The following is a 72,089-nucleotide window of genomic DNA, read 5'->3' as shown; positions in this document are numbered from 1 at the left end:
ATTCATTAGTTAATCAATTCCAGTTTTCAACTAGATTACGAATAATTTGAAAAAATTCTTTAAATTTAGCAACGGATTTCAAATCTCAGATATATGAAAAACACTTAAGTATTTTTCTTTTTCATATTTATTGACGGATTATTTAAGTATCTACTAATTTGACTTGAGCAGTATGTATTAGAGAGAGTTAGAAATATAACAATAATAATAAAAAAATTATCATTTATCATCATAAAATATTCGCATCATTGAAAAAAATAACTACAATGTATTATATAGATTCTATTGACAAAAGGGTCTCCTGCTCCTCTACACATTACGGATTTCTTCCGATTGAAAATAGTTTGCAGCAGTGCCTATAAATAAATATTTATAAACATAATAAATTGCTAAATTAAATCAAATAACCAAAATTTACATTAAAGAAAAGAAAATCATTTATGATATGCAGTTGACTATACAGTCAGTAACCATTCGCTCTTATTCGTGATTTGTTCCCTGCAACGATGTCGATATTAGAATGGACAGTGGAATTTCATTCCAAAGTTTTGATGATGAATAACTGTAACTACCCTTCAAAACAGCAGAATACAATACTTATATATTTTTCTTAGATCTAATATAATTTCATCACATCAATGCACCAGAGATTAGTAACCTAGCAACAATATAATATAATTTCATCACATCAATACACCAGAGATTAGTAACCTAGCAACAATATTATATATTTCGGCGATTCATTAAAAAAATTGTGGTTAAAAAGTTACAAAGTTTCAAATATGAAAATCACAATTTAGATAAACAAGAATTTAAAAAAAAAATAACGTATTCTGTAGGTATCTACTTAAATTATTTTAATAACAACTTAAAAACGATAGTCACAGAAAAAAGTCTATTGATTCTTGCAAAATATGTTGGTACCTACTATTTCGTTCAGATGTGGTGTTCAACAAATTTCATTAGCAGGTCTACCACTCTGGCTAAACTAGTGTGTTTTGTATGAACCTAAGAAATTATCATGTAACATAAGAAAAAAATAAAACAATCTTTTTAGACGTGAGGTCTACTGTTCACAAAAATATCTACTAAGTAAGGTATCTACTGGGTAGGTATATCAAAAATTTCTTATTTAAAAAAAATAAATTCATTAATTTGGTCATAAAAACTATTTTATCAATAAATTAATGGTTATAAACTAGAAATTTATGATTTTGACGCTTTTTTTAAGACAGTCTCACCGCACAAACCGATTGAAGAAATTATTTAAAAAAAGTGACAAATACTCATTTAATAAATCGATTAAAATAGGAAACTTACAGAAAGGCTCGTACCTATCTAACAAAAATTATTCTGTGCAAAAATTATAGCCAGGTTGGTTAGATATATATAAATTGGTAGGTATACATACGTAGGTATATGTATTTTTTACTCACTTATCAATCAACAATGACAATATTGAGAAAAAATTGAGAAAAATAAAAATAAATTCAAACACAAAATAAAAAAATGGATTAAAGAACAAAAAGACAATATTACCAAAATACTATAACATAAAAGAATAAAACATATACACGCAACACAAAAAAAATATATAAAACACGCAACACGCACAAACACATATATCATTATAAATGCCGATTTACATTCTCCTTTGATATTTTTCTTTTAGTGTTATAATTATATTTTAATTTTTAATCTTTATTTTTTATTTTAAATTTATCTTTATTTTAATGTTGTTTTTCTTTTATTTTCTTTTAATTGTATAAATTCTTAAATTATAAAATGGGGGCCTCAGCACGGGTAAACAACCCAGTGAGGCCAACATTATTAAATTGAAATATGAAATATTGTAAAAAAAATGTATCAACAATAAAAAATAAAAAAAAATATATATATACTAGTTGATAAATTGTACTGCAATTGCATTATGTAAATTGCAACAGTTTTAGGTAGGTATATCGCCTCGTGATTATCACGCATTATTAATTCAGAAGTTTTCGGCTTTCAGGTGCAACGAGAAACAACAACTATAATAACTAACCACACAATTTTTATGATACATTCTACCTTCGGAGTTATCTGCGCCTTCTGAAAAGAAACACCTGGTATTTGTGTTGTCTTGGGAGCATGAATACTACCTATGCACGGCTTTATAGCGTCAATGTACCTCATGTTCCTGGATACAACTGATTAAAATTCTTCCACACTCACCAAAGAAGTCATGTGCAGCATGGAACCCTGATGCGGCCGCTGCTAATTGATGCAATCTGAGCGCAGGGGGCGCTAAGGGCGGCCGCGGGGGTCTCGGGGCTAGCAGACTGTCAATGGTGAAGGCTGCCCCCGGCACACGCGCCCCCCAGACCGAGCTACCGCCCCCTGTGCCCGACGAGCCACTGGACCGCCCTTCGTCCCTTTCCCAGCCAACCGCCTCCATCTTCAGAGGCAGCTTGTCGTCTAGAAAGCCAGAGGAACGCATCTGGTGGATCTTGGCTATTGTGTAGCCTTCCTCGGCCGATCTTGAGAAATAACTCTGGTCCAGGCAACTGGACATTTAACGTTCTTGTTTTAAAATCGGCTTAAAAATCGCAATAATAAAAAAACGGTTAAAAAATAGTTTCTCATTCACAGAAAAAAATAATGTAAATAATACAACATTATTGTTAGAACGTATTAAAAAAAACATTAATTTAAATTGAAATACAATGTTTTTACAGACATTTTTAATTCAGATTCTGTCTAGTTAGTTGTTGTAATATAGTCACTTTTCCTGGCACAGTCACTTAAAACTAACACAATAAAAAATATTTAAGGTAATACAACATTTTTAATGCTGATTGAATAAGCGGCAAGCATAAAATATTCGATATCCGTTTCCCGCGTCAAGTGTTACCGGGTTCACATTCGATGATTTCCCGCGGATTGTTGTGAGTTACTGAGCTTCGCACGGGGTACGTTTCCCGTCGGGGCTTCCCCCCATCCCCCACCCCCTCCCCTGGGGGCGGCCAACCCTGCCCTTCCCCCGGGGGCGGGGCCAGCGCTAACGGATAACGGCGAAACGGCGAGGCGTTGGCCGTGTCAAACGAAGTCCTCGTAACGGCTCGTTTACATTCTTTGGCGCGCGGAAAACTAGAAAGCTTTATCTTGAACTGAAATCTACGCATTTTTGACACAGGGGAAAGAAGGTGAATAAACTGAAAATTAAATATGAAATAAATAAATTTGATTCTATTTCCGTTCTTATTTCTTAGATACATTTTAAGGGATCTATTTATCATCTCTTCAGTTAATTTCAAGATCTAAGAATTTTAAAACACTTATTTTATGAACCAAAATCCCGATAACTTGTTCAGTCGATTCTTTAAAATAGACTTTCAGGTAAGGTTATACAATGTCTTACTAAGTAAGGTATTTAATTATTCATTTAAATTTAATATTTACGGGTAAGGCTCTCGACTAGCAAGCTGGAGGTCGCGGGTTAAACCGTGCGCAAGTACAATTTATTTAACTAATTAAAAATAATATTAATAGGAAGGAAGATACTCTCAGTATCGCCCTGGTGCAAGACCATCATTCAGAATTAAATCGTTGCTTAAAATGGCTTTAGCCATGTTTGGTGACCAGATCTGAATAGAGAGATAGAGCAAGTGTTATGAGGAAGTGTCATTTTGTGACAGATCTGTCAGACAGGGATAAGCACTACGTGGCTCTAGTTGTAAAAAATGTGATTTGTCAAAACTTTCTCCTTGTTATTGTGACTTAAAAATATTCTTAGGGATATATTATGGGACATACACTTATTTTATACTATAATGGTCTGTTTTATAAAAAATGGTGGTTTTAGATAACATTGATAAATAACACATCGGCTTCCGTGATAGAGGGGTAAGGCTTTCGACTTGAAATCCGGATTTCGCGGGTTCTAATCCCGTCGTACGCAATTAACTAAATTTTACTTGATTAATTTCACGATTTTTTACATTTATAACAATAAATAGTTTATTTGTGGCATGTTCCAGAGTGGAAGATACTCTTAGTATCGCCCTGGTGTAAAATTATACAATTGATTATATATGGATACAATTCAGAATTGAAACGTTGCTTGAAATGGCTTTGGCCATATTTGGTGACCAGATCCGAATAGCCAGGTACTTTTCCACCTTTGTCTCTCCCATCTCCTTCCCCTCCCCACTACCTTTAGTCTCACAACATACCGCAATTGGGGATGCCATAGTCTCACTGGCTCCAGACGGTTGGGAGAAGTTGGGACTTATAAAAAGGTAACTCTGGAAAATATTCTACATTAGGTATCTACTAACAAGTTGCTTAAATAGATTTAATAAAACTACTGACCCTCCCTACCACCCCACTAGCCTATCTAAAACAAAGTCTATCTAAAATAAAACAACTCAAACAACTAAAGAAGATTTAAAATGGATGTTAGCAAAAAACCTTGAAAACTTCTTTTGTCAATCGTATTATTGGGCTTTGCGAAGTTTTTATTTGTCCATCCATTACATTTTGATTGCCGGATCCCTATTTGATTTAGGTTTTTTTTCCCTTTTGTCCTCGGGTTAAGAAACCATTTTCTGCCATAGTTTTTTCCTCCAAATTGCCTTTGTATTTGGTTGTACAGCTAAAAGAGTACAAACGGAAAGAACAAATTGAATGTCTCCAAGACTAGTTTTTTATTCGAAACATAAATATGAGCATCTACCTTTTTTACGCGCTATCCTTCGTAATGTCTGAATGGTTAGAGGGTTACTTTACTATACAGGGTACAGATTTCATTATCAAAGTAAAACTACAAGAAATCTTTTAAAAACAATTTAATGGTTAATAGTTGGAAGGTGTTTTGAAATGTCCACTCAACGAGGAATTCCAATCATTTTTTTATGAATTTTAAAATTCTTACTTAAATACCAGTATTTTAAAAACATTTTTTACAAATATCGATTTAATGGTAAAATAATTTTCAAAATTTGCAAAACGATCGAAATCTGACGGGGTACACGTCATACGAACCTCGGTTTTGTCGGTAAGGTCAATCCGCTGATAGGCTTCCCTATTCATTGGGTCAATCCTACACAGGTCGATAGTAAAGTGAATTGTTTAAAAACGAACACACTTTATTCAATTTCTAAAAAAAAATGTACTGCTTGCTAGCATCATTTTCATTATCACGTATTTGGTGTATTTATAACATTAATATGTTGATTTCCCGCCGTAGAACCAACATATTCTAGTAAGGCTGTGTTGTAATTTTTTTTATTAGATGCAATACTTTATATATTTCAAAATATTATTTAATAATGTGGGCCATCCTGGGTGCTTTAACCGTACTGGGGCCTCCATTTTCCTAATGAATATTTTTAATTAAAGAATAAAACGAAATAATAAATTGAAATCATTAAAGGCGGTAGGGAAATTTTATTTAAAACTTCGTTAATATGGTGTCTTCTATGAGGTACGGTTGTACATAATGATGTGTGCATTGTAATGGTGTTGTGTATTACGTTTACATGTTATAACACTTTTTTAATAGGTATTATCTTTTTTGTTCTTTAATCCATCTTTTAAATCTAAATCTAGACTGTTTATTGATTCCCTCGCTTTTTAAATCAAGCGAAAGATTGTTGAATGAATTTATTGGCTGGTAGTTGTGGTGTCTTAGTCCAAAGCTTGTGTTTACCGCCGGAATTTTTTAATATTTTTTGTACGCTTGGTAAAAAATGTAGCTTACTAGTGTTTTGTCTATAATTGGCCTTTATCTAGTACGTAAAACATGTTGAATATTTGTTTCCATATTTTTAAAGTATTATCTTTAAAAAGGTTTTCTGTTTGATTTTCATCTAAAAAATACATACTGATAACGAAAAAATGAATTATTAGACAAATATCTTATAAACTTTACTGTCACTCACTATTTTGTAGTTTCATATAAAAATATTTCATAAAAAATTCCTTGAATTTTCGTTTATTTCGTTTAATTGTTTTCGAAAATTTGGTTTCATTAAGATGGACATTTTAATTCTTTTGTGGTTAACTTTAAAGTTTTAAATATAAAGAATGGTGTTTTCTCTTTCTAACACCGTTTGGATCATATTTCTCACCCTGTTAGTAAGGGATATGCAACGGTTTCTATGAGACCACGTGAGTTGTTCCTAAAAGCGAACATTATCAGCCCGAAGAATTAAAAATAAGACAACAAGTAGCTATTCTAAAGATTAAAAAAATCGATTTTACCAAGTTTTCTACTCCAAGAAACTAACCTACCTACCTATAAAATATGAAAATGTATTTGTTTTTTATCCTACCTTCAAATAAGTTACAACATTACATAAACAGCAAGGTAACATGGATGTATCATTAAAATTGCTGATACAAACGTGGGTGTACTGTAGTTATGTATAGTCCTGTATTTCCTTTCCACCCCGAGACGGCACACAGAACATGATGTGTGCCTCGCTGTAAAGGCTATTAAAAGTTAATCCATACAGGGGTTGGTTGTTTGCTTGGAAGAGTAAGCTCGGAAACTAACCTACATTGGGACAGGACGTATCAGGCTTTATACTTTGTACTTACATTATAATCGTAGCTTCTCAAAGGAATATGGGTGGCCTAGTGGTCTCATATAAGATCACGAGATGTAGAATTAAGTGACATTACAAATATTTTATATTTAATTTAATGCCCAGAGAGCTTTTACATAATACAATGCACCTAATACTACAGAGACATAAATTCCAAGTTTAAATATGATAAAATAAAGTATTATAAGTAAAATTATAGTAATTTATTTTTTTTCTTCTAGAGAACTTATATAATCTTATAATTTTTCCTTTCTTTCCATGTTCTACAATAACTATAACTGCCAATAACTTTCAATGTGTAAATGGCAATTGTTCCGTTAATTCCAAATAAATAAATATATTTTTAAAAAAAATTTTAAAACTTTTAAAAATATATTTATATCTGCAAGATATCAGAAAAATATTATTACAAAAAAAATGGAACACTCAACAATTTCTAATTACATACTCATATACCGGATACTTTACTTTAAACACTTTCCTTTAAATCTAAAAAATATCGAAAACAGTCATGAATTTAACTACTTTAAGGACGGGTTGTTTCACAGAATTTTAAAAAGTTCATCTAATTTCAAAGTTAATACATATTCAAGTTCTGTAAAAATCCCATTCAAGTACAGTATACTGTTGAACAACAGGCCCATGATGAAATAATAACAGAATTTGAATTTTAACTTTGAAATTTGATGAATTTTTCAAATTCTGTGAAACATTCTATCCTTGACCCTTTATTGTTTTTTACTTCTTATTTTTCTGTTTTCTACACATCTTTCGTTTTATTTAATTACTTACTTTTATTACTGTTACTAATTTTAAACAATTGCGTCTTATGTTTCACTGCTGCATTGTAAAAATTAAAAATTAATTTAATTGATTGTAAATACTCTCGCCAAACACAAAAACTTTATGCTATTTAATATAAAAGGTGTCCGGATGTTATTTTACTTTTGTTGAAATTTCAATGTTTATTTTTCTATACAAAAATATTTTTTCAAAACTGAACTTTTCAGAACTGAAAAACTCAATAACTTCTGTTAATATATTGATTATTTAAGTAAAAAAGTTACCTATCTTTTTTACTTAAATAATCACGTTGAATCACACCCAGAAGTTAGCGCACTTTATGTATAGTTATATTCCTATAAGTTTTGGAATCTGTTGTATAATTTTCCACACATGTGATTAACTGCCTACCTATAATAAGTAGGTCGTTAGGAACCTATTTAAACACCTACTTCCCAATGTGAGTTGTGTTCGATTTGCCTTGATAATATATCATGAAATAATAATAATTAAACAATCGGATTATCGTGATAATATATTCGAAATTTACTAAAAGTTCATCATGAAAAATGCTCATTCATTTGTTAACGGTCTGCAATCCCGTTTTAACCGGATTACCAATAATTTTAAGATATTTTTAATAATTTAGCAAGTCATTTTTCTCCATGTACCCTACATTTAAAATGCACCCAAGCTAAGCCACATTGTTCAGTGTCCTTTACGAGAATAATGATCTCTTGAAATATCTGGAAGTATCTAATAACGTAAACATAATAAGACATTTGAACTAAATAACTAAGTAGGTGCCCACCTACACAGTTATGGACCTATGTGTAGTGGGTGCTTTATTTGATATCGCCACCTAATTTTGGATACGACTGTATTTTATTCGGGGTGCTAAATAACGAAAAAAAATCCTTTTAATAGATATTTATTAAAAAGCCATTTAGAGAAAAATTCTCATTAAAAAAATGCAAAATATAAATTTGTAATTTATAGTTCTCTAGTATAATAGTAGTCAATAAAAGTAGCCTTCGAATCATATATTTTCATGTCAAAATCGATAATTAATTGTATTAATATATTTTTAACTATCGATTTTGATAATTAAAAATATATTAATACAATTAATTATCGATTTTGACATGTACTCAATAATATTATTATTCAATTTATAAAAACAGTTCTGCTATGTAATTATTATTACGTGTGACAGTTGTTTCTCCCTCTGAAGATATTTTCAAACATTATCTTCAGAGGACGAAACAGCTGTCCCACGTAATGCAGAACTTGTTTATAAATAAACTGTTATTATAAATTGAATAATAATATTATTGAAAATGTAAAAGAAATAAAAAAATATACTGGAGTTCTACAAATTAAGCTTGAAAACAATAAAAAAATTATTAACATAAATCGTAAAGTACCTAATTATTTCAGGTGAAAATACTTACTCACATATTAAGTATATCAAAATTATTATTATTAGGTTTACCTACTGCGGATTTTCATTTCCTAGTGTTCGTTGAGCTTTTCTAGCATTTCCTTTATTAGATTAAAGAAAGGTTTGTATTATTTATAACAATACTCCTGTGTGTTCATAAAAAACATTAGATCTCAGTGTCAAAAACATATAGAATAAGCAACTACAAATACAGCATTCGGACAAAAAAGGTTCCTGTACAAAGGTACTAAACTCTACAGCAAAACAAGACTCATTTAAAACCCACAACAATATAATAACATTTAAATCTCAAATGAAAAGCTAAATACAAACAGGGAGATCAGAACATGAAAATATACTAACACCAAATACAAACTGAACTAAAAACATCATGTAATATATTTATATTTATTTCAGGAAAAGCACTATTCAATACATATATAATTACTTTACATTATCCATACTACTAACTAACCATATATTTATTTATTATTACCTACCAATTGATCTTATAACTTTACACTAAATGATAAATTCACAAGATCATCCGCACGTAATCTATATCTAGATTCTAGATGAGATTAAGATACCTAGGAAACTAGGAACCCATTGTCTACTTTATTGTATAAGCAGAATTGGACAATAATCATTTTCAATTTAACGCAGATCTCTATTATGTAAGCGATTACCTACAAAAAACGTATTCTCCAAAATAGTTGATAATAGATGATAATAGTGACAAGCGTGTTCTTGAATTGAATTGTTGTAGGTATAGTAAGATGCTGCGCAATCCGCAACCATTTTATGTAACAAGAACATACATTATACGTCATAAATAAAACGTAATTGTGTTACTTATACATACATAGGTAGGTACGTACAGCATTAAGTTAAAATACCCATTGATATAAACCTTACAATATTTCTAGTATGTTTAGATCGGGTGTAATTTTTTGAAACAAGATTGGTTAAATAATTGCCCTTTATGATTGTGAGCAAATTGAAAAAATTAACCAGTAAAAACTTTTATTTTTGTTTTTGTTTTGACTGAGGACTGAACTTTCCTCCCCAAGAACTAGAGTCAACAACTCTACCAACCGAGCCAAATTTCAATTAGATAAGAGCGACATTTATTGCGTATTTTAACTGCTGTAATGTCACAGAATTTCAGAGAAATGTGTAAATTTTCGCTTGTGTGTGCTTAAACAGGAGTTGATAGAATGCATTGTCATCGATAACGAGTTTATCTACCGAGTGTCAGCTCGGTCAAATGCCTGAAAGTGGGTTAATTTCAACTTCGAAGATTTGCATGCATTCATTAATACAAAAGTAAAATTCAAATAGATTATTTAAAAATACGGCCAGATTTATCCACGTTTGGTTCATTAAAAATATGGCAATGTATAATATTATATTATGTTTAATCCAGGCCGAGATTGATGAAGAATCTACGGTTTAGAGTTCAACTGCCATCACGACCATCTTGATACCTCATTATGTCTTAGCAATATTGAAATAAATGTCCCCAATTCCCGTTGTTTAAGACACCATATCATTTTTAACCCTTTCACCTGAATATATTTAAAAATAATGACGCCTATTTTAGCCCTCTGACCCAAATATGTCGACTGTATAATAAGATTGAGTGTGCTGAAGTAGATATTTTCGTCGATAATCTATAGAGATTAAAATGTTCTGCGGCTAGATAATTAAATTATGTATCACTGTAACTTGTCTTGTCTCTCTTAATATTATTTGTCATTTTACTGAGCATTTTATATTATTATTTGTTTGGTTTTTTAATTGTACGTAAACTGTATTTAATTGAATTTTTACCTGTATGTATATAATTTGCAGATTTTTGTCTGTCACTTAACTGAGTTTTTGTAACTGGATAGTTCTCAAATAAGTGAGAACATTTGTAAAAACCCAATATAAATAAATAAAACTGTAAGTCGACAGGGAAATAGGCGCAATATTTTGATGTGTGTCATCAGATTTTTTAAAAGCAGAAGGCTCATCTAGGCAACTCTATTTCTATACTACCTACCCTACGTACCACACCGACCAGATTGGTGTACCTATGTACACACACAGTACACATGCTTTAATTTTATATGGCAGATTGCCCCGAGCTGTGTGGGATAGCGGGGGCTTATCCCAAATTCTTTCAAATGAGCAGCTCCTAAAAGATAGGGGCTTGGAAATATCTCTTTTGAGGATCAGCGGAGTAGGTACCCAACGAGGATAAGGATTAGATACCAATTTCAACAGATGATCGCTTATTTCAGACGGAAGTGAATGCTTTTTCAGAACATATTGTTGTCAACAACGAGCTTTACTGACAAAACTATTTAAAATGTCTGATCAACTACAAGGTGACGAATTGTATCTGAACTCTTTGTTTTTACTGTTATGTATTTTGTTTTATAATCTGATTGAACTATGGCTTTACCGATTAAGGGAATGTTATGTTATGAGGGTGCATTAAGTAGAAGATGAATATGGTGAGGAAGAACGTTGGAAAGAACCTAGCTATTCATGCAACGTTTATTTTATAAATGGTCATCTCCCAATCGCGTGGAAAAGATAATTAACATAAAATATGATTTGATAAATATATTTGTATTCCCTTTTTATGTACATTTGATGTAGAACTTATACCTACATCAGTCCGATTATCTCTAAAGGATATTTTTAAAACACGCATCTTTAATTTTAAAGCTTCTTCTATGACTACCAAGATTCTACGGATATGAACCTAGTATTAATTGTAGTCGAGGGAATACAAATAAATTGTACCTAATTAGTAAAATTTTATGCTAAATAATAAAACATAAAATAAATCATTCGCTTTAATGCTTGTTTACAGTGTCTAGGTTTTCATGTAATTTACAAAGATACAAAAATAACAATAAAACATTTCAGATTTATAAATTAGACATAAGTGTCTATACCTACTTACCGGTGTGAAAGTAACCAAATATGGAATATCATTTTGTTTTTGGTATTTTGGAGTATACTCATAATTCTTACGAAGATAATCACAGTAATTAAAAATTTATATTGGTGTTCAGTCACGTATTTATCATTAGCATAGGGATATTGTGGGTGTTCAGCCGTTTTTTTCATTTACCGTTAACCAGTGGCGGTTCTTCCCTTAGGTCAATTGGTGTTTGACCCCCCAAAATTATTATTAATTTACATTTGATAGGTAGATATTAGGTCATTCACAGAGAGAGGGTGAGTATATATTGTTAAAACACGGAACAGGAAGGCGTTTAGGCATAATAATAATGACAGTTGTTCGGGTAAAACTTTACCTTTCCCGAATAATTGCCTAAATGGCTAAAGGTAAATGAATATAGGTAAATATTCGGAATCGCTGGACACGGAAAATAGGTAATATTTTTAAATAATACCTTCTGATTTACCTTAATTACTATAAAAGGAATCGAACAGCATTTGGGAAAATTTTAATTTTAGCTTTTTAATTTTTAATTACGTAAAATGAAAATTCGCTTTCGCTGTATGGGATGACAGCCTGAATAATTTCTGTTGATAACATTTTCTTTTGTCGGTATTCCTGAAATGAGCGGCTAGAGACAATTGAAAAACGTAAATTTAAAAAATATAATGTAATACAATATTCCGGCAAAATAGTGCCTACTTAGCACAAATGATTTATTTGACTATTATTTTATTTAACCTCACCTATAATAACCTAACCTAACCTATAATAATCCAGCCTAACCTATAATAATCCAACCTAACCTATAATAATCTAACCTGACCTAAGCTTAACTCACCTATAATAATCCAACCTAACCTAACCTATATCCTAACCTAACCTATAATAATCCAATCTAGCCTAACCTAACCTAACCTTACCGAACCAATCCTAACCTAACCTATCCTAACCTAACCTAACAAATACAAATCCAACCTAACCTATAATAACCCAACCTAACCTAACCCATAATAACCCAAACTAACGTTACCTAACCTAACATAACCTGACTTATCCTAACCCATAATAATCCAACTTAATCTAACCTTACCTATAAACTAACTTGAACTATACTAATCCAACCTAATCTAACCTAATCTAGCATAACCCAACCTAACCTATCCTAACCTATAATAACCTTTTTTTAAATATTTCCTTACTTGTAAAAGAAACCAAAATACTAAAATAATATTTGCATAGAGTAAATTATGGTAAAAATTCTAGACACTCATATCAGGAATACCAAAAAAAGAAAATGTCGTCAATAGAAATTATTCCGGCTGTCATCCAATACAACGAAAGCAAATTTTAATTTTACGTGATTAAAAATTAAAATGCTAAAATTCAAAAATTCCCGAATGCATTCAGATTCCTTCTATATTAATTAAGGTAAATCCGAAGGTTTTACTTAAAAATATTTCGTATTATCCTTGTCCAGCGTTTCTGAATAATACCTTAATATATATTATATAAATATTTATACCTGGCAAAATGATTGTTTTATTATACATATAAGTACATGTCAGATTAGAGAGATTTGTTGGCTAATTTTACAATCAACGAAGAGTTTCTATCTTCCGATTGTCTTTCATGTTATTTTATTGAGTTGGCAGTGCCTATACTTTCGCGTATATCATATCGGTGTTCTGTCAAAATAATGCGAAATTATTATTTACGTAAATAATATTAAATATCAATATTTTTCAAAATCGTACATGCAAAGAGTTGTTGTTTATTGTCATTAAGTTGAATCAAATGTTTGTTTTAGAAACGATGACATTGCAAAGTTTAAATAAACTTCCAGAAGAAATCTTTTTATTTTGCATATTTAAATATTCGCGCCAGCCCCTTGGTTCGTTCTTTCACCGCCAGAGGAGCGCTCTGTCGGCTATCTTTGCGTATCGGCCATGTTGAATGAACGTGCTTTTTTCGTCAAACGTCAAACGTAATCACGTAATTGTGGATAATTTTCACTGTAATGTAATTAATCCAATGGATCATGAACTTTCTAAAACATATTTTCTTCGATATTATCCAAAAATTGTATGAGCAGAAACGATATTTTTGAATAAATATCGTATTACATGTGGCGATTCTATTTCAGTATGAAATCGTGTCTTAATCTTTAAAGTCTTATTTAAACACAATTTGAATTTGACCAATCACAGGGCCTACATCGTCCAGACGCTGGGACAATAATACTATTAGATAGAGATGGCACTATATTTTTCGTCAAAGGAAACATTAGGTACCGAAGAAAGTTTAGGGACGCTTAGGTCATGACCATGGGGGAGATAACACGCTGAATATTATATGTTTTACAGAGATGGTGACATAAAAAAATGTCGGTTTTTCATTCTACACGCTCGTAGTGTGTGGAACAATAGTTGTTTTTCAATTGGATAGTTTGGGAAAGGTTTAGAATATTTTTTTATATACTTATCGATTTAGAATGAAGCTGAAGAATGAAACAAAAAAAACGTAAAAGATCATTATCAAATAGAATCAAACTCTTATTTAATTTAATTTAATGTTGTGCACAACTACATTAAAACTTGATATCTTAAAAATAATTTGCCTTAATAGTTAATAGTACATGGATTGTGTATTTATTTCCAATTTACTATACATAATCTGTTAACAAATTTATATACTCGTAGTTAATTATATATGGGCATTTTTCACAATATCAAATAAAGATTAGTCACACATTTTTTTCAAATGACCTACCACAACTGGATACCTAGAGCCGCCTCTGCCGTTAACATATTCTAGTTTTTTCCGACTTTATTTCCAGGTAAAATCTTCCCCATAGGAAAAACTAAACCCTTCCACACACTTTTCCACAAATGATCATCTAGTAAATCAACATTATGCAAGTGCATTATATAAGCAAAATAAATACAAGAACAACACGTCAACTCACCAGAGATCAAATGGGAAAATAATTCACCGACTCCAGATATTTTCATATCAGAGGGTTCGGCTTGGTAGAACTCAAAGATATTAGAAGAACGAGATATGCTATGTTGGCCGAGGGACCGTAGGCGGAGTACTACCTAATTAGGGTACTTTGAACGGTATCGGGACGTGTACGCACAGAAATCTGTTCTATGTATTAGTGCGTATACCTTAGCGTAAGCGAAGGTGTGCAGTATCTAGTATTGGTGAACAAAACCGGCGACAATCGGCAAAACAATTCCACACAGTATGAACTGCTCATAGCACATCTCGTTCTTCTAATATCTTTGGTAGAACTCCTAACAGGGCCTATAAATCCTACAGATCCCTCAACATAAATATTTAAAAAATCTTTCGTTATCCTACATGTATTTAAAATGACTGAATTTCTGATCAAATACGCCTAAATTTTTAATGAGAGAGCTAGGTATAATGCCAGTAACCGAAATAACAATATTATTATTATAACTACTATTATAATAATACTATAGCTATATCCAAAATTGGATTCAATAATAAAAAACTTAAGTGGAAACAAATATGGAATTGATACCGAATTATGGTATAGTATCATGAATTTCAATATTTTGAAAGAAAACAAGCAAATCAAATTAATTATTTGCAAAAAGCACATTTCAGTACACGGAGAAAAATTACTAATGCTAACATATTAAGAAACTCTTCAAATTATTGGTAATTCCGGTTAAAAACATTGCTGTCATTACGAATGAATTTACAGGTTTCCTGATAAAATTTTCGTAAATTACGAATATATTATCATAATGTCGGAACACGTGTAGGCAAATCAATAAATAAATTGCCCCCCTCTATAAAAAACAGAACAAATAAAGTATCTAGGAATCGTAATTGACAATAACCTTAGATGGATACCTCACATCAAACAAATCACAAATAAACTTCTCAAAACAATACACATTTTCCTAAACATAAGAAACATATATAAAATAAAACAATTGAAAACAATATATTTTGCACTTTGCCAATCAATAATAGAATATTGCTTGGGGAGGAGCAACAAACTCGGCTATCAATTACATAGAAACCCCACAGAAAACGATCTTAAAGGTAATACTAAAAAAACATAGACTGACTGATACAGACCAAATATTCAACAGCTGTGACGTACTAGATATACGCCAATTATACGTTAAAACACTACTGAACTACATTTTTGACAAAAAAAAATTCAACATACACAAAATAACACTAACAGACCAGTTAGACAAGCGTACAAAGAAAACATAAAAACTCCGACAGTAAATTCAAGCTTTGGACAAAGACACTACCAATACCATGCTATAAAAGCTTTCAACAGTGTAAAACTTGAAATTAAAATTGAGGAAAGTAAAAATAAATTCACACACAAAATTACAAAATGGATTAAAGAACAAAAAAGACATTATTACCAAAATGTCATAGCATAAAATAAAAATAAAACCTACACGTAACACACAAAACCAATATAAACACACATCACTCACAAACACACAAGATTATTTTCATTGTATTATTTTTTAATTAAATGTATTATTATGTATTTCGTATTTTTAATTTTAAATGTATTATTTTCTTTTTAAATGTATTATTTTCTCTTTAAATGTGATATGTAGATTATATTTTCATATTATAAAATGAAGGCCTCAGCACGGGCAAGCCACCCAGTGAGGCCTACATTACTGAAAAATATAAATTGTAAAAAATAATGTACCAAATAAAAAATTAAAAAAAAAAAACATTCTCAAATTGATGTTTCATTAATAAGGCCTGTTAATTTATCGTGTATTATCAATAATAAACCAATGTAATCATTAAATTATCGGTAAATCTTGTAAAAAGAATGATTCTAATGTCAAATCGTTTCTACCATCGTTCATTTATCATTTCCAAAATATCAGAAGTAATAATGACATTGTTCGTTTAGCTGTAAATCCTAGTGGTTTTGTCAACAACAAACAAAACAGATAACAACTGACCACTGGTGGGGTTCCCACGATGACTGAACCACGTCACCTGTTTCCCGTGGACAGTGTACACGGAATACACATTAATGGCAATATTCTATGAAAACTTAAAGGGTTGTTTCGTCAATGTTGAATGTGAACTCACGTAGGTTGGTACCTATCCACAATGTGCAGTGTAGATACCTTTACATTTACGGTTAAGTTGGTACTTTGTGAGGATACTATTTACTGGGCTCCTTCGTAACGGGAAGTTATTTATTCAAATATCGAATGTCTTGGACAATGATACGAAGATACTCGCATTATTTTTCAGGGTCGGATCTATCACAGGCGCAAAAGAAACGTAATACCAGGGCGGTAAATTTACGAGGCACTCATCATTTTTCCAAATGTTTCAATTTTGAATTGTGGTCTTACATCAGGGCGATACCTACTGAGAGTATCTTCCAATCTCGAATATGCCAAAAAAAACTATATATTGTTTTAATTCAATTCAGTTTACAAAAATGAAACCATTGTTTCAAAAACTTTTGCTATATTTGTCTTCAAAATTTAAATATGTTTAATTACAAATATTTGTTTGTATTCTGAAAGAGTCGTTCATCTGCTTTCAAATGCATTATTACCTTTGGTCATTCGTTCGAAAACAGCAAATCTATTTGATATTGAATGTCAAGCTGGAATATTTAATGACATAATATTATTTTGTCTACGCCCGAGGAGTTTTAGTGGTTAAAAAGTAAACCATTAGTCCATGTTACAAAAAAAAGAATAAGCTTTCTTTGAGAGGGCTAGGCGCTGAATAAACTTTTAGCACCTGATGCAAATTACTGTACCTAGGTCCGGCTCTGTATGGATTGAAGTTAACCTAACGGGTTGTTTCCTATATTTCATTTCATTTCGGGACATTTAGAAGGGTCAGCTTATAGAAAATTAAACAAATAATTGTATTTTTTTTGCACTTGGACGTGAATAAAAAGTTGGTAAAATGTTTTCTTATTGCTTACTGCAGCATCATTGTCAATGCAAAGTTTTGAACAATCTGTAGCACTTGAATATTATATATGATTATTCATAAAAGTTATACTATCTCATAATATATTACGGTAAGAAATATTATTTAAACAGTGTTAGAAAGAGAAAATAGTGCGCTTTCAGTTTTAATTTAAAAAATACCATAAACGCTTCCGAAAAATTTGAAACAATTGAAACAACATTTAGCATTTGAAAAATATTTTCCAGGATTTGAATATTTGAAATAAATATTTTTATATTATACGAAAAAGGGGAAGTGTTACTAATTTTATAATACCTTTGTCTAATTAAATACATATTTTTGTGTTTGTGCAAAGTAGTAATTACCATCAGTAAGCTATTTTAAAAACTTCATCTTTTTTTGAGTTCAAAATGTTAATATTTTTAATTGCATACGTCGATTTGTAAAATGAAAATGTCAAAGTCAACTTTTAAAAAACAGCGATTTTATCTGAAATCGAATGTAATGTGAAAATATTTTCTGCGCAATCTGCATTCTGGCAGTTCTCACATGAGACGTCCATTGCGAAATGTCATAGGTTTTAGGGGTTAAGAGGTGCGTCAATCATGTCATGTTTAGGTTCATTGTACAGGCATGTTATTGGAATCAGCTCGAGTATCAAATTTATATTATTATTCTACATATCTGCCCAGCATATTTCGCCCTTCTTTAATATATATGTTCCTATAAAATTACCTTCACTATATTCATCTTTTACCTAGGTAGGTTTAGATATAATCTCGTTTTTTTATTCTTAACAGAATCTCACACATCTGCAATCATTCACAGCCCGCACCGCTATACATATGGAATACAATGAACTCTTATTATAGATTCCTTCGATTTATCAGAGTGTTCAGAATTTTCAATGCAATTTATTTCAAGTTAGGTAGGTACCTTATACTATCCATAAATTATTATAGGTACCTTATATTATCCATAAATTATTTTCCATTTAAAAAAGATTCCCTCTATAGATAAATATTTGACGTACAATTAGGTAAATAAGATTTAAGATTTTCACGGCCAAAAGTATTTTAGCCGTTTTAGCGCAACATCCCAAAAACAAATAACTAAAATTAGGTAGCTGGTAGTCAAGAATTAATAATAGGCAAAATCTGAAATACAATACATTAACGAGTAGATTATGTGCCATAAATTAACATTAGTTTATAATTCCACCTATCATTTTTTTGCTATAAGTATCTACCTTATAATGAATTGTGTCACTAAATGAAACTTTGAAGCTCTCTTACATAAAGTGCTAACCTGTTCATTCGACTAATAATTTAAATTCGATAAATCAATACCTTTCTTCCATCATTATATTCGGAATCATGCATAACTAAATTAATAATCCTCTTCATTCAATTATAATGGCATTGCAAACAAAAGCAGCGAAACGCGGTGCAAATCATCGTGTTCGGAAAATTCTGTGAAAACAAACAAACGGAGTGAAATGCCACCCCTACCCCCACACACTAAACACCCCGAACTCCTCGTAGTGTGGGACAGTGGTACCAACCCCCACAGACATCGAACGGGGGGCAAAACGGTGACAATCTAAAACATCCCTCGATTATCTCTATACCCCTTGAACTAGACAGTTCAATTACCCTGAGTCGGCGGGCCAATGGGCGGGCGGGTTGCCCCTCTCTCCCGCCTCGCAGCCCTGTGATTGGCTCGCCGGCGGGTAGATGCCACCCCACACTACTCCGAGGGGGAAAGAGAAGTTCTACCCGCCTGGCTCTGAGAGGAACGAGCGCTGAAAATGCCATAAGGAAATAACCACTGACGCGAGCGTCATATTACACATTAATATAGTAATTGCACTTCTCCGTGATACACATTCTTTGTAGATTTCATGCTTTAGAGACCCTTAGAAGCCGGGAGCAAAGCGCGAAGGAGAAGTGAAAACTTGCCGAGAATATTCGCTAAACTCGAGCACAAAGAGATAATGTTTTTCAGTATTCACGTTAAATGTTCAGATTCAGATACTAATAATTACGGGTTGTTTCGGAGAATCTGAACAATTCATCAAATTTCAACGTTCATTTTCGGGTTCTGTGAAAGACTTATTCAATTTCTGTTTTTATATCATTGTAGGCTAGTTGCTTGACAAAACTGAAATAAAAACAGAACTTGAAAAAATCTTTCACAGAACTTGAAAATGAACGTTGAAATTTGATGAATTGTTCAGATTCTCCGAAACAACCCGTCCTAAGCATGGAACGAATTCTCGCCTGCAAGATTGCAGTAGGTACCCAATTATAATTACAACGTTGTATTAAGACATTGGTATTTAGGTACCTACTAATTACATACTTAATCAAACTCGTAGAAAAACTTCCAGAATCCATCAACTTTGTCTCGTTTCAAGTAATTATGGACATTCTACAAAGCATGAAAAATAACACCATCAATATGTACAACATTCACTATTAAAATGTATCGGTGAATTTACACCTACTAATTTCTATAAGTGGAGGTTCGTGGCATATATCATTAGGAGTTCTAACGGATATTAAAAGGGGGGGAAATCCCACAAACATATTACAATAAAATCCAATGTTGGTCTTTTCCATTTTATTATATTTATAGGTACTTATATGAAATCTGATATCTGCACAAGAAATTCGCGAAATGGCAACAATAATCAAATCAGAGATTCATTAAAACGTCTCTGGCTAAAGAATATTATGTCGTAGGTTACAAAAAATAGTTTCAAATACGAAGATCACAATTTACGCAATCTTTTTGTGATATAAAAAAGTAACATCTTCAGTTAGTAACTTATATTTTAATAACAATTTTAAACACGATAATCGAAGAAAAAAATGTATATATTCTTGCAAAATACTCTCCCTTACAAATAAGGCGATAACAAAAAATTACATAGGTGCTGCGCACTCAGGCAACTAGTAGATTCTCGAGGTTAGTATGACTACTGCTCTGGCGCCACTGGTATGTTTTGTATAAGCATAAGAAATATTATGGAAGATCTCATAGGTGCTGATATTTAAAATGTACCTATGGGATTTGGGGTGCATTTCTTACTCGCTTTCGGGCACTCCTTGTATCATTCGAACGTGTGGATTTTTTTGTATGGAATTTGAATGGAGCACTGTTTAAAATTTGGTTAACCCTTAAATGCATGATTTATTTATTTTTCTGGAAAAAATATATTTTGTAGATATTTACATGCATATGCAAAGAAATATAAAGAAATTTTTTTGTAATTTTTTAATGATATTTGATTAAAAAAACAATTGTTGCAGATTTACAACACCATGTATTTAATAGAAATTAATATGAACAATTTACGTATGAAAAAAAAATAAAAAACCCAAAAAAATTTCTCAAAACTAATAAGTGTACCGGAAAAAATACGAGTTATTACATATAAGTATTATATTATTGTATCTACTTACCTAAGAAAATTAAAATAATAACAGCAAAACAAAACTGTAATTCTAACCTCCAACCAATTTTCGAGAATCTTCACTTTGTTAAAGAAAAAGTGACATTTGACATTCGCAAAAAAAAAAGGTGATGCCACTCGATAAAATATATTACCGTGAACTTGATAATTCTAAAACGGCATGCATTAAGTATACACCAAAGATTTAAAGGTGGTTTGAACGGTATGTTGCCGTTTTGCAATAGTATGCATTTAAGGGTAAAAAAAAAAACATAAACATAAACATAAACTAACTGACACAGACCAAATATTTAAAAGCTGTGACATACTTGATATACGCCAATTATATATTAAAACTCTACTAAACTACATTTTCGAACAAAAAAACAAACCCCAACAAACACAAAATATCACTAATAGACCGGTCAGAAAAGCGTATAAAAAAAACATAAAAACTCCGACGGTAAACACTACCTTTGGACAAAGACACCATAAATACCACGCTATTAAAGCATTCAACAGTCTTCCACTTGAAACAAAAATTGAGGAAAATAAAAATAAATTCAAACACAAAATAAAAAAATGGATTAAAGAACAAAAAAGACAATATTTCCAAAAGTCTATAACATAAAAGAATAAAACATACACGCAACACAAAAAAAAAAATATAAAACACGCAACACGCACAAACGCTTAAATCATTATAAATGCCGATTTCCATTCTCTTTTAATATTTTTATTTTAGTGTGAAAATTACATTTTAATTTCTAATCTTTATTTTTAGTTTAAATTTATCTTTATTTTAATGTTGTTTTTTGTTTAAATGTATAAATTCGTATATTTTAAAATGGGGGCCTCAGCACGGGTAAATAACCCAGTGAGGCCAACATTACTGAATTAAGATATGAAATACTGTAAAATAATGTATCAATAAAAAATAAAATAAAAAAAGGGTTAAATTATAATACAAGAATGTCTTATTTCCTTATATTTTTATAGGACTGATTTTTACAACACTAAAAATATCAATTAAAGTATGCCTAGGCTAAATCTAAATATAGAAAATAATGTTTTTTTTATTCAAGTTAATTTAATATGCATTAAATAAATTAACTAAAATAATCGTTCTAAAATGAGACGGAAATTTTAATAAAAATTGGTAGATATTTACAAAAAACGTCTTTGATCGTAATTCGGTACAAAAATTGAGTTATGTGGGATTAATCGTATCAATTTATTAAAATAAAATGAGATGGACGTTATAAATTGACAGGAAAAAGTAATTTACATAATTTGTAGTGTATAATATTCTCAATCCTTCAAAATTGAACATTTCGTTCAAAATATTTCATAAATAATGATAATTGGTTCTTCGGAAGCTAAATCCAAATATAATGTTTACATAATGTTATTACTTAACAGAAAAAATAAATATTCATGATTTATTTACCAGCTTACACTATATCAATGAAAATTCTTACGTTTACTACACAACTTATTAGGTAGGTAGCGGTGATGATTTTCATGGACTAGGTATGTAAGATTGTAAAATACGACTTAAACGATATTGTTGTTTCTGAAAAAAATGTTATCCAACTTTTTCAAAATTTCTATTTTTTGTATAAAGGTTGTTCAGTGTTTTTTTTTTATAATCTTAAAATCTCCCTACAATAAATAGAAATTAAAAAAAATTCTCAGCGACGACAACAACAATAATGTCAAAAGTCACAGACCGCCACTGGTAGGTAGGCAGGTACCTGCTGTCGACTGAATTTTTTTTTCTCTATAGATCACCTATAGGTGATATTAGTACCTAACTAATTCATTTTTAGATTATTTTAAGGCTTTAAATAGGTATCGAGAAGGTAGGTAGGTACCTATATCAACACGTCTTACCTGATATTTTCTTTTCTTATTTCCTTTACCCCGATGTCTAATGACCTTCAAGGCTTTCCATTAGCTGTCAAGGTGAGGAATAAATCTCATAAGCCGATTGCGGTAACAAGATACATGCCCTCATTCACAGCCTATAAACAGTTACGAAGATAATTATATGTAACGTCTTGCAATAATCGACAGAACAAGCAAGCAACAAGCAATTTTGATAACATACCTATAAATATTCAATATCTACTAGTTGTTAGTTAATAGTGGTTTTTTCTATTGAGGTATACAATAGAAAAAACAACTTCAGAAGATTTCTGATCACGCGTTAAACGCAGGTGTTTCAGCTGTTTTAGGGTCTAATTTTCCCCTTATCTTGTTTATTCGTCAATTGATTTTGAAAAGTGCAATATTATGAGAAGCGTTAAATTCATACAAGATTGGGTAATCCAATTGATAAACGAGTTGGTAGAAAATTGTTAGTCTGCAGGGTGAAGATTACCCTCATCTTAGCCAATCTCAGGAAAGAATAGGGCAGTGCCGGCAGTATAAGAAAAAAAATACAGTGTGTGGCAAGCCTACGCACGACGGAAGTGAAACTTTTAGTATTCTTCTCTCTCTCTTTTCATTTCATATTATTATTATTCAGAATGCTGTACATTATAGTTTTAAAAAGCATAAATTTATTTATAGGCGTGTTGTTAACAAATGAACGTTTAACTAGATTCCTAATATTGACATATTTATACGTAGCCTGTGATAAAAAAAATTAAAAGTTATAAAAATATGGGAATCGAACCCGGGTCCTGCATAACGAGTGTCGAACGCTCTGCCTCTAGACCGCGAGGAGAGGTATCTCGCGCGACGAGAACCGCGTATACAACGTGTACTCCTCAATTGACTTGTCCCCCGCAAATTTTCGTTTTAAAACACGACAAATGAGTAATATCACATAACGTCTCGTTAACGCTTTATATAGGGTCGAATCGAAGATATATCGGCAGTGTGAAGTCATATCTATCGTTTTTCAAAATATTTCCGTATATTTGTCGGTTTTGGAAAAGATCTATCGTGTTTTAACAGTCTCATACCCGTATGGAGTCTGAATTTGAAAAAAAATTCTAAATTTTGAAAAACTCACTTACGGCTGTGTTTTTTTACTAAAAAAACGTGTCACGCACGTCTGCGAGGGTAATTAGTCGCGTTATCGCCCTTGATTAGTAATTTTAATGATTAAAAAAAAAAAAATCAAAATACCGAGCGACTCTACCGGCACGATTTGTAAGCTATATTTCGACCAAAATATCATATAGGTACCGACCGTTACTTCTAGCCAATTACTCGAGTGAACACCTGCCGGTCTAGAGTCTCACTAAATGGATTTAGACATTTCGGGAGACTCTCGGTTAAAATTAACAAATTTATGTAATTTTTTACTACATTATTACAAATCATGTAGATATCTTCTTATATGTATGCCTGACAAAGTCGCAGCACGAGAGAATTTTATCACTTTTCCTCGTATTAAAAAAATCACAAAAAGAAAAAAAAAGTTAGTTAAAGCGGGGATCGAACCTCGGTTCTTCACGACGACAGTCGGGCGCTCTGCCTCTAGACCGCGAAGCTGAGTTTGGAGAGTGACCTAATCTAGGTATATAGTATTAGCTAGGCTCCTATAACGAAATGATCATGGTTTTTCGTGACGGTCATAAGTCGGTTTTACTCCGGTCCTCGAAAATGCATAACGCGCGTAAAGAAGTTTCACTTCAATAACCGTATTGCAAGGAAAGTTAGATTGTTGTATTCTTTTTGATATTACATATTGTGCAGTTTGCTGACGTTCATTCGAAAACAGGTGACCATTGAATGGCTTCATTCGTGTCGGGCTCATAATACTCAGTCAGTCCTTAGTCTTCAGGCCTCAGTCTTCTAGCCTCTGGTCACCGCTCATATGAAAGAGAAAGTGGGACAAATCTGATTAGAGGCAGTAATTCTCGAGGCGGGTAATCGGCGCGCTTAGAACACGGTGGGACCAAGGGTTAGTGAAACAGAAACCTAACAAATGCGAGAAAGGTGCGGATTGTGCAGGTAGGGACTAAGGGATGATTCCTAAACAATACCTTTCATGTTCTTCATTTAATTGAAAGGGTTTAAGGTAGAGACTCTAGAGGTATTACCACGAAATATTTAATATTTGTACTTTTTTATAATACCTATAATGCTATATAAATAGATGTCCGGGGGTAAAGTGCAAAAATTTCGGGAGATGATTCACAAGACGGTAGAAGTAAAAAAAATAAATTACTTTTTAATACAAATATATTTTTCCATAGAAGAATATTCAACTTTTGTTCCTGAAAACTACCCTAAAACGTTGAAATTTCGAAAATAGTTGGTTTTAATTTTTTTTTGTAATATCATGTAGAATCACCTTCCGAAGTTTGTGCACTTTACCCCCAGAAACACTGTACTTTAGCAGAGGAAGTGATTACGGATAATTTGAATTAACTTAAAAATGACTTGTATATGGGTAGGTGTTGAGAAATGTAGGTGCATATATTGCCTACAAACACCGAAGTATTGTATAGGTACGTACTTATATAAAAATATACATAAACAGTTCTAATTTATAAGAAATTGAAAAATTAATATTTTTTATTAAGGACGGGTCGTTTCGGAGAATTTGAACAATTCATCAAATTTCAACTTTCATTTTCAAGTTCTGTGAAAGTCCTATTCAAATTCTGTTATTATATCATTATAGGCTAGTTGCTTGACAAAACTGAAATAAAAACAGAACAAAAATATCTTTCACAGAACTTGCAAATTAACTTTGAAATTTGAAGAATTGTTCAAGTTCTCCGAAACAACCCGTCCTTAATGTATTATAATATCAATTATTTTTCTGTTAATGTTAAAGCGAATTATTATCTAAGTAAAACATCACTTTATTTATACGAACGGTATCTGAACCCTCGTTCCTTCACGAGGGTTAAATAGGTAAGTGTTTAGTATTTAACAATATAAGTCATATTTTAGTCTCAATAATGTGGGCGTAAGCCCAATCGGAAAATTCGATGTGGTTTCGACCCTGGACATTTTTATTATAATCCTGTTGTCGGGTGTTTTACACAAAGATAACTGCATTAGCGGTCTTATGAAATAATGCCTTTTAATGCATGCACCAGTATGCAGCGGCGACGGTGCTTGTTTGTGGATCGATATCTTACAATCCTCTGCTTAGTGTTTACTACCTCATCAAACAGATTAAACATGGGCAATTACGTAGAAAACGTGTGTAGTAGATAGTAGGTAGTTGATCACTGCAATTAATAATATTGTGATGATTTGTATTTTTGTGTAGCGCGTTTTTTATAAAAATAATCTCAAGGGCGATGTGTTAGGTTAAGCATTATTAGCACCTCGCCGCCTTGGATATTCGACACCCGGAGCGGACTGCTCCAATTGCACCTTTATAATAATAAAAAGCTTAGCATTTATTTACTAGTGTATCGGTGTACAAGTCCGGCGATGATTCCTTGCCGTGAGTCATCAAAAATGGACCTGTCTCGTTTACGCCCACTTATGGTGGCTAGCGGAAAACATACAGATTTAGTATATGTGATATAATCTAAGAGCATTTACATTGTGTCCTATTCATTCAGTTCGTAAGGGTGTGATTTATGCATATAGTAGTCCAGTAACCATTTACATCAGACCTTGCGTCGGATCCGCTAGTTCTGATTTTTTGCTGAATAATTTATTATGTTGACCCAATGAATAATCCAAGTTTGCGACCTCCGAAACGCAAAATTGTCAAAAATCTTATACCTTTCTACAGTTTTTGGCAATTTTAACCCTAAAGGACTAGTTTTTCAATATGACTACTAATGATGTTTTCGAAGAAAACTAAATTTTCTACAATTTGAATCCAAAATTGTCTCTATACACCTAATAGTTTTTAAGATATCAAAATATGGCAAAAACTGAAGAAAGGTAAAAAATTAACTGGTTTTTGGATTTTTAACGATCGCGATGTTCAACATCATGTTTAACATCATGCACACAATTATTCTAGTAGCTTTCTGCTACACTTCTAATTATAAGATCAATACATCCAGTAGTTCTAGGTATCCGATAATTGACGGCTACATCAAAAATAAAAGAAATAAATCATCTTAAACTATAATGTATTACCAGCTCCTAGAGGATTGGAGTTGGTAACACTATATCACATTTACATACTTAACACACACAAATCGTCACAATCTTTACACATCTGCCCTGATTAAGGACCATGTAATGCTGTCCGAAACGTTGGCTAAAGAAGGAGGTAAGCGCATTACAGCATAATACCCAAAAATAAATCACTATAATATCAAGATGTTTATTCGTGACCAATGTAGAGAACTAAAAGTTATTTTTGCAATTTGGCTTTGACATTGTCATTTTAGTGAAAAATCTGTTAACGCGAAGCTTAATGCTAAATCACTATTTTGATTAATTTTTATAACGTATTGGTGTACATTATGATTACCTGAAAATACGCTTTATATAAAATGAAGGTTTTTCTATCGTTTCGCTTGAGTAGAAAACAAATAAAATATTAGATTACTCAATAAAAAATATAAATGTAAACCACTAAAAAAAATATTACTACATACAGTAGAAATGTATGAACGCGTAAAGGAAACAACTTTAAAAAATACAGTATTATAGTTAAGATTATCTGTGACAGTTTCATTTGATTAACTATTTTGCTTTCTTATAAAATTATTTACAAAATAAATAAAAACCAGTTATGTGCTTGAAATTGAACGTTTATAGACTCCGTTTGTCAAGCGATTTTAAGGCCTATTACCTAGAGTATAAGGTATACCAAGAATATACACATTTTTAGCATGAAGCTTCCTCTTAACTAACTAACTAACTATCACGCCGTTTCCCGAAGGGGTGTGCAGAGAAGACGAACCGGCAAACTATTCTGACTCTTGACATGGCCCGATTCAAGTATTTGATACACTTGATCGTGAAATTAACATTGAAATCTGTATTATATGTTTATCTAGAAGTTTGTCTTTCTTCTTCTAAAAAGTAAAGGGTTCAACTAAATCTAAAATATAAATATGAACGTAATTGAATTATTCATAAATAATCTTTAATTTCATGTAAATTTTCCCTGTTTTGGTCGTAGAGATATGTTGCTAGTACCCAGGGCTCTAGGAAAACAACAAGAAAAGTTAAGTTTCTTGCACCTAAAATCTGAATAAAATCTCGAATATAGGCATATTATAATCGAATGGCTGCCAATATACAATCTACATACAATCTACATAGATTTAAGATAATGCTAATAAACACAATGTATTAAATTTTATATTTTCGAAAAAAACATTTTTAATACATATTTGACAAATCGCGCATGATGTTATTGCGAACAATGAAATCTTTTAATATACTCGGCTTATACAAAAAAATGTATTTGCTGGTGAAATTTTTTTCTGAAATAATAGTACATTTGGCTGATCTAAATGTACTAACGGATCAAGGGGTTTAGGCTTAACGCGGGGAAAAATATTGTTTGAAGGTTCAGAGGAAAAAATCACAATTCATTTTAATGATTTTTAAGAAGATTGGCAAAAAAGCTTTTGCAGATTACTATTGGGTATCTAGTTTTAATGATATTTTATAACAGTAATTATTTACCTCTTGTGAACATTTTTTTAGCATCTAAGTACAATGAATGAGTTACATCAATAAACTCTCAGTCCAAATATTTTTATTTTTTTATTAACCCCATAAAGGAGGCCTTGAGGGAAATAATTTCTTTAAGGGTCTTGTTTAAGGAAAGGAAGAAGAGGAAGTTCGGAAGGTAGAAGGTATGAAGTTTGGGTAGGAATCTAGGGATCAGGGTATCAGGAGTGATGGAACTATGAGCATATCTTTATGTTCATACAAATATTTTCGAATTTTGTCATTGTATATTGTCAATGCAAATGCATGTGCATGAACACTTGTTCCGATATATCAAGAATTTACTAAAAGTTTATCAGGAAACGGCCTTCAATAACGTTTTTAACAGGATTACCAATAATGTGAAGAGATTTTTTTCTTCGTGTGTTTAGAGTTTGACACAGTTAACTTTGGACTCTGGGTGTCCTCGGTGTAGATTTTATGGATGAAATTTATCTTTATAAGACAAGGTTTTATACATAGCACAAAGGATGACAAATTATTATAAGCAGTAATTGTTAATTAAAGTACCTACTAGTAGATATAAAAATAAAAACAAAATGAAAACAGCCGAACACAAACATCAAACCAGAAGTAAGGGAAGGAATGACCTTTCCGTTCCAACAAGCAACAGAGCGGCTTATCAAAAAATATTCTCATATCTCGGTCCTAAAATATATAATAAAATCCCCTCTCAGCTGAAACTGTGTGAATTGTCATCCTTCGGTCCAAGAGTGACAAAATGGTTGTTGGATCTAGGCAGGACTGATTCCGAAATGATATTAAAAAATGTAATTTGAAATCACGAACGCCTCTATGTATCTTTATGTATCTTTTTAATGTATTTTTTTTATGAATCTTCGTTTCAACATACTTATTTTAGCTAGTCTTAAATCCTGTATTCGTCTAGGATAACTTGAAACTTGTAAATTTGACTGTCCTGAAACGGGAATCCTTCCTAGTTGGACAGTCAAAATGATAAAATGTAATCAATATTATGTTATATAAAAAAAATATATTGAATTATTTAGCGTATTGGAAATAAGCCGACGTAGTTCAGTAGTTCAGAGCACCTTACCGGACATCAGCAGATGCGGGCGTTAATTTTTACTCGGGAGATATTTTCAATTTGTATTTATATTTCAGGCGACTAATTATTGTTTATAATAATTTGTTTAAAAAATATTTGTTTTTGTTTTTTAGGTGCTCCTTTGAAATAAAAATAAAGCTTTATAAACAAATCTCCGCAAAATACAGGAAAAACCTCACATCCGTGCTATAAATAAAGTATCAGCTTGTTGGTAGGTAATTTAATTTATTTTTTAATACGTTACCTTGCTCTTCCTTCACTTCGATTAATCCTGCACAGCCCGAGCCCGTTAGGCTTCTGCCCTACGTGCCCTGTGAGTCCTGTCAGCCCCGTCAAGCTGGATTAGGGTGGCAGCACCCGGGCCGACCGGATTAATCGTAATGCGCAGCCGCCATGCGCACTGAGCATTGCTCGCCTGGGAGTGCGCGAGATCAGCGTTTGATCGGCAGTTGACAGTTTTATTCCGGTCTCTTATAAAAAACTATTAAAATAATGTTTATATTCATACCGAATAGTTTTATTTGCATTAAATGACAATTTTTCTACTGCAATTTTGTTTGCTACATTCCGGTTTCGGTTCAAGACGGCGCACAGTGGGCTGAAAATCGCTTTCATTGACACAGAGACTTGAATTTTCAAGGGTATTTTTTTTGGCCAGAAATGGATTCTGCTGATCATTACTATGCTATATGAGGCTTAAAAACTAAGTGAAGTGTATAAGAATATAATTGCCAACCTTATGATTCCAGTGATAGCCTCATTTTTAATGTCAGTGCCATACAAATTTTTCTTTAAAAAATGATAACTCCTTCATTAGTACACGCAATTGCTTCATACGAAATTTTATAGCATAGTAATGATCAGCAGAATCCATTTCTAGCCAAAAAAATACCCTTGAAAATTCAAGTCTCTATGTCTGTGAAAGGTAATTTTCCGCCCACTGTGCGGCGGCCGTGTTGGTTACTACCTTTTTATCCCGCTAGAGTTCGTATGATCGTGGTTTCCGCTACAAACTACCTACGGTAGGTATACCGACCTGAAGAAACATTAGAAAGAAGAATTATTGTCATTGAGATGGTGACATTACTTCGGACAAATAATTTATAGTTTATTAATAATATTTATGTTTTATAATCAAGTAAGTGTGTACTTAAGTACCTACTTACAAATCTATTGATTTAAGAGGAAATTTTGGTTTTGATTTATTAAATGAGTGAAAATTCGAAACATACTTTTTGGAATACAATAATAATATTCTACAATACAATAAGGTGCTTACAACTTACAATACAAAACAAATATAGGTATCACATATTTTAGCAATAAACTTCCCATGGATGATCATATAGCTACGTCACAAGCAAGGTATTCCCTGTTGTGCTGGATAGATAAAAAAATGAATAGTAAAAATACTTTTTTCAGTTGTGACTGTCCGTCTGTAAACCCGATCCAATTAACACAAGAAATGCTTTGAATTTAAGAGTAATAATTTTCAAAATTTTAACTGTTTGGAGAATTCAGGCAAGCGATAAAATCTACCTATTTTCACAGAAAAAAATTACTTAAATTACCATTTTCTAAACTGGAACTAATTTATCGAGAATTCAGACTGTGCGCCATTTTTTTGGGTTTACGATAGGTATTTTAATAATTACCTCAAAAATAAATAAGTTGTGTTAATTTCCACGGTGGCGCTAATGTGTCAATTTTATTCATACAAAATAATAATAAACGTCTAAATATTAACCTGCCAACAAGAACAAAATCCCAGGAGCACAGAAATGTCATAGGGTAATTTGGGTTAATTTTCGCAGTGGCGCTAGCTAATGTGACAATTTTATTAATCTGTCTACAAAATAATAATAAACGTACTGTCAACAAGAACGAAATACCAGGAGCACAGAAATGTTATAAGGTAATTTGTTTTAATATCCGCGGTGGCGCTAATGTGACAATTTTATCAATCTATCTACAAAATAATAAACGTCTAAACACGAACCTGCCAACACGAACAAAATACCAAGAGTACAGAAATATTATGGTTTGGCTATTATTATAAACATTTATTGCTCAATGACTGTAGGAATTTACTGTTTTTAAAAAAATAATTTTTTTAGATTTTCCAGTGATTTTTCACGGGTAATAAATTTATTTGCCGTTTGTCGGCCGATTTATTTGTTCCTATTAATCCATCTTCCAACAGTGTACAAGTAAGTATTATGTAGTCGGTACCTACTGCCATAGCTATACCTATTTCTTATTTAAGCAGCCGGCCTGGGATTTAAATCTTACTCGATACGGATTAATAATTTAGCATGCCTGTTGATAGCATAGCTCCCTACTTGCATAGACAAATCAGGCCGCATTATTATTACCTACCAACAATTTATGTGTTAATAGGGGTCGGCAAACTTCCGGACGAAATACATACATATCCTTCCCACTGTGCAGAATGTCCATTTCATAGTTAGAATAGTTTTCAAAGTTTGCATTTTTGAAATCTGACGGAATACGCGTGACGTCATACGTACTTCCCATTCCCAATCCCACTAGGGTCAGTTTTAAATTAACAAACCCCTATTTTGTCTGCATTCTGCGATGCTTCTGCACGCGGCCGAACGATCCGTGAAAGATATAAGATTTGTCAGAACCCGCCGACCAATCACAGGGCGTTTAAGTCTCTTACGGTTTTAATCATTTTTAAATGATGATTTAATAATTCTACATATTATGTTTATATATATAAAAAACTTATATATTCAGAATCAGCGTTTGATGATCGATTTGTTTTTCAAGCCATAATATTTTTCATTCAAGTTTCTTTTGTTGGTTTAACTTAGAACATTGCTGTAAATCAACAAAAAATCTTCAAAGCGCTCCAATGAATAAAGTAGACACGTAGGTAGGTAACTACTTTACAGTAAATTACCAGTTTCATTGATACCTCAGACCACATCATTTTATCTTACCATCTAACCGCCAATAGTAGCTCGCATTCCGCAGACTGAACACCCCTGCTATATAGTATAATAATGGATATAAGGCAGGCAGGAGGCCGTATCGGGTCAGGCTGGGATTATCCTGGGGGGATAGGTACCATATACCATCATACCTACAGTACACACTACCTACCTACTTTCAATCAAAATTATTTCAGTGGCAGTACTAAAATATACACAAAAATAATCAAATAGCACCATTTTAACAAAAACAGAATTTATTAATGTAAAATTAAATGTTTTATCTAACCTAAATAAAGGTTTCAAATCGTCCAGTTGGTGCCTAAGTAATAAGTATATACCTACTTTTTCATCGCGGCAAAATACGAAAAAACGTGTATTTTTTGCAGCCTTTTTATAAATAATACGTGACTGCTTCAATCGTATTTCGAAGCATTGTCATAGACTGAATTCCAAGAAATTCAATCGATTTCATGGAATACGTGAAGCCAAACATTTAAATCTAATGACTAATTTTTAATTAATAATAAGAAACAATGTTTAAATTGGATGGTCCTAGTAGATGTATCTACTGCGAGTATCAGACTATATAAAATATATCAAATCCGATTGAAAATAAGCTGGGTGTACCGCAAGGATTTGTATTGGGTCCGATATTGTTTATACTCTACATAAATGATATGGTAAAAATATTTAAACATTGCAAAATAAGACTGTTTGCAGACGACGCACTAATTTATATTGCAGAAGATAATTATGAGAAAGCAATCAAAAAGATAAATAGTGACTTAGAAACATTGTCAAAATGGCTCAAACTAAATAAATTAAAACTAAATGTAAATAAGACAAAATACATGCATATAGGCAGAACAAATACGCATGAGGAACCAAAGGTTTCTATAAATGGAGAAATCATAAAAAAAAGTGGAAGAAATTAAATATCTAGGTGTTATTATAGACTCAAAATTGAACTTCTCAAAAAATGCAGACTATACAATTAAAAAAATTGCAAAAAAAATATCATTTCTTGGTAGAATCAGAAACAAAGTAAATAAAGAAACATGCCAGATAATATACAATACAATTATATCACCACACTTGAATTACTGTTCAAGTATTCTTTTTCTCTGCAATAAAGAGAAAATGAAAAAAATGCAAATACTGCAAAATAAAGCAATGCGAATAATACTTAAGCGCAACATATACACACGGATAAGAGACATGTTAAAGGAGCTGAATATTTTGACGGTGAAGCAAACTGTGTATTTGAATGTACTTATTTTTATACATAAAATTAACATAGGGATGATGTCTAAGGAACTGAAAAGAAAAATAAATTACAATAACGAGATACACGGACACGGGACGAGAAATTCTAAGCAAATTAGATTGCCAACAAGAAAAAAAACAAGCACCCAAAAATCTCTGATGTACCAGGCCGTTCAACTCTATAACAAAATCCCGAAGGAAATTGCTGTGATAGAAAATATTAATAAGTTCAAAAATGAATTAAGAAAATATGTCTATCTCAATTATTAATGTTTCTTTTTTTGTGACTTTATTGAAATATTTAAAGAAAGATTATGTTTGCCAAACAATGTACATGTTTATATGTTTATAAAACTATTAGCACACACGAAGATGTGAGCTAACTTAAGATTAATAAATAAATAAAGACTGGCTATAGGTGGCTTTAAATGGCTATTATTGCTGTATTTAGTTAGTTAGGTAGGTATCCCAAGTGGAAATGCCATAGTCCCACTGGCTCCGGACAGTTGAGAGCTGTTACTAATGTGCGGAATCCACATAAAAAAACAACAAAGACTTTAACACAAAAACATTTACAGAAATGAATATGTATAGGCATCTCTCTTCCAAAATTAAATATCGTATTTTCCAATTGAATATTTGCAAAATCCAAACAAAAAGACGTAGATACCTACATACCTACAACAACTCGTGCGTATACGTCCGGAAATTGAAATAAAGACGCAAAATAGGGAACCAAATAATAAATCTACAATTTTCAATTCAAATACTGCTGTTATTAGTCTTTTTTGTTTTTATTTTATTTGATTTTTCGCTTTCACGAGCCGCATCATTTTTTAAACTATTGATGAAATATATATTGGAATTGTGTTACATTGGTCTCAAAGGAATTTTTCGTGGAGCTGAATATTTGTGATATTCTCGTCTTCCCTAATAATAGTGGAATAATTACTGTCATGAGTGAGTAAAAAAATACCTTGCACAAAGGAAAATTTTTATAGTAGTTCCTAAACATATCCATGCAAAATAATCTATCCTATAGATAAATGATATTAAGAGACATACATGACTATTAATGCTAGCTATCTTACTCCAATTAATGTTAGGTACATTCTAACATTAACTGGAGTAAGAAATTCTCTAAAATGTTTGCATCGGGCGATATTTCCAGCTGTGTATATGTATGTTTTTTTTAAATTTCCTTTTAAAACAAACGCTTATGTCTTTCAAATTTTCACTCGTGAACTCGTCACTCAGTCGACTAACTGACCCAAAGATATTAGAAGAACGAGATATGCTATGTTGGCCGCCGGACCGTAGGCGGAGTACTACCTAATTAGGGTACTTTGAACGGTATCGGGACGTGTACGCACAGAAATCTGTTCTATGTATTAGTGCGGATACCTTAGCGTAAGCGAAGGTGTGCAGTAGTATTGGTGAACAAAACCGGCGACACTCGGCAAAACAATTCCACACAGTATGAACTGCTCATAGCACATCTCGTTCTTCTAATATCTTTGAACTGACCCCTAACCCCGATCCTAAATGTCCAATTCTAACTGATTTTATTTGCTTTTAGTAGATAATGAACAAATGTCACCGGACACCCAATTGTCATCTATATTTTTTACTCCAAATAACCTCAGGAATCACTTGTTAAAGTAAGTTACAGGAAAGTATCTTAACACCGTGTACATTACGTAGGTATGTAATTTGCACATTTGTGGTGCGGGTGAGTTTCAGACAACATATAATTGATTAGTTCATTCCTCAATCCAGAAATGTCTACTTACTTTTCATTTAATATCTATAGTATTATTGCGACAAATCTAACACGGAATCACAATTGTATACTCCCGCTTGCCGTATACAGAATTTGGGTACTGATTATAATGATAAAGTTGACATATTTAACACATGAATCACTAAATATGAACAGATTTTTATATCGGCAAGTAGAAAAACAAATCTAAATGAACAAAATGCCTAGCCATGCTTCGACTTATTTTCATTTATTTATTGTATTATTTCTAATCTACTTTTTTCCGTCTTGCATCATAAAGAGTTTAATTTTATTTTTTTGTTAATTTTGATGTTCTTTGCCTTAAAAAATTATCATGTAAAAGCAAGGGGTGAAAAGTCAAAATAAATATTTTTTGACTGATTTATTAAATTACCCCAGTCAAGTAGAAAAAATACAAAATATTTTCTTAATTAGCGAAAATCCTTGTATATTTATTTTCACAGTAATTATCAGAAAATTTTATAACTATAACTATATACTTTAGACACATTCAGTTCAAAACCCTGGATAACACCATTATTTTTTTCACTGTAAAATAACTATACGGTTAAAAATTTTGAAATGACGCCACGATGAAAACTTTCATAACTTTAGGGTATCCTATACAGTTCTATTATCCAAGAATTAAGCCCGATTTGAAACGGGCTAAGCGTCTGACGGTGCGAACATTAATTTACATTGAAAGTGTTTGAACAAGAGTGTATTATGCCATTCTTTCCACGGAATATATTATAACACACAAAAACCTTTCTAGTTAATACGCGCCGTGCATTGTACATGAACGTGTATGTTATTGAATATGGCAATAGGTCCATATAGTACGAGCTGATGCAGTGGAGTATTATATGGCATCTAGCGCATTCTTTGCGTGTTTGCTCGTTATTTCCGAGTGAGTTATTCGGGATTTATATTTATTTCATAGTCGGTTGACCTGTATAAACGATGATTACGACGAAGGAGACCGCATCGTCAATAATGATAATCAAGGATGTTAGAATGAGAATGGATAAGATAATCACCGTGCTTGTTAGAATGAAAATAGATGAGATAATCACCGTACTTGTTAGAATGAGAATGGATGAGATAATCACCGTGCTTGTCAGAATGAGAATGGATGAGATAATCAAGGTAGTTGTTAGAATGAGAATAGATGAGATAATCACCGTGCTTGTCAGAATGAGAATGGATGAGATAATCACCGTACTTGTTAGAATGAGAATAGATGAGATAATCACCGTGCTTGTCAGAATGAGAATGGATGAGATAATCACCGTACTTGTTAGAATGAGAATAGATGAGATAATCACCGTGCTTGTCAGAATGAGAATGGATGAGATAATCACCGTACTTGTTAGAATGAGAATGGATGAGATAATCACCGTACTTGTGTTATTCGGGATTTATATTTATTTCATAGTCGGTTGACCTGTATAAACGATGATTACGACGAAGGAGACCGCATCGTCAATAATGATAATCAAGGATGTTAGAATGAGAATGGATGAGATAATCACGGTGCTTGTCAGAATGAGAATAGATAAGATAATCACCGTACTTGTTAGAATGAGAATGGATGAGATAATCACCGTGCTTGTCAGAATGAGAATGGATGAGATAATCACCGTGCTTGTTGTTTTTTATGTAAATACCGCACAAGTTCCAACTGCTCCTAACCGTCTGGAGCCAGTGAAACTTTTGCATTTCCATTGGGATACGTTGTGATGCTGAAGGTTGTGAGGAAGAGAAGGAGATGGGTAAGAGGAAGGTGGGGAAGTGCCTCGATATCCAGATTAAGTCACAAAACACAGCGAAAGCCATTGCAAGCGATGTTGCAATTCATATTAATATTGAATATACTATGTAGGTACTAAGTACCTTTGAAGCTTTCATAAATTTGTCATAGAAGTTTCCTACAAAAATTTTGAGACGATGATAAACAACCTCTACAAAACTTATTTATTTATTTATTTAACAATCTTTTAGAAAAATTTGACTTCCTAGAAACTGGGCGTCTTGCATAGTGTATAGGGCCAGCAGATTCTTAAATAGTAACCAGTTGTTAACCCTATACAAATCTCAAGTAAGCTCAACAGTTGAATTTGGGGGCCACCTCTGGGCTTGAGCCCCATAATACTTTATAAAACTATTTGATTTTGCGCAAAGGATGGCAATCCGTCTGATTGACAATCTATTGTAAATACACCGATTGCCATATCTAAGACACAGATGCAATTTGAGCATGATAAGTCTGTTCTACAGGTATTTTAATGAAGCCCGCTCTAAGGAGTTAGCAACATTGATCCCCGGTGCGACGACAAGTTTGTGGAACGAGCTACCAGCATCTATCTTTTCTTCCTTTCATATAATCCGCGCCTCTTCAAGACCCGCATCAATAGATCCCTTCCTACAGCCCCTACCTTAACCCGTCTCACAGCGCTGCCCCACCGGGTGGTGACCTAGATCCCCTGCCTTTATACTGTACGTAAAGAGGTGCTCTTGTGAGGTGTCACATAAAAAAATAGAAAGTTCGTAATTAAAATTTCTTTGTCGCGTCATTTTAATTTATTATCTTAATTTTAATCAAAATAATCGACATATGAAACAAATGGTTTCTTCGTCAGGATAAACGCAGAGGTACAAACTTATGAAAATACAAACTTATTTTCCTAAATTCTTATTGACATACCCATTGATATTTAAACTAGTGTTTAGATTTTTATAATCAATCTAATGGTGTTCTTTCTGTAATTGCGTATCATAAAGTTTTTTTATAAAGTCTAAAATTACGCATTATTATTGAAAATTATCAAGTCTTATTTCTTGAAGAGATCTGATAAATTTGTAAATTAACGGGTTCTTTTTTTTTTTTTTTTTTTTTCTTTATTCATAAAAATATATTTGGATACAGGTTTTTTACATGCTTTTCGACTACCACACTAGACACATGTCCATATTATATAAATGTAATACATGATTCATTCAGTTGTAAAATAGGTATAGGTTAAATAGGTTTAACTAAAAATAAGAAAGAGATGAAAATAAAGATTAATTAATTATTTATTTCCAAAATAAATTTTAAACCGAATTGAAATGAAATAAAGAATAATAAAGCAAATGAACTTATATTTATATTTCCTTCCCTGAGCAAATAACCAGTTCTATACACTAATGGCATAAAGATTATCAGTTTTCGATGTCTTAATATCAATACTCAGTAAGTTCAACATTTCAGTTGACCATTTTTGAACTCTATCTTGCTGCTAAAAAATATAACCTTTACACAGAAAGAAAATTTCCTAAGACAAGCAAATTAGAGTGAGAGACAAGGCGTGGGTAACAATTACTGGTCGTAGGCAACCTTATTCTAGGAATCACTAGTCGTATTCATGAATCTAATCTGAATATTTACACCGCCGCTTTTTTTGCGTCGTAAAATACTGGGTGCAGCAAAACAGACTGTGCAGTTTTGAAGGGTCTCGTTGTGTCAGGAGGGTCGTGCCGTTTTCAGTCGTTACCATGATTTGGTCGATTGAAGGAAAATGTTTTTAAATATCAGTCTCCCAGGAGGAAGCACTCAAGGATTGAATTCGAAATTCGAAATCACCGCTGTGCCAATCGAAAATGTGTCAAAATGCAGCGGAAAACTTTACAAATCGCGTTCATCAATGTATTGCTGCTGGGAGCCATCATCTTCAAGACTTTCTATTTCAATCCCATTTCTGTAAGTTGGGACGTTTTTTTCAATAACCTTTCAAAACTGCACTGTCTGTTTTGCCACACCCTGTATTTACATAAGTATCGTTATAAATTCTGGTTAATAATGAAAAAAACAATTTGACAATCATTGTGATCGAATTATTACTTAGGTACTTATTATTTGTTCCCATTCTTTTCCGAAAAAAACTAATGCTGAGAATTAAGTAAAACATCAACCACGTAGTCAAGTTTGGCTTTTCAACAAAAACTTCATGTTTTGCTAGAGTATTTGGTTTAACCTTTTTACATTGATTTCATAATTGAATTATTGAACGAATCGGGCAAAATTAGTCATTTGCAATGGAGAATTTGTATAATATAACCATGTCCTGAAAAGACAGTACCTTACCATATTATTGAAATATTTCTTCTTTAACGTCGCAATATGAGACGAATCGAAAATTTGGAAAACATAGTATAGGTACTCCGATGTAGTATATTTATACGAACAAAATTGCAAAATAAGTTGGCTTTAAAACGTCTTTTGATATCAAATAGAGCTGATTTAAATGGTGAAATTATTTAACTATGGATGTTCAAAAGAATGTTTGTTGATGTCTGATAAAATCTAAAAAATCGATGAAAACTTATTTATTGTAAAAGCCCTAAGGGGGTTAAGTAAAGAGTAGAAAATTTACTTAACTATTGTGGTACCTACCTACCTCTGGGATGGGATGCCTATAAATAATAATAGTACTTGAATAATTTGTATCTAAAAAATCACCTGTATTTTCATCGTCTGTTTTTGAATATCTTTTTCTCATGTTATGTTTATGGTAGGTTTATGTTTATGATATGTTATGTTCATGTTATGTGCATGTTATGTTATGATATGTTTATGTTATGTTCATAGTATGTTTGTGTTATGTTTATCTTTATGTTTTATAATCACATTTGTTTACTCCCATATGCTGTGTTTGTTTATAAGATTGCCAATTTCATAATTCTGTTTTAAAAAAACGCTACTAATTTTAGAAAAATCTTTGGTTTAATAACGAAAAACGCCCACTTATATTGTACACAGGTTCCTATTTTTATAAATTTGTGATAATCTACTGTTACCAGCTCTGTACCGTTTATGTTAAGTATGTTATGTTTATGTTATGTTATGCTTATGTTATGTTATGTTTATGTTATGTTATGTTATATTTATGTTATGTTATGTTTATGTTATGATTGGTTTATTTATGTTACGTTATGTTATGTTGTTTTATCAATGTTGTTTTGTCAATCATGTCAATTTTATCCTGTAATTTGTTGTATTTATTAATAAGAAAAATGTTGTAATGTATGGCCAAGATCACTCTTAATGGGTGAAAGCCAATATAAATAATAAAAAAAATAAACATTCTCTTGTTAGCAGTGTTTTATGAGAAATTAATTCTCTTTGGGGAAAAATATTTCGTAAGACAGAATAGATATAGATACTGCCAGGTAAATATTATATTTTTAGTACTTACGTTGTACAGTACCTATTACCTAATACTTTTGTAACTCTTTTATGGGTACGCATTATTTTATTAAGTTTGATAAATATTTATTTAAATTTATGCAGCAGAATAATATTTCATTGATGGTACCGACAAATAAAACTAAAATAAAATTATTATACTTAACAACTCCTTAAATTTTCTAATGAAGTATAAGATGGTAATGAAGTATAATTTTAAATAAATATTTACCAAACATAATAAAATAATGCGTATCGGTACGCATTCTTTTATTAAGTTTGGTAAATATTTATTTGAAATTATGCAGCTGAATAACATATCATTGATGGTACCGACAAATAAAACTAAAATAAAATTATTGTACTTAAAAACTTCTTAAATTTTCCGCGCCACGATTGATTAAGTCCCAAAAAAAATCACTTTAACTTGTAAGACCTCTTCTTAAAATGTGATACATGGACACAATGCGCGATCAATGATCAATGGCTATAGAGGTCTGAAGCTCACAATGACGAGATAAGGTCTTTCCGCTAAATCAGTATCCCTGAAAGCTCCTGGCAACAAGGATCACGCGGTTAGCAATGGATGCTGTGAGCTTCAACGAGATTGTATCAATTGAATTCCATTAGAATACATGCATTCACGGTTGCCTAGGCATATTTCTCCAGATCAGGGGTAAGAAACGATGGTATAGGAGTCATGATATACAATATGTTAGTTGCACGTTGCACGTGAGCTTTTAGTTTTGCAGTAAAATTGAGGGTGAAAAAATGGATGGATATCAAATGTGTAAATGAATTAGATACTTATACAGCCCTATAATGATATTAAATTACAGTTGCAGTTAAAATCCATGTATTAGGTAACGCAGTATTTTATATTTAGTGAACAATAAAACCAATAAAGTCAAAAGGTGTGTAGGCTCTCAAATCAGTTTTTAAAAATTAAAATTACAAACAAATTTAAAAGCAATTAGAAAATTTCATCTTTTCCATGTTTCTGAAAATGTATGATGTGCACCCAAAACCTATGCAAAAAATATATTTTTTAAATAGTTTCCACAAACGAGCTTCCACTGTTTCCCGAGTTTCCACACAATTTTTATTATTTCAACAATAGAAAAATATGATCTCGTAATAGTTGAAAGCTCTATAGTATAAGATGGTAATGAAGTGTATGTTGGTAATTAAGTATAAGATGGTAATGAAAGATTAGATGTTAATGAAGTATAAGATGGTAATGAAGTATAAAATGGTAATGAAGTAGAAGATGGTAATGAAGTATAAGATGGTAATGAAGTATAAGATGGTAATGAAGTATAAAATGGTAATGAAGTAGAAGATTGTAATGAAGTATAAGATGGTATTAAAGTATAAGCTGGTAATGAAGTATAAGATGGTAATGAAGTAAGCTGGTAATGAAGTATAAGATGGTAATGAATTATGAGATAACAATGAAGTTTCGAGCTAAAAAGAATTGGGTTCACTAAGAAATTTCCAACCGGAATAGTTGTGTTTTCATGATGCTCATATCACGCTGGTTTTTGCTTATCTACCGTGTATTTCGTTATAATAATATATATAACTTGGATTTTAAACTAGATAATATTTTATCTATCACTCTTCATGAAGCGACAAAGATATTGAAGGATTTTTTAATAAACGTGATAAATCATCGCATATTAATTTTAATCGCGAATCTCGTTGCCTTTCCAAAAACAAATATTGTTTAATTTCTTCACAAAACAATTAGTTTTTTTGTTGATAAATTAGAGATATTAACCAATGTATTAATTAATAATAATGAAGGGTAAAATAGCAACGGTAAATCATGCAACATGTAATTTTTTAAATAAATATAGTGTCCTCTGCGTGCAAACTCTTATCTTCTCTAAGTTTACACTTTCTAATAAAAGTGTGTTATGTGAATTCACCTGTCAGATCAATCTGCCAAAGTTTTAAACAAAAAAATACACATTTCACTTAAAGAATTATTAATTCATTAAAGTTTTATTTTGAAAATTAAAAGTTCGTTGAACATGATTAATTTTACGCAGGAATACAATACTTCCAAATCACGCATACACCCATGGCCCGACAACCGAAAATATTAAGTTTAATATTTTCAATGTTTACGTACCACTGCCCTGGGTAATACGACACACTTGTTTGCATTGCGAACGATGCACCAACGTGCAATGTATGGCTACATCTTTAGTCCACTGCAGCAGCTATGCAAACTCCGCAGATGAAAGCATTCGTAACGCTAATACGCACTGTTTGCGGATGCTTGAGCGGCCGCCAACATTGCCGCTGAGTGTTTGCTAAGCCTTATCTTAGCGGACTGGAGGATGAAGGGATCCCCGGGGCTCAGGAGTTAAGCTAAGGAGCCACGGCTGGACTGTTTTGCATAATCGATGACTGAGCAAACAGGATATGGGCGTTGGGCCGTGTCGTGTTGTTTGTTGTAGGTTGTAGCATGTAGGTGATGCGTTCTACGGTGTAGGTAGGTACAGGACATCTGTTAACGACTAAAACAGAAATTATATTCAGAGCCTTAAAGCAAATTTTTTAATTCACCATAAACATGTATTACATTAAAACTAACTACACACAACATTCATTTTTCAGAAGGACGAACTCAAAATATAGGTAATTAGTTTATTTAATATTATATTTCTACTATATACTTTTATCTGCGTTTCTTTTTCTATCAACTCCACTTTATGTTGTCCTTTTTACTACTTATGTTTTACTGTATATAATATGAATTTTATACGAGAACTTAACTGGTTCAGGCAACCATATAATTTCAATAAAATATTTATAAACAATTTTTTCCCAAATAATATATATTTTTAATTCCTATTAAATAAATGAAGAAGTTTGGTAAATCTGTTTTCTTCTTTGATTGGGATTACTCAATTACATTGACACAGTTTTATAATTTCGCAACCCGTCTCATTGGACAATGTCTGTTCTGAGACGGGTAAGTTATTTATTATTATTGATGTTTGTCATAAATTAAAAAAAAACATTTACAAAAAAAGTCGTCGTTGTCTCTCAAGAAAATTTAAAAAGTTTTTTCTTTTTGGAAAAAAATTCGGAGCCAATGGGACTGCTAGTTTGATATTTTAATTCTCCATGGCTCACGCTGAAACGACAATTTTCATAACACTAAACTCGTTATAAGTAAGTGAATCATTTAACTTACGGTGAAAATCATGTTTATTGAAAATTTATGGAATAGCTACTAATATGGAAATAAATTAATAATCTTTCACTTAAAAAATCACTAAGGTAAATGAAACAAAAAGGCCGATTTAATCTTGACTTTCTTAAGTCTGATCTCCAGCGATCAAATGGTTTCAAAACATTGGACAAACAAGACGGGGCCACATTTTTTTTGTTGTTTTCCATTGATCAAGGAAAATAATAACATTGTGTCTTGCCTCAATGTTTTATGTTGGAAAAAAAATTGGTTCAATGTTTGTGGAGCCCCGCCTTTAGGAACATATATTTGGAACATAACATGTGGGTGGCCAATACAGGAACAATCGAATGATTTTTTAACGTTTTTTGTAGCCATAATATCTACAGTGGCTACGCTCCCAACTGAATAAATAAGTTTGTAAAGCTGCACTTATTTTAATTATCTCTGAGTATTAAGTATCAAAACTGTTCTTGCAGCATCACGAAAAGGAAAAATAAAATCTAATAAAAATGTGTGAAAATTAAATTTGCATAAAATGTATAAAGTAAAAGAGTTGTAAGGAAATGTAGCCGTGGTTAGTTGCATGTAACAAAATATTATCTATCTGAAAATAAAGCAAAGTAAACTAACCACAATAAGCAATTTAACAATGTCAACATCCCACCACGGCAACTCATCCGTGTAAACTGTCAAACGTATCGAATATCTCTGACATAGACATAGCTACCTGGTAGACTGTAGAGCTATAGAAAACTGTTTTGTTCAAGTACTGGTAGAGGTAGCTACTGACAAATAATATTCATTTACACTATTCAGGGGTTTAACAGAATGCACTAAAATATTTTAACAATCAAATTTTATATATTTGCGCTATACGAGATATTGTCAAAACTTCTATGTATAGATATTATAAAGGTTCAGTGACAAAACATAGCGTTGAAGAAAGGTGGAGAATAAAGAACCTAAACAAACTTAAAAAGGAGAAAAATTAGTAATGCTGATTTATATAAAATCTCTTCAAATTATTACTCATCGTGTTAAAAACGGGACTGCAAGCCGCTTCCTGATGAAATGTTGATGAATTCGTAATAATATCGGAACACGTGTCGGAAATGCAATATGATATTTAATCTATCAATTCATTCGTTAATGATCTACAACACCGTTTTAACAGGAATACGAACAATTCGAAGAGATTTTTTAATAAATTAGCATTTTTTTTATCAGGAAGTTTTCTCCGTGTAACCCAACCAAATCTTTTGTCATGTTTTGTTTTGTCACTGTTCTGTTTCATCAAGTTGAAATTTAAATATAAGTAGGTACCTACATGTGCATAAAATTCTAATTTTTCCTGACGGGTTTTGTTTTTGAGATTTTTAGTTATTTAAATTGTTTTTTGTGAAACAACTGAATAGTACAGACCGAACAAAAATACATATTTTTTATGAACAAATTGATATTTCGAATGAGCATTTTTATGGTGGAAATGACGTTCCAAGCTGAACTTAGTTCGGTTTACTTATAAATTCCAAACAGAAAAAACTGGGCAAATTTCATGATGCCAGAAAAAATATATTTCTTTTACGTACAATTGTTCCATTAGCAGAATACTTATTTTATTTTTAATCAATTGTTCTTATGTAATGATAGCATTACGTATCTACCAAAATTTGGATTAAAATCCTACACTTAAAATTTTTTTAAGAATCGAGCTAAATAAGCAATTTGAAAAATAACCACGAAATGGCACAATCTATTTATGAATAAAATTATTCCATTGTTAAAATGATAGATAATTGTTTATTTTATTCTTGCGCTAGTTGCACCGAATGCACCGTGGTGTGGCTTTATTGCACCAATTTGCGTTAATTAAATACCACAAAGATGTGCCTAATACTCTACGAAATGCATAGCAGACCAGCGAGCAAAAAACGCTAATAAGCTGAACAACAAAAAAAACGCTACACGTTTCTCATTCGAATAAAAAATATTGCGGTTTTTATGATCAGCTGTTAAAAACGTGGTTTTGCGGATCTCAAGTTAGAAACGCCTGCTATTTAAATGCATGGGAATATTTCCAACATCTGCTCTTAACCAATATCACATTATTTGATTTGTTTGCTCTGTGCTATTTGTCTTCCGTAGAGACAATGTTTCATCAAATAGACTTAATTGAATACAAATGGCTGAGGACACATTTTTAATAGAACCCATATTTTATAAAAAAATATATTTTGTTGCATAATATCACCACGCGAAAGCTTTGATCGGTACCGTTGCATTTTCTTTCGACAATGTGTGATTATAATTTGATTGTGTAATGTAATTTATATTATTTACGAAGTTTCATATAATTGTGTAGAGCAGCGGCTTCCAAGTTGTGGGTGAATTCTGAAAGTCTGAGAAGATATTAAATAAATTTGGTAATTATTATTAAAAAAATAATAATGTATTTATTATAAGTGTATGGTTTATAAATATTTCCCTTTTCGAGACAGACTAGTTAACAAATATTTTATTTTAACAATATGCATGTACATTTTTCGATAATGTTAATTTTGGTAATTTTTTTTTTGTAAGCTGGAAGAAAAAATATTTGACAGAATTAAATCAATAATCAGATTGGAGAATTTTTAATTAACATTTTGGTGAGTTGACTAATTATTGTACGACCTTTGTTGATGATCCAATGCCAATTTAGTGGAGATTTTGAATTGGGAAGGAAGTTTTAATTTTTTTTTAATTAACCAAGCTATTAACTAGGTTGAAAATTAAATTTTTTTTTTTTAAATCAATGCATATCTATTTGAATTCTGATTTTGTTTTCGTTGACGAATGAATGCAAATCTTGTTAGAGGAATTTAATCCGCTTCCCGAAACGACTCGTTATCGATGACAATGCATTATGTCAACTTTTGGTGCGATCACGTATATACACGCGGACATAAACGCATTTCTCTGAAATTGGATAACATTACAGCAGGTAATAAATAAATGTCTGTCCTGCCCAATCGGTGTGTGGCTTAGTTTTTAGCGCGGTTGTCTCCAGTCTCGGGGGAGGTAGGTTCAATTATCAGTCAAACAAAAAATAAATATATGGAATATAAATTCTAAAAAAATAGATGTATTCCGACTAATTTTATTACGACCCGCAAGGCCCCGTAGTAAGCGTTTAAAGATGGTTTGAAAGGGAGATATGTAAATACGAATGTCAGAGGGAGCGCGCTAATATTAAAAAACGATAATAATTATACTAAAATGGTGAAAATATTTAATAAAACACGACTTGTTTGAAATAAAGCAAAAATATCTCGAAGAATGCTTTAGTTGTATTTAAATATACACTGTGATATTTTTCATGCCTATTATAACATATTAAAAATTGAACTTTCTAGGTCAAATCGAGCCGTTCACTATGATCGTTATTTTAGTGTAACAGGCCCGCTCATTTCTAATAGACTTCCCTCAGCTCTTACTAATCTACAGAATTAGGCTGAATTTGAACGGGCTTTAAAAACAAAATTATTTTAAAAATCTTAGCATTCATAAATTTAAACTTCATTTCAATATTTTATAATATATATTCTAAAACTTCCGGTAATTGTTTGGTTTCGGTTGTCTCCGTATTACATCTTTTTAAAATATCTGCTCAGAAAATTCTCATTTCTAAGCACAAACTGCCTCCTGTTTTATATTATGTTTTAGTTTTAATATTCTTGCTTTGTCCTGTTCTGCTGTTATTTTTATTCTAAGTTTTGTCATTACTTTATATAAACAGTGTATTTAGTGTTATAATATTAGATCTGTATTGGGTAAGGCACACTGTAGGAATAGTTTTAAGAACCACTAATACTGAATTACCATTTTTAAGTTTGTTATACGAGTAGTTAAGCGCACTTGAAGTGAAATGACACTAAACTGTGCTACCTTTTCTTTTCTATCGGTCGAATTTAATATAGTTAACGTTTCAATATAAAAAAAAGTATAGATATTATCTTCAAAAATAACATACATTTTTTTTGTAACTGAAAAGCTTAAAGAGTTAACGAGAAACTTGTTATAAATAGGTAAAAAATGGATATGCGAGGGCTTAAGATAAGAAAATAAATTATAATAAATAAATATAATATTAAATATTTGTGTAAAATAATTTTTTTTAAAGTTTGGGAACGGTCGGAAAAGAGTTTCGCTTTCATAGAAAAGAAAAAAATAAGAGCCTTCAAAATACTATTTTATGAACACGAGTTCAGTCATCTTTGTCAATCGTTCAATCGAGCAAAATACGAGTACAAGTTGCTGGTAGCTGTTAAACAATTTGCAGTTTTTTTGGCAAACCTTGTGATGAAAGCCTTCTTCACTGTTCATTTTTTCACTTTGCCACTGACTCCAATTGAATCAGGTTCCTACCGCTATCGCTATTGCCGTTTCTGTCAATCACAGCGATAATACTACTGTTACTATGAATACTGCCATTCGTCGGGTAACATGGGCCAGGTGCGCATTTGTTAACGGATATAAAAACCAGCACAAAAAATGCATAAAGGTTAAAATTGATTTTACGACAAATAGAAAGCAATTAAAGAGTCTGTCTTTTTTCTAATCAATTACAGTAATACTTCAATTTACCTACCGATACATAGTATTATTAATTCATTTGAAGCAATTATTGTTTTTCAAGAAATGCAAAATAATTAGACCTATACAAATTAATGATTTGATATCCGCAAAACTGTTTTAAATTATTTTTGGACAGCTAATAGTATATTCGATTATATTGCGAATAATTCGATCGCTTTTTCACAAGGATATTAACAACTACCCATTGGAATAAAAACATCGTTAGGTACTAACCTAATAATGAAAGTTTTAATTTACCGTTACAAATAAATTAATCATCTTTAAACAATGAATGATTATTACCTAATTTACCTATAACCAACGATTGTTAAATAAATAAGTATGGTAATATTACTTTTACACCACTGTTTATTCAAATACCTAAGAGTAATTAATTATGTTCGATCCGACCAGTTTTTGATTTGATCCAACCAATGATGACGTTTAGACATTCACACGATGTTTAATGTTCTGTTTAATTTGTTGTTTATTGTTTAATAAATAAGTAACTAGCTGAACCCCGCCACGCGTTGCTGTGGCTCCTTCCAGAACTAACACTCACTCGACTCAACTCACCGACACACTCCGCCACTCAGTTTGTAACCTTATAGAACCTTTATGAACTTTATCCTTCCAGAAACGTTTAGAGCATTCGAGAACCTTCATGAACTTCATTCTAAAATTATCTGAAGCATTTGCGGTCTTCCGATAACAAAGCACATTTTCGTCACTCACTATCACCCACACCAATTTCTCTTACTTTCGATGTGACACCATGGGCTATCTACCACCATAACTACCGGTGAGTGGCAGTGGCTTGTCGTGAAGAAAATTAGGCGTATAATTAGGGTAAGGAAACACGGGTTTATTTTTATTATACTAGTATATTATATATTAGATTAGATGATTATCACTCGTACACGTAGAAAAATGAGTATGATTGATTTATTGATATCTTGTTAAAAACGTGATTGCAATCCATTTCCAAATAAAATATTAGTCTATTAAGAATACATCGGAACACGTATTGGTGTAGGTGTCTTTTTCATAATAAATATAAGAACGAAATGTTACAATATTAGAATTTTTATGAACACATGTTTCGACATCCTAATAACATTTACCGACAGTTTATTAGAAAACCTGTCAATTAATTCCTCAAAGGCCTGCAATCCCGTTTTCAACAGGAATACGAATAATTTGGCCAGATTTTCAATAAATTAGCAGTATTTTATATGAGTAAGTTTTCTCCGTGGATGTAAGTTTTGGGTAACATTTCTGTTTTACGTATTTAAATAAATAAAAAAATAAAAAATAAATGTGGGTACCTACGATCTCAATTTATTTTTCATTATGTGATAAAGAACAAATTATTAATAATAACTAATTGCCCACATCAAATAAATAAAACAATATATTTTAAAGAAAATATACGAAAGATTTTGTAAAAACGACGAAAAACATGTTTCTGAAAGTGTTATGTATAAAATCACATACCGAAATATGGACACAATGACATAGTCTTAAAAAAAGAATTTTTAAGAAAAGATATTTCTTCCAACCACAAGCTAATGCTTCTCTGGAAGAGTAGTATTAAAATTGTCATTTTAATTGTAAACCTTATTACTTAAATGTAATTTTTCCTTTATTAAATATAAAAAAAATATATATAAAGATATTTGTAAAATCTACGAAAAACATGTTACTGAAAGCATTACGTATAAAATGACATACTGAAATATGGAAAAAATGACATAGTCTTAAAATTATCTAAGTGCATAATTTGCATTACAAATTGTTTTGTTTTTATACATATCAGCGTCAAATTCATTAACCCCATTACCACGTGACGTACATTTTATCCTGGCTTCGGCCGAGAATATAAATGATTACACCTACAAAATGAAAATTACTGTACGACCACACTATTTGATTTTGTCCGTAAGGATCCAAAATTTTTTGGCAGTAAAAATTAAAAAAAAAAGATATTCTGTGAGAGGTGTTAAACGTATACCTACAAATAGAACCATTGGTGAGTTGTATGTGTTATGTAAGTAGCAATTGACTGCAACACCAACACGCTTGGGTCGCGGTAGCGTACTGAGCATAAATAAACCACTCACCTGAGTGTGACTGAGTTGGACTGAGTGATACTGAGTATTGCGTAGCCGTTTGGTCGCGACATACAGCACCTCTGGAGGTTCAAATGGGAACTAAAAACCCAACGGTTCCGAAGATAAAAGCGTAATTAATTTTGTCCATAAATCTCATTTCGGATTATAGGTATGTACCTACACAGTGAATGGTCGAATTGCAGAGGCCATCAGTTAGAGTACTTATCTACTACCTGCAGTGATATACGTCACGCATTATTTGTTATCTTCTTAGAGACAACATTTCCTTGTATCGTTTCTCGATATAAACCAATTGCTGCAGACCTCGCGCACAAAATTAAATTCGATACAGTTTGCAGCGCAGTCGTTGTGGGACTTTTCTGCGTAGGGTCTTCAGTTTATGTCGTTTCCATAGCCTTTCTTTACCCTTACCAACCCACACATAACATACACACACACACATACACACACAAACACACACATATTCACATGTTATGTATTGACAAAGAAGTGTCCTGAGCAGCTGGGGAAATACTTTAAGGAAGATGAATTTTCAATACTCAAGTCGGGTCGTATCATAGTCAGAATATCAGACGAATACGTGTGATACGATGTGCTATCCTTACCATCCGCTTCCCCATCTCCTTCCCCTCCTAACTACTTTCAGCCTCACAACATACCCCAATTGGAAATGCCTATCACTGGCATCAATGGCTCCAGACGGTCGGGGGTAGTTGGGACACTTGTGCGTTACTCGCACAGTAAAAAGTGCGTCCCAGGAAACGAGGAAGAAGCGAGGCCGAGTGAATTGGCACGATCAGTCGGCTTGGAATTCGCAGTGAGAGCGAAATCGATCAAATTCGTGGAAATTCTCAGAGAATCAGACACAGATCCATCGGTTCCACTATTCTGTCGGATGGCGTATTAAATTAGCCGAAAGTGGCACTCTATGACGACATGGATGCAGCCAACCGTCCTCCGTACTTTTTCTCTCAACCACTGACCACTACTGCGCACTGACTCCATTACGTAAATGGAAAATGAGTTTTTTTTCTCAATTATCGATGGTCAACTCTCGATCGCAGCAGTTTCACAAAGCATGTAATGGTTCGATTAGCGGCGCAGATGTCGCGCTAAGATTTTTCTATCTGATGAGCTATCGTTCCCCTTTCTTGTGCAATATTGCGATACTATGTAATCTGAAGTATGAAGCAGAAAATCTTATCAATACATCTCATAAATAAATAAGTACATCTCACTAAATTCTCGCAAACAGCTCTGACTTTATCGAATTGCACAGGTTTTTGTTCTGGAATTTCTGGGTCAATGCAATTAACGCAGCGGAATTAGCTTTAAAATTAAGACAAAACGCTGATTTTTTGTTCACATTTATCAAATTTTCAGAAATATTTGTATAACGAAGTCGAAATCTTCGGAGAAGCCGGGTAGAAAGTGAGTATATACCCACACAGATGTTCACCAGTTTTAATAGTAAAGTTTATGAATTTTACGCAATTTCGAATAATATAATCGAATAATAATTTTCGAAAAATAAAATTTATTCTTACAGTCAGTGGTTTCATTGAGAGTGAACCCATGAACGACTTCTATGAAGCTTTGTGACACAAAGTCCAGGAGTTCGGACAACGTTAACAACACCAGTAAATGATTGGATGCCCATGGTTAGAACATTCTTACTTCCAGGTAGAATGATTTATACGATTTTTTTTATTACTATCATACTCATAAATTAAAAATATTTCCTTTTAAGAGAGTGACATGTATTAGTAGGTCTGTGAACGGATTCCAACAGAAATAACACTCTATTTATGTCTAAATCAGCTGGGGAAGAGACAATTGATTGAACCACTTTTTAACCACTGACCATTTTTATATGAAAGCTCATTATTTTAATAATGTTTATCGATAAAATCTGTTGATCCTCTTCAACTACCAGAAATTCTGAAAAAAAAGAAAAAAAATCCAACCGATCATCGAATATTTTTTTATTCTTTATTTCATTTTTCACCCATAGTGCAGTGACCGGAAAATCTGTTAAAGTACCCTAAATGTGTTAACACTTCTAATCATATAACATTCTTATTAACATTATATTTATATTATTAATTATATTTCAAAATTTCTGCTTTAACTGTCCGTGAAATATTTCCCTTTGCACATAAACATCTGCAGCAGAGCTGCCACTGATACGTGCGGGCTAATACTTTTTGTCCGTAAATCTGAGTGTTACTTAATTCAATAATTTACGTATTTTGAGCTTATGATGCTTGGCTTGATATTCATATCAAAGAATTGCCATTTTTTCCAGTCTAACTAAGCATCCGAAGAAAAATTACAATTTTTTCCAGTATAAGCATTCGAAAAATAAAATTTAGTTGCACTAGCCACAATTTTCTTACGATATCAAATATTTTATTTCGATTAAAGACAGCGGTTTTGGAATAGCTGAATACACCAAGCCGCGTACAAACACGCACCGCGACTAGGGTTTTTTCTTAACCCTAGATATTAAGTAAGTAAGGGTAAACAAAGGCTATGAAATCGACATAAACCGAAGACGCTGCGCAGAAAAGTCACACAACAACTTAACAACGATAGAGAAACCGTAGCGAACTTTACTTTTCAGAACGAGGTCTGCAGCACTTGGTTTATATCGATAAACGATACGAGGAAATGTTTTCTCCGAGAAGATTACAAATAATACTTAATTTAAGTATATCACAGCAGGTAGTAAGTAGGTACTGATGACATTAGAAATCCGATCATTCCCTGTGTATGTACCTGCATATAAATACTAATCAAGAGAATATTTATTTTTAAATATTTTGAACCAATATCATGAAACGATAAATTTTTACAAAAATACTTTTTATTCATTAGCGTCGTGCCATTCAATTATGCTTTACATTGGCGAAATATGTCCGAAATGAGATGTATGGAAAAAATTGATTATGCTTTTACGAAAATGTTGAGTTTTTATTTTCCATTTGAACCTCCAGAGGTGCTGTATGTCGCGACCGCAATACTCAGTATCACTCAGTCACACTCAGGTGAGTGGTTTATTTATGCTTAGTACACTGCCGCCACCCAGCCGTTTTGGTATTGCAGTCAATTTTTAATTGCAGTTGTCTTGATTAAATAACAATTTTTTTATTGAATAAATAGTTGATACATATCAACAAACAAGTCCTGCTAAGCCAATTGAATTGGCTTGTCAACATGTGCTTAAAGTTTTGTTGCATATACATTTTGATAAGTTATAATTTACATCTTATATCTACAGAATCAACAATTTTTTCATGTAATTTTTCATACATATTAAAGTAATTTTTTTTTTCCGATAGCCAATTTTTCACCATATAAATATTTCACCATATTAACCTTATTCATAAACTTACATTGCTGTATAGTGTCAGGTAATAAATTAAATATCTTCGGTATGTTGTATTCAAACGTCCTCTGTCCGTATTTATTATTAAATTTCGGAACTATTAACCAGTCATTGCTCGTGAATCTAGTACCGTATTTGTGTTCTAATTTTTCTTTATGCTGCGGGGTAAATATATACTGAATTATGATTTTTTGCCATAGGCCTTAGCAGGTGAAATTTTGGCACTCTGAAACAGCAACGGTGTATTATGTCTCTGTTTAAAAATATTAGGGAGGACTAGTAATTTTACAATTGCGTTTTGTACAACTTGGACTTGTTTCAGATTGGTTATAGTAGTATTTCCTCATATGGTAAATTCATATCTTATAATAGATTTTGCCATTGACATATAAATTATTGTGTGTTTATTAAGTGTTTCAATTGATAGGAAAAAATTTAATGTGTACATTCTGCCAGCAATTGATCTGACTCTTTTACAGTTTTTTTTAATATGTTTTTTCCCATTTGAAAAAGCAATCTACTGTAACACTGCTGTAACTCACCAATGGTGATATTTGTAGGTATACGTTTAACACCGCTTACAGAATGTATTTGTTTTAATTCTTACTGCCAAACGATTTTGGATCCTCACGAACAAAATGAAATAGTGTGGTCGTACATTAACTTTCATTTTGTAGATGTAATCATTTATATTCTCGGCCAAAGCCAGGATAAAATGTACGTCACGTGGTAATGGGTTTAATGCATTCGGCGCTGATATGCATAAAAAACAAACATTTTGTAAGCAAATTAGTCACTTAGATAATTTTAAGACTATGTCATTTTGTCCATATTTTGGCATATCGTTTTAAACATAAAAATTTCAGTAACATGTTAAAACTCGGATTTGCAGGCCTTTAACTAATGAATTGACAGAGTTTCTAATAAACTGTCGGTAAAACAATTAAATGTTATTAGAATTTTGGAACACGTGGTCATAAAAATTCTAATATTGTAAAACACCTATACGAATACGAGTTCCGATATATTCTGAATAGACTAATATTTGACTAATTATTTACTAATAATATTGCAATCACGTTTTTGATAATATATCAATAAATCAGCCATACTCATTTTGCTCCGTGTACTAGTGATAATCATCTAATCTAATCTAATATAAATATATTATAAAAGAAACCCGTGTTTCCCTACCCGCCTAATTTTCTTCACAACCAGCCACTGCCACCCACAGGTGGTTAAGGTGGTAGATAGCCCTTGGTGTCACATCGATAGTAAGAGAGTTATGTGGGAGTGGTTGAGCGTGGGTATCGGAAGGCCACGAATGCTTTAGATTATTTCAGAATGAAGTTCATGAAGGTTCTCGAATGCTCTTGAAGGTTCTGGAAGGAGAAAGTTTAAAAAGGTTCTATAAGGTTCCAAACTGAGTATTGGAGTGTGTCGGTGAGTTGAGTCGAGTGCGTGAAAGTTCTGGAGACACAGCAACTAGTTACTTATGTAGAAAAAACAGATTAAAGTAAATAGAACATATTTAACATTGTCGATAACATATTTAATTAGCTTTTTATGTTGGTTTGGGTCAAATCAAAAAACTGGTCGGTATCGAACATAATTACTCTTAGTTATTTGAATAAACAATGGTGTAAAAGTAATGTTACTACACTTATTTATTTAACAATCCTAATTAGGTAATAATCATTCATTGTTTAAAGATCATTAATTTATTTGTAACGGTAAATTTAAGTTAAGAATAAACGGACGAATTATTCGCAATATAATCGAATATTCTATTGGTTATCCAAAAGAATTTAAAAGAGTTTTGCGGATATCAAATCATTAATTTGTGTAGGTATAATTAAAAAAAAAGCTTGAAATGAAACAAAAACTGCGATTTATAACAATTTATAACAAAAAGGTAAGTATGTCAGATATAAGATGTGTTTCCACAGCTGCAGGTATAATTATGTTTATCCGTGCTTGCCGCCGCCGCCCCCGCCATGTCCGCCGCCGCCACCGCCCTTTCCGCCGCCGCCACCGCCATGTCCGCCGCCGCCCCCGCCCTTTCCGCCGCCGCCCCCACCGTGTCCGCCGCCACCGCCTCCCCCGCCGCCGCCGCCGCTGCTGAAGCCGTATTCCTTGCCGCCTGAGTGTCCTCCCTTCTGTCCGTAGTCGGAGTGGTGGGCGTGATGCGCTTCGTGCCCGTGGTGGCCCTTGTGTCCCTTGTGATCCTCGTCGTAGTGTCCCTTGTCGTGGTGGCCCTTCTTGCCGTAGTGATCATCTGCGTGTCCAGATTTGTGGTGTCCTCCCTTCTTGTGTCCACCGCCCCCTTTGGCGTGGTGTCCGCTGAAGTCTCCGTGCTTTCCGTGGTGTCCTCCCTTGTGGAAGTCGTCGTAGAACTTATGCTGCTTGTGGAATTCGTCCTTGTTTGACTTGTTGTGGTATCCGGTGGTCTTGGAGCCCTTCTTGTGTCCCTTCTTCTCTCCGAACTTGCCTCCCTTGTGCCCTTCCGTGCCCTCGTGGTGGCTTCCGTAACTGGATGCGCCGTCGTGGTGTTTCTTCTCGTGGCCACCTCCCTCGGCGTAGTGTCCGCCGTGGTGGTCCTTGCCGTGATGGCCGTGCTCTCCCTTGTCGAAGTGATGGTTGGAGTTGTAGCCCTTGTCTCCCTTGCTGCCGTGATCGGAGTGGCTGTTGCTGCCGCCAGCGTGGCCGCCGCCGGAAGCGTGGCTGCTGGAGTGGCCGCCGCCCCCGCCGCCTCCTCCCCCACCGTGTCCTCCACCGCCCCCACCGTGTCCTCCCCCGCCGTGTCCTCCACCACCATGTCCTCCTCCACCACCAGACGCGGCAGATGCCAAGTCTGATGACTCCTCTTGTTCCTCCCTAGCGCTACACGCTACAAGGAGGCACGCCGCTACCAGCCAAAACACCCTCATTTTCCTGAAACACACAAAGTGCTTGTTATATTATATTTTTTACAAAACGATTAAACTTCTCTAAACGTGTGCTTGAGTGAATATCAGTTGATATTATTTCAAAGTATTATTGACATAAATAACCTTTTTATTCCAAGATCGTAATCTATAATAATTTAGGTTGTTGATTGAATGAAGTCTCAGATAAATTAGTGAGTACTGCAATGCTTGTATTAGCTATTCAGTGACATAGTGATTATTCATTATTAACTATTAAACTTGTGATTTCAATATATTATAATATATATATTATCATTATATATATTATCACCACTCTTCTAGACACAAGCGCCAGCTTCTATAGAGGAGGAACATTAAAAAATCAAAAACAGTGAAAACTAATTGTATGAATTATTTTAGTTAACATTATTGATTATACTCTATAAATTGATTAATTATTTATTTAATAAAGTTTTCCGATTTGTTATTATGGACATAATGAGTACTGCAATGCTTGTATTATCTATTCGGTGATTATTAATAGTTAAAATAATATTTTTAATTATTAAACTTCACATAATTGTTAAAACTAGTAGCAGTCGATGCTTTTTAAACTTATTTTTTAGAGAGAAAGTTCAGCAGAAAAACATTGGAGAACGGTTACTAAAAGGTTGAAATCTCGTATAGATAAAATAGTTATATTTTTTTTCTGAAACCATTAATGATTGAACTTCACTGGTAAAAACTTGAATAATATTAATTTCCTTTTTACAAAAATAATTGAAATGAGAGGATTATTCCGTGTTCCATGTGTGTAATCTTTAATTTGAACTGTTGAACTAATGTTTAAGGGTTGACATTTTGAGAAAGGTAATTTAGAGATGTTTTGCACTAGATTTTTTTTTCAAATATTTAAATTGAAACACTTTTAGAAGCACTGATTAGAACGATGAGATGAACTGAGATGAGGTAAGAAGAACTGTAAACTGATAACCTACAATATACTGTTGCTCTCTGGTAAAAGGTGGAAACGGTAGTTGGCAGTGAACTGAATTGTTTAGCTGCCGAACCACTATTTATATCAAAACTTTCCTCCGAGTAAACAACTAGGGTTTTCTGGCCTGCTAGGGCAAGTTCGACCGTAGGTCTGTCCATTACGCTGGGTCGCGCACCGGATATTGTTTTTACACGACTTCATCACTTATATCGTTATGATTCCCACTTTATTTTAGTGATTTGCTAGGGAAAATTCAACCGATGGTGTGCCGAACACACAGGGCCGCGCGTTACATTTTTGTACGCATGGCTTCTACACTTACGTCGTTAAGATTTCGACTTAATTTGAGGGTATTGTTTCATATTAAGTGTGCTTAATATAAATTTATTTACAAATTAGGTAAGTAAATGAAATTAACAATATAAAATAATAATATATAATTTACTGGCATTATACCTAGCTCTCTCACTCAAAATTTAGGCGTATTAGATCTGTCAAAGAATGTATACATAAAAATGAAAATTAGTCATTTTAAATACATGTAGGATTACGAAAGATTTTTTAAATATTTATACTGAGGGATCAGTAGGATTTATAGGTCCAATTAGAAGTTCTACCGAGCCGAACCGATATGAAAATATCTGGAGTCGGTGAATTATTTTCCCAATTGATCTCTGGAGATTTGACATGTTATTTTTGTATTATTTTGTCGGAAGAAAAAAATAAAAAATCGTTTTAAATACATGTAGGATTACGAAAGATTTTTTAAATATTGAGGGATCAGTAGGATTTATAGGTCCAGTTAGGAGTTCTACCGAGCCGAACCCTCTGATATGAAAATATCTGGAGTCGGTGAATTTTTTTCCCATTTGATCTCTGGAGATTTGACATGTTGTTTTTGTGTTATTTTGTATTTATTATGCTTATATAATGCACTTGCATAATGTGGATCGACTAAATGATCATTTGTAGAAAAGTGTGTGGAAGGGTTTAGTCTTTCCTGTGGGGAAGATGTAACCCGGACATAAAGTCGGAAGAAAAAAATAAAAAGTAATTTTAAATACATTTAGGATTATGAAAGATTTTTAAAATATTTATATTGAGGGATCAGTAGGATTTATAGGCCCTGTTAGGAGTTCTACAGAGCCTAACCCTCTGATATGAAAATATCTGGAGTCGGTGAATTATTTTCCCATTTGATCTCTAGTGAGTTGACGTGTTGTTCTTGTATTGTTTTGTTTTTATTATGCTTATATAATGCACTTGCATAATGTGGATTGACTAGATGATCATTTGTGGAAAAGTGTGTGAAAGGGTTTAGTTTTTCCTGTGGGGAAGATTTAACCCGGACATAAAGTCGGAAAATACGTAAAATATAAATATAATTAATATAGTACAATTAAAAATAGTATACCTACAATTATTTTACAATAGTTTTGTCAAATCAATGATTACGAATTTGAGTGAGTGCACCGGTAAGTCCCGGTCATTACTAAAGTTTCAGAATAAAACACCTCTCTAGGGAGATAGGGATCTTAATACAAGGAAAACCTTAGGGAAGGGTTTATCTGTCTGCTCTAGCCCTATCTCAGCACAAGAAGCTTCCAAAATGTGCAGTAAACAAGGTAACAATTATACTTTCAACTTATTTCAAACGGAGTAAAATACGATAGTCATAGACTGATTAATTCTATATAGGTCTCTAATACACAGTATTTAATGTAGCCATGAAAAGAATTATCAGTAAAATAATTATATTTATAAATTTTCAAAATATGTACGTGTGTAAAATTTCACACTATAAAACTAATATGTTGTGTTGTGAGAGGTTTAAAAACAATGTTTATGATTTACAAAAGACACACTCTCATACGCAAATCATCATAATATTATAAATACAAAGGACCCATGACGAGCCAAAGGATGCTGGTCGTCAGTATCAATTCGCTATCCTGTCTGTAAACGGTTAGAAGCCAATATTATTATAATTTGATTAGATTACATACCTACCAATAGAAAAATCATCATACTGCTTTTACATTTTGTAGGCTAATACATAAACTAAATTATCACACGCCATTTTCTGGAGGAGTGGAAAGTGTTTCGATTCAAAAAAAATAATATTTTCTGGAGGAGTGGAAAGTGTTTCGATTCAAAAAAAATAATATTTTCTGGAGGAGTGGACAGTGCTTCGATTCAAAATAAAGAACATTATCGAGGAGTGGACAGTGTTTCGATTCAAAATAAAGAACATTTTTTGGAGGAGTGGACAGTGTTTCGATTCAAAATAAAGAGTATTATCGAGGCATACCTCTGCCATCACTGTAGTATATTAGACTCGAATTCATTATCCATAATCTACCTAAACATTGAAGGGAAAATAGTTACTTTAAAACATGTTAATGATTGCATTTGTTTCTTAATTCCCACATTGATTTCCTCCTAGTTACACTAAATTACTAAACAAAATGAAAAGTATAGCAAACTGAGAAGTTGTCACAACTGACGATGCCGACCCATTGAACCATAAAAACCAGCGAAATAAAAAAAACCGCTGGTTGCAAAAAATACATAACACAACTGCGAGACAATTTCAATACGATCCGCTACTACTGTGGTTTACTTGGAGGAAAGTTTTGATATAAATAGTGGTTCGTCAGCTAAGCAAATCAGTTCACTTACAACTCCCGTTCCCACCTTTTACCAGAGAGTTACGGTCTATTGTAGGTTGTCAGTTTACAGTTCATCTTACCTCATCTCAATTCATCTCATCATTCTAATCAGTGCTTCTAACCAGTGGCGGCTACGTTATTGATGTTGTTGTAGTTGAAAACGTTTACGTTTTTTTTTCGAAAAATCGATTTTTTTTTTGTATGAAGATTTTTAGGAAATCCGTGTTGCGCACGACTAAACTAAAATTTCCTGAAAATCTTCATACAAAAAATCGATTTTTCGAAAAAAATTAAAAATCTTTTTCAGCTACAACAACATCAGAAATGCATTTTTTATAAAATTAGCACTCTAGTACACCCAAAAGCCACGGGTCGCCACAGCTTCTAACAGTGTTTCAATTTCAAAATTTGACAAAAATCAAGAGCACAACATTTCTAAACATGTCTCATCCAAATAATTATCACTTTACTCACTATAAATAACCTTTCTTAAATTTCAACCCTTATTCAGTCGTTCAACAGTTCAAATTAAAGATTACACTCATGGATATGGAATAATCTTCTCCTCTATATTCTTTTTGAAACAAAAACAAATTAATATCATTAAAATTCTTGCTAGGGAAGTTAAATCATTAACGGTTTCAGTATAACGATAAATTATAACTATTTTCTCTGTATGAGACTTCAATCCTTTAGTAACCAACTCCAGTGGTTTTCTGCAGAACTTAAATTGTCTCTCTTTAATATAAGATTAAAAAGCATCGACTTGCACTAATTTTGTCAAATAAATGAAGTTTCATCATTAACAATATTATCATAACTATTCATAATCACCGAATAGCTAATACAAGCATTGCACTACTCACTATACTAAGACTTCAATTCTTCAGCAACCAAAATTATTATGGATTACAAACTTGGAATAGGTTGTTTATATCAATAATAAATTAAAATAGCATCAACTGATATATTCACTCAATTACAAGTTTAATGAAGTTTAATCTTTAATAATTAATAATCACCATGTCACTGAATAATAGTTAATACAAGCATTGCAGTACTTACTAATACATCTGAGATTTCAATACATCAACAACCTAAATTATTATAGATCTTGGAATAAATGGGTTGTTTATGTCAATTATATATTGAAATAGCACCAACTGATTTTCACTCATCATAAGTTTTGTGAAGTTTAATCGTTTCGTAAAAAATATAATATAGCAAGCCTTTTGCGTATTTCAGGAAAATGAGGGTGCTTTGGCTGGTGGCAGCGTGCCTCCTAGTAGCGTGTAGCGCTAGGGAGGAACAAGAGGAGTCATCAGACTTGGCATCTGCCGCGTCTGGCGGTGGAGGAGGACACGGTGGGGGCGGTGGTGGACATGGTGGGGGCGGTGGAGGACACGGGGGAGGAGGCGGCGGGGGCGGCGGCCACTCCAGCAGCCACGCTTCCGGCGGCGGCCACGCTGGCAGCAGCGACAGCCACTCCGCTCACGGCAGCAAGGGAGACAAGGGCTACAAGTCCAACCATCACTTCGACAAGGGAGAGCACGGCCATCATGGCAAGGACCACCACGGCGGACACTACGCCGAGGGAGGTGGCCATAAGAAGAAGCACCACGACGCCGCATCCAAGTATGGAAGCCACCACGAAGGCAAGAAGGGGCACAAGGGAGGCAAGTTCGGAGAGAAGAAGGGACACAAGAAGGGCTCCAAGACCACCGGATACCACCACAAGTCACACAAGGATGAATTCCACAAGCAGCACAAGTTCTACGATGACTTCCACAAGGGAGGACACCACGGAAAGCACGGAGACTTCAGCGGACACCACTCCAAGAAGGCCGGCGGACACAAGAAGGGAGGACACCACAAATCTGGATACGCGGATGATCACTACGGCAAGAAGGGCCACCACGACAAGGGACACTACGACGAGGATCACAAGGGACACAAGGGCCACCACGGGCACGAAGCGCATCACGCCCACCACTCCGACTACGGAAAGAAGGGAGGACACTCCGGCGGCAAGGAATACGGTTTCAGCAGCGGCGGCGGCGGAGGCGGTGGCGGCGGCCACGGCGGGGGCGGCGGCGGAAAGGGTGGGGGCGGAGGCGGACACGGAGGGGGCGGCGGTGGCAAACACTGATAAACATAATTACACCTGCCAATGTGGAAACACATCTCGTTATATCTGACATACCTACCGTTTTGTTATAAATTGTTGTTTTTGTTTTGTTTGTTATTGTTTCTAACGCAACTGTTAAATATTAAAACCATTTAATTTATTCGTGACTTTAATTCAAATATCTTTTTATAAACTCCAATACCACTAACAGTACAACTAAAAATGAAGGCATGTTCAAATACTTCCTAATATCTTCATTTCATAACTTTTTTTTATTTTTTTTTTAATATTTTTATTGTTGATACATTATTTTACAATATTTCTTATTCTCATTCAGTAATGTTGGCCTCACTGGGATTTATTATTAATAAATAATAAATTATTATTTTTTAATAATATTAATAAATTACATTATATTACCTCACATTACATCCATTGCAATTCTAAAAATGTGCATACAAATTTGAGACCCATCTTTAAAATTTATTATTCACTAGCCACAAATTTCCTTGCTTCTCGAAATAAAATAAACGGTTCAGTTAAAAAAGGTGTTATTTGATAATATGATATAACCGAATGATAACATAAATGAAAGTAGGTAACTTTTGCAATCCTGGCAATAGAAATTACCAATTAAAATAAATGAGTTCATTAACCATTATTACAGTAATCTCATCAAATAATGATATTAATAGGAAATATCCCGATGATTCATTCATATTCCAAGTGGACAATCACAGCGTTAAATTATAATATAAATTGTTTTTCAAATTAACCCAGAAATCTCTCCATCTTTACAACTTACGGCCAATGCTATTTATGACTGGCCACGAACCGCAAAACAAAAACGGAAATAAAGACTAGAGAAAATACGATTGGGGTTCGTATTGTGTTCGTATTGTGTTCGTATTTTGTGATTGTAGTGCCAGACAATGGCCCCATAATATAATATGGGTAAACAAATAATTTAGGGAGGCGCTCTTGACTTGGCACTCAATTAGTGTGAAGTGCGAGGGATGCGAAAGCAGAGGGGGCGAGGGCCGCCGTCTTCTTACGCCGAATTGATATCAAATCTCACCCTGGGGGCATGACTGGGAACCGGGATACCAGGGCTGAATTGGATAGGGATTTCTTTTAAATGCAAATAACAGGAACAATGGTAGGCACATTAAAATACTCATAGCAACATAGCCCTTGGTCGTAGGTTCATCTCTGTATTCCATTAGGGACAATATCTTTTAACGATGTTGCTTTCACTTAGAGTATTCAAATAAGCTCAAAATATAACAGCTCATAATGCAGGCAATGTACGAAAAATCAAGGTGACAAATCGCCAGGAACACAATTGCTTAGATGTAAAACATTTTGAAAATTTACGTCTCATGTAGCTCATTTATGTAATCCTCACAACTCTGAAGCTACGCACATTACATATTAAATCATTTTTGACATGCGTATATCGATGGAATAAACCTTGACGAATAGACCTTAGCGATGGAATTGGATGGAATAAACTCAATCTTCGTAGCTTCGAAGTTGCAGATTGCGGAATCTATCCCTGACAGGCATCAAATATGTGTCTCTCAGAGATAGATCTCTTCAAATAGTCAGCACAACTCATCTGTGAGCAATCTCTACTTCTCATTTCCAATCGAGGATTCTAGGATTTAAAAAAATTCCAGAATTATTTTTTTAATACTTGGTAATAACGCTGAATAAATAGGTCAAACCTAAAATTTAAAAAAATTCCACTACCTAGCCATAAATGAACATATTAACAATCTACCAGGAGTACATGAGCGAGGAGGGGTGAGATTATGAAAATTTACTTCCCTCCGACGATAAAATGCGTTGAGGGCAGGAGGTTTGAGTTTGAATTCTCCAGCGCTCATTTAAAAAACCCAATAAATTTACCTATATTTAGAAATTTATCTTTTTAAAAAAAAAAAAGAAAGACAAACATTCCCGGGTTACGAATAACCTACTACCACCACAGTAAGCTGAAAATGTTGCTTGTGTTGAGATGGGGGACTTAGCCAGCCGAGGAATTGAACACACTACGCCTGAGTGGGACCTAAGCGCGATGTCAACTCGGCCACCGACCGGTTAAATTTGAAGATTTTATAAAAAAATTATTACATTCACAAAAGCGTGAAATTCGTCTAATTGTTTAAACAATGGCTTAAAACGGTATTATTATACTATTTATTTTGGCTTTCATCCATTAAGAGTGATCTTGGGTTTAAAACTGTAATTACAAAATCTTTTTAAACATGTATTTAAAGTTCAATAGAACTAAAACAAGGTTTGAAAAGATATAGTTTTAATAACATTAAAATTTTTAATTAAAAAAATTATAACCTGCTACCTTATAGTTTCGCCACTGATTATAACGTACTCGCGGAAACTTCAAATATAGCTTGTTCGTTTTTCAACTGTTGTTTATCAGACTAAAAATTTTCCACCAATAATACAAATTGTATCTATGTCTTTGTTATGAATCATTTTATCTGAATAAGTATCAAAAATCACATAAGTTACGAATCTACACTTTTTATTTAAAGATAATTTAGGTAACGCGCCAAAAAAGAACATTTTTTGACAGGTGCAAATTAAACTTTATTTTTCATTTCAGAACTTTGAAATAACTGTTAAAAAGCAGATAATTCAATAACGAACAGATTGATATACAATACATAATAGAATTTGGATAAAATTAACATTTACGGGAATTTTTAATGCAACGACAAAAATATTTCTCAGCTGTTTTTATTAGCGCACTGACATCTATTGAATTAGTGCGAGACATCCATTGAAAAATGGGGAACCTATTTTTAGGAATCTTATACCAGTGGTCCCCAACCCCGGGGCCGCAGACCGGTACCGATATGTGGATCAAATGGTACCAGGCCACCTAAGACCCTGCTTAAAAATCAAAATTATGTAAAAAAAATCGAACATACCCAATGAAAAATAAATAATGATTCAGTTGAGAACCCCTTCACGCCAGGTTACCGCCATTGCGACCATCAAGAGCTTATTATTATGTTTATAATTATTTTAATTAATTCGTATAATGAGGGATTAGCCAAAATCTGAATCCTGTTTTTACTATATGGTTCTAGTTATACACCAAGGTTAGGGAAGGTTAATCGGGAGCTGAAAGACGCTACCAAAATATAATTTTTTGGTTTGACTGTATTTTATTTTGAGGGCATGTTTAAATACAATTAAATTTAAAATTATTAAATCAATATAATCTAAAATATAAGCAATCAACGCCCCCCCCCCGTACCATACAATTTTGTGATAACTAATCCCAACTCTGACTGTTTTTTTTAAATCTTTTTTTATTTATTTCAAAGAAAATTTACAATACAGTTTGAATGTTATTTCAACCGGCATGCTAGAGATGCCCCCTGTGTTATGGCGGATGAAGTTTACAGAATAAAAATTCATAATATACATAAGTAAATTATACAATTCCGATTTAGTTAATATTTTATGTGACAAATAATAGGTTAATAATTAATTAAACATTGATAAGTATTTATTACTATATACAATTATATAATCAAATAAAATAAAATACTTTTTTGTTTTAAAACCACGATATTTATTAATTTAAGAACCGACCGGTTTCGCTTTACTTAAGCATCATCAGGGTACAAATTAATACTAAACAAGAAGTACATAATGTGTGTATATATATAACAAAATATAGAGGGAGACAACATGATACAAATATAAGCAACACAAAGACGGTCATAAAATACATTAACATAAGTGCACAAGTAATGGAAAAACCGCTAGATAATTATGTAGACTAATGGGTTATATCAATAAATCGGGAGAAACAAAGCATCAACTGGCATGGTGGTAAGGAGGTAAGGAGAACTGGGATTTTTTTTATTTTTTTTTATGGGTTTATTGGAAACAGACCTAATATTCGACTACTTGATATGTCTAATTGATTATTAAGTATCTGACTTTTGGTTTTTACAGCTTTTTAATTTCTAGTGCCTCTAAGTTGTTTAGTCTGTTACCATGCCCGTTTTTATGTAAGATGTTAGCACCGGTGCTATGACAGAATGTATGATCTTTATCGATCAAATGATTTGCGAATTCGGAAAACCCGTTATTATTGAGGCAACGAAGATGCTCCTTTATCCTAATATTAACATTACGTGATGCCTTACCGATATAGAAAGCCGAACAATTATTGCAATTTAATTTATAAATCCCCGAATGACTTAATTTATCGTCCTTATCTTTAGAATTAATTAGAAATTTACCATTCCAATCACCCTATTTCACATAAGCACTCCGCATTCCATTCAATGGTCCATCGTTTAGTCACAATTCCAATGTCCGATAGTAATTTTGATAGTGAACTAAAACTAATTAAAAACATAGCAGTAAATAATGGCTATGAATCAAATTTTATAGATTTAATCTTAAATAAAAAGCTAAAACAAATAGCCATTAATCGCTTCCTCTTTGCTAGTCCTTGTACTCAAATCAATGATAATAATGTTAATTATCAATGGCGGCGAATTTTATTTATTAATCACTTTTCTACTTTAAGTGTAAAAAACCTTCCTTCTGAAGTCAAACCGGCCTTTTATACTAATAACAATATAGGTAAATTTCTAATTAATTCTAAAGATAAGGACGATAAATTAAGTCATTCGGGGATTTATAAATTAAATTGCAATAATTGTTCGGCTTTCTATATCGGTAAGACATCACGTAATGTTAATATTAGGATAAAGGAGCATTTTCGTTGCCTCAATAATAACGGGTTTTCCGAATTCGCAAATCATTTGATCGATAAAGATCATACATTCTGTCATAGCACCGGTGCTAACATCTTACATAAAAACGGGCATGGTAACAGACTAAACAACTTAGAGGCACTAGAAATTAAAAAAGCTGTAAAAACCAAAAGTCAGATACTTAATAATCAATTAGACATATCAAGTAGTCCAATATTAGGTCTGTTTCCAATAAACCCATAAAAAAAAATAAAAAAAATCCCAGTTCTCCTTACCTCCTTACCACCATGCCAGTTGATGCTTTGTTTCTCCCGATTTATTGATATAACCCATTAGTCTACATAATTATCTAGCGGTTTTTCCATTACTTGTGCACTTATGTTAATGTATTTTATGACCGTCTTTGTGTTGCTTATATTTGTATCATGTTGTCTCCCTCTATATTTTGTTATATATATACACACATTATGTACTTCTTGTTTAGTATTAATTTGTACCCTGATGATGCTTAAGTAAAGCGAAACCGGTCGGTTCTTAAATTAATAAATATCGTGGTTTTAAAACAAAAAAGTATTTTATTTTATTAAATATGTCAAACCACAAAGTGATTGCTTTCTACAATAATAATAATTATATAATCATCTGTACATTTTTCTACACCCATTTGCTGTATTTGTTTATAAGTTTGTCTATTTCATAGTTCTGTTTTTAAAAAATTCTACTAATTTGTTTTGTTAAATTATTGTACACAGGTTCCTATTTTTATAATTTTGTAATTACCTACTGTTACCAGTTATGTACCGTTTATGTTAGGTTTATTTATGTTATGTTTACGTATATGTATACTATTATTTGGTGTATTGTTTATAAGAAAAATGTTAATTGTGAATGGCCAAGATCAATCGTAAAGTGTGAAATCCAAAATAAATACTAAAAATAAATTGTTGTGCAAAAAATATTCGAATAGAAATATATAACATTATGACAACCACAACTAGGTAAGTACTTACAAGCACTGGAAACCATGTTTGCGTTTTATTAGGTCTGGTAGGAACCTACATGACTAATGATAGTTGCATTAGGAATAAAATCTTATGTTTTTGTTATGTGGCAAATTATTTCAGTTAATGTCACTACACCTTGAATGAATACCTTACATGAATTAAATACCTCTGTTTTTTTTATTTTTTATTTACTGTTATTTATTTTTATTTATTTGTTAACATGTAATTGTTGGGTTATGTGATATAATGTGTATTTGTTGGGTTAGCTGGAAGAAATAGGATGTAACCTATAAGTTATACCCTTTGTACTCTTTTTGTGTAATAAATATTTTTTTGAATTTTGAATTTTATACTGATACTGGTAGAGTTATAAATTATTAATAGATAACGAATTCATTAAACTCACAATTTCGCATTGTGTAATCTTTTCAATTCTAACAGGAATGTAAGTTTCAAGCTTCAACACAAACAAAAGATTCCTATCTTTTATGGCTTTTCACCCCAAAGGAGTGTTCTAGCTAATAGAGATGTCTATCAGATTATTTCCATAGTTTTGTGATGTGAATTGGGACCAATTTAAAACATTTTTTTTATTATTTCTCAATGCTTACCTTAGGTACTGTTAATTTGAGAGTGAATTAATTTTAGCAGAGGTTTAATTATCACCGTACCATGTTGTCACTCCATAGGTAGGTACCTACCCCACTACACCACATACGTTAAATGGTAAATCTCAAGATTCGTAGAAAATGCATACTTATCAATGAATCTTGGGTAAATCCACCATAGGAAGATACCTACCCACCCGCTTTTAGAATAGGTACCTACTATTAAAACTTAATTTTTTTACAATATTTTATGTCATAAAATGAAAGATGAGAACATACACTGAAACTCTGAAGCAAAAATATCAGGTCTGATACATTTTCTACGAACCTTGGTATGTCTCAGAATTTTTTTTTCCATTCCTAAGCCAGCTTTGATTTAAAATCTCTTTAGTGTTTTAGGCCCAGAAAACGATGACATCATTCGTACATTGACCGCCAACGAGCGAACATTTAAATAACCAGACCCTGCACAGAAAAGTAAAGTTAGGTAACGGTTTACTGCGCAATCTATTGTGGGACTTTTCTGCGCGGTGTCTGAATGTACATTTTTAACCGAGCCAACTAATACTATCACATTGGGTTGCATAGCGATACAGAATAACAAAGTATCCCTAGAAAATCAGGAATGTGCCTTGTGCACTTTAATAAAATACACAGATACATAATTGATTTTTTTTCTTTCATAATATTATGTATTCCTCCATTGTAGTATATATTTTAGATTGCTTAATTTCAATATTTATTTATTCACACAGTAAATTATGTGAGAAATATTTAATTAATTAAAATTTAATAAGATTATTGTACTATTTTTATAATAGGAGATTTTGTGTGACAGCCCTAAATAATGCAGCATGCACGTGTTTGTTATTGCTGTACGTAAATTATAACTCATTTGTAAAGTTATCGTAACAAAATATTAAATTTTGGAAACAAGCAGACCCTTTTCGCAGGATTTGCAATAACGTTTATCTTTGCAGCTAGAAATTTGAATGATATTGTAAAAAGGACTAGTAATTCGTGAGAGATTTTACTTTCAAAGTCTTATTAGCGATAGTAGAATGTGATTTGCCTGTAAACTATTCATTCAATTGTCACTACGTCACTTCCCCACTCCTCGCAACATGGTTTGTTCCCGTCACCCTTATCGACGAGTCTATGGTTTGTAATGTCTATGGAATCATCCTATTTTTTTAAATAAAAGGGACTCAAATTCTAATAATAATCAATGGAAATTCATTAATTCAAGAAAATTAGATAAATTTAATTACTTTAAATAATTTTGAAATCGGTATTATCATCTGTGCCAGTGTTCTATTGGAAATATTAGTTTTTCTCTGAATTAGACATTTTCATAATACCCACCACAATTATTAGTTAAAATTTTTTTTTTACATAAACGGCTATTTCAGCTCTCGAAGGCAGCACCCAGGATTTTATCTTGGGGGAGGACACCGAGTTAAAAAAATGAAAATATGCTCTACATAATTATTATTTTTAATTCAATAAGTCGTAAACACAAATAATGTTTAACAGACGTGAGAATAAGCCAATTTCAAAAGTTACGATACATAATAAGGGACCTGAATGTTTTTTTTTTTAACTTTTACAATAACTGGTGAAAAACATCAATCACAAGGGCGCAGTCTGTTTCCGATTTTTCATCAAAATTTTTACATTAAGCTGTCAAGCATAACGGTCACGTCGATCCTTGTCGGCTGATCATAATTAATTCAAAACCTGAAATGCAACAAGAATCAGCACCTAAAACGGACCATTCAAATTTCAAATATTCAAAATGGTGCTGTACGACAATTTGGTCATCAAATAATGTGACGAGTACCTAAACTCGTATCAGAAAAACATGGTTAGCGGGGATCGAAAGATAAAGAACAAAACACCTTCTAACGATTAAATAAAATATATAATGTAATTCAGAGGCTTATGAATTTATTTATTTAAAAAAAAGTGCACAGGCTTATAGACAAGAGGCCATCAGTGGAGCCAAGTTGTCGAAGTCAATCTTCTCCGTAATGTTCTTTGTCTTGATGTTTTCATCCTGAGTGGCGATGAAGATCAGGTCCCCGTCGTCCCTCCAGCCGTACTTCTTTACCCAGTGCTTCAAGGCACCATCTGGAAATAATAATGAAATTATATATTTGGCGGTGCACCAGTGCCAAAGGGATCAATGACGCTACTTGCTCAGAGCATCATTCTTTTAAATATGGCAAGACAGAACAAGCAAACCCGCCTAAAGACTGTAATCCGTTTGATAAGATATGAAAATCTACCAAACGGTCCTCCGTTTCTGCGGTCCATTTAGAAGATTTTGGTAGATTAAAGTCGAGGGTTTTTTCAGGAACTTTGGAAAAAACATTTGGATATTGCTGGATATGTTATCTACTTAACATGAAACAATAAAAGAAAACTAAATAAATGAGTTATTGTATACCTAAAAGT

At 32.6% G+C, this 72,089-nt stretch overlaps 3 protein-coding genes across 3 annotated transcripts in view; 1 reads left to right on the top strand and 2 right to left on the bottom strand.

The window, feature by feature from the left end:
- Positions 1-56,500: 56,500 nt before the first annotated feature.
- On the bottom strand, positions 56,501-57,463 carry LOC149421224 (uncharacterized). The gene has a single exon (XM_089635178.1). It carries the CDS (start codon positions 57,461-57,463, stop codon positions 56,501-56,503), a length of 963 nt encoding a protein of 320 aa, XP_089491304.1.
- Positions 57,464-62,360: 4,897 nt separating this feature from the next.
- LOC149421223 (uncharacterized) lies at positions 62,361-63,260 on the top strand. Its single transcript, XM_089635177.1, has one exon. It carries the CDS (start codon positions 62,361-62,363, stop codon positions 63,258-63,260), a length of 900 nt encoding a protein of 299 aa, XP_089491303.1.
- An 8,299-nt stretch (positions 63,261-71,559) lies between these two features.
- The window catches only part of eIF3k (eukaryotic translation initiation factor 3 subunit k), a 3,427-nt gene continuing 2,897 nt past the window's right edge, over positions 71,560-72,089 (bottom strand). Inside the window, exon 4 of the mRNA XM_089635419.1 lies at positions 71,560-71,762. Coding sequence (XP_089491545.1) covers positions 71,608-71,762 — 155 coding nt within the window. The 3' untranslated portion in view covers positions 71,560-71,607. The remainder of the gene's footprint in view (positions 71,763-72,089) is intronic.

Source organism: Hesperophylax consimilis, chromosome 9 (assembly GCF_061612785.1).
Source record: "Hesperophylax consimilis isolate HC1 chromosome 9, BYU_Hcon_1.0, whole genome shotgun sequence".
In the NCBI taxonomy this organism is placed as follows: domain Eukaryota; kingdom Metazoa; phylum Arthropoda; class Insecta; order Trichoptera; family Limnephilidae; genus Hesperophylax; species Hesperophylax consimilis.
This window is presented reverse-complemented; position numbering and strand designations above follow the sequence as displayed.

What these genes read in the sequence shown, in the direction of transcription:
- LOC149421224 (XM_089635178.1), bottom strand. Translation starts at nt 57,463, where the DNA reads ATGAGGGTGTTTTGGCTGGTAGCGGCGTGCCTCCTTGTAGCGTGTAGC.
- LOC149421223 (XM_089635177.1), top strand. Translation starts at nt 62,361, where the DNA reads ATGAGGGTGCTTTGGCTGGTGGCAGCGTGCCTCCTAGTAGCGTGTAGC.